The sequence below is a fragment of the Triticum aestivum genome, chromosome 7D, assembly GCF_018294505.1.
Source record: "Triticum aestivum cultivar Chinese Spring chromosome 7D, IWGSC CS RefSeq v2.1, whole genome shotgun sequence".
Lineage (NCBI taxonomy): Eukaryota > Viridiplantae > Streptophyta > Magnoliopsida > Poales > Poaceae > Triticum > Triticum aestivum.
Genome location: NC_057814.1, coordinates 480,740,126 through 480,812,214, shown reverse-complemented (window position 1 = coordinate 480,812,214; position 72,089 = coordinate 480,740,126). Strand labels below are relative to the sequence as shown.

General features: G+C 47.7%; 2 protein-coding genes across 3 annotated transcripts; one reads left to right on the top strand and one right to left on the bottom strand.

Moving 5' to 3' along the window:
* The first annotated feature begins 29,833 nt into the window (after positions 1–29,833).
* LOC123164518 (SUMO-activating enzyme subunit 1A) lies at positions 29,834–62,266 on the top strand. Of its 2 annotated transcripts, none has more exons than XM_044582027.1 (10): positions 29,834–30,138; positions 30,549–30,600; positions 31,121–31,316; positions 31,681–31,760; positions 31,863–31,979; positions 32,381–32,434; positions 33,549–33,615; positions 34,036–34,139; positions 34,221–34,328; positions 62,132–62,266. In XM_044582027.1, exons 1-10 carry the CDS (start codon positions 30,032–30,034, stop codon positions 62,258–62,260), a joined length of 1,014 nt encoding a protein of 337 aa, XP_044437962.1. In that variant the 5' UTR covers positions 29,834–30,031; the 3' UTR covers positions 62,261–62,266. The 2 variants fall into 2 exon arrangements, with proteins under 2 accessions (XP_044437962.1, XP_044437963.1); XM_044582028.1 differs by lacking the exon at positions 62,132–62,266 and adding an exon at positions 36,787–37,167 and having other exon boundaries at positions 29,835–30,138.
* A 1,618-nt stretch (positions 62,267–63,884) lies between these two features.
* LOC123168288 (outer envelope protein 61-like) lies at positions 63,885–65,528 on the bottom strand. Its single transcript, XM_044586158.1, has one exon. It carries the CDS (start codon positions 65,405–65,407, stop codon positions 64,148–64,150), a length of 1,260 nt encoding a protein of 419 aa, XP_044442093.1. The 5' UTR covers positions 65,408–65,528; the 3' UTR covers positions 63,885–64,147.
* Positions 65,529–72,089: the final 6,561 nt, after the last annotated feature.

The window sequence follows — 72,089 nt, the reverse complement described above, 5'->3', positions numbered from 1 at the left end:
TGATGAAAGATTTCGACAGATAAGTGGTACTCCAAATCTAAAGTCCAGAATACCCGAACACGCCGCCGGGATTCTTGTGTCACCTCACGCGCAGCGTGTTGTCACGTCAATTCAATGTGTGGACATGATGAATAATTTGACCGACGTATACTAGTACTGCTACTGTACTACTTACTATTCGTATTTAGTGTCACAATTTATACATAGGTGTAACTAACAAGTACGCACTTGAAGCCTAACTGATATATATATATATGGCTTCTGCACAGCATGTCCATCATCATTATCAGTACATCCTACGCAGGTGAGTTAGGATGCACTTGATCCCAGGAAGGTATCTATCCTTCAAACCAGAGGAGTGCTTCAAACTAACAACAGTACATAATATCCAACAAAAGAGGGTCGTGCTACAGCAGCAGAATACATCGCTCAGTCTAGATATCAGCACGAATCAAGTTGTGCATATTTGTTGTTGGCATGAACCACATCGCCGCATGTCGGGTTTGCAAAAGCCATCCATCGCATGGAAGCTGGATGCCTTTCACACACTGAAGATTATCTGGCAACAAGCTGTGTCGACGAATCTCTGGATATGGTGATTCATGAAACCCATGGTATGATGTGTAAACACAGCCCCCCCCCCTCGCGAATGGAAGTTGCATAGCACAGTAATCATCGCCGGTGATATGATCGATGATTGATTGGATGATCGGATAATTGAGCCCGAGGAACAAGGAGTGGTTGCCGAGGCTGTAAACCCGCCTCCAGTTGAATACGCCTGGCCCAACGGAGCTGGGATCTTTCTCGAACATGAAGCAGCCATAGCCATCAATGTCACGAACGCCCCACACATTGTACTGCATGTGGTTTGATGTAATGGTTTGGTCAATTTGGTACGTGCAAATGAGCATCAAATGACCGCCGTCAGCTGAACGAGCGATAAACCACCACCCATCGGCTGGTATGATTCCAGGTCCTGGAATCATGAAGGCCAGCGCATTTGCGTCTGCTGCAACAATTCAAATTGGAGACCAAAAGGACAAAAATAAACAATCATGTTCAGAGTATGTGTGGAATTAAGATTATTATAACAGTGACACATATCATAGACAGAGAATTGCAATGCCGTGGTCATAATCATACCCCAAGTTAAAAAAATAAGCCAATGGCTTTCATATTCTAGCAATATGTCATGGTTCAAACATCATGTAACAATGAGAGGAAAACAGCTATGACAGTGCCTACTCATATTCTACCATAGCACTTACTACTACTGTTCTCATATCAACTCTAAGCAATAACATGCGTTGTTATAAAAATCTTGTAAACGAGAGTAACATATAGCAATCATGATGTTATGCTCATAATATGTATTCTAACAATCATTAGATGCCAATTGTTCTCATATCAACTCTAACAATAACATGTGTGGTCATAAAAATCTAGGAAATGAGAGGAACATATAGCAATGATGTGGTTATAGACATGCTATGCATTCTAAATTTGTAACAAATGAACAGGCACTCGTATTCATAAGGTAAAGATGAGATGAGATAGAACAATTACACGACGCTAGATTCCACCAGTATAGGCAGCCAATCTGTGCGTCGACCGCGTAAATGATGCCATCGTGCACTATAGCATCAGACAGAAATGTTGCCTCAACAGGATTGATGATGAGCCATAACCATGTATGGCGACCGGATTCCAGATAGACTAATCCCATGTTGAACAAGGCAATGAGCTTGTAATCCATGTACTCTTCTGATGTTGTGGGCACTTCGCAGATTACAACTTTCTGCAAACAGAGGTCGAGCCAAAAGCTTGACGCGTCTCGTGCATAGTAGGCAAGAGTGTCCGGCGGGCCGCGAGGCTCGATGGCGACGGTATCCAACGATGGAAGGGTGATCTCTCGCTGGGTGTAGATATCCACGAGACGCCACGGACTACCGGTGTGGTGGATGAGGACGATCTAGTTGGCCTTCATGCCCGCCTAGTAGTGGCCGCGCATGAAGGACAGGTGGACGGGTAGTGGTAGCATGTCGAGGGGCACCACGGCAACCTCCGTAGGATCGTCAAGTCGGTGTCTGGGCCACCTGCGAGGATCGGGCATCAGCAAGCAGGGTGTCTTGAAAAGAGCCAGCCGGTTGCAGACGAGTAGATGGTACAAAGACACCGAGCATGCGGCCAGACGGACGGTGCTGAGTAGGTCCATACGACTATAGATCTGCTCCAAGAGAACATCGGGGAGGGAATTCCAATCGCGGCTCTGCGTGTCAGTCGGTTCTGCCATTGGGGTTTTCGGTGCCTGCGAGCCAGGGGGAAGTGGATTCGGGCGGGCGAGCGAAGAAGCTTCTCCTCGTGTGGCCGAGCAGTGAGCGGGGGGATATGGTACGCGCGAGCTACCAAGGAAGATGGCGCGGGCGGACGAGCAGTGAGCGGGGGTAAATGGTGTGCGGCCGACGATGGGGAAGAGAGGAGGAAGAAGAAGAGAGGAGGAAGAAGAGTGGAAGACGGGGAAGAAAGTGCATTCAATCTCAATTCTACTAGTACTACTACGAGGATATACCGTCCTTCGGAGTGTAAATAGTTACACCGATGACATGTGGGTCTACCACAACAGGGCCCATATGTCAGTTAATGGAGGACAGAGGTGCGTAGGCGTATTTGCGGAAGCGTGCTCTACTGGCAAACATGATGGCAGTACTGGGTAAGGCTGATTTAGTAACACCAACACGCTGGTTCAGCTTATTAATTACGTGTCCCATCTGCTGCTGCGTGTATTGTCACTTCACTGCGAAGACTAGTTGAATAGTTCTCTCTGACTGAGATGGGGAATAATGGATCGCGAGGACTTCCTTTCTATAGTATCCCTATGCCTCTACGCTCACTTCACTCATTTTGCTCCGTACCTAGTCACTTGTTGAAATCTGTAGAAAGACAAATACTCCGTATTTGGGAATAGAGGGAGGCTTTTACTCCGTACTATTTGGGAACAGAGGGAGTATCACCATATGTAGGGAACAGAGGAAGCTTGAAATATGAACATGTCAATGGGAGGGAGTAAGCCCCATGCATGCATGCATGCAACATGCAACACTCACACGTACACATGGACGCATGCAACACTCACGCACCCATGCGGCACACAGCACACGACGCAACACACACGCTCATGCTCAAGTGCTGAACCTACTCCCTACGTCCGTGAAAGACTATACATTTAGAGATTTACACATTGACCAGGGCATAATTAACGCCCAAAAGTAGCAGACTTATGTGTGCATGCGACCATTGAGATAAGAAGATTAAATGAAGGCCGTTGCATGCTGTAATTAAGGATAGACATGTAGCCTATACCTACAGCACAAGTTGGTGCATTAGTCAATCAATATCGATTTAGATTAAAGGCTAAATGCATTGGAAGTGTAGATGTACATCATGTACTACACTCTTTGTTTTATAGCCGATGTACACTCTTTGTTGGAAGACCGAGGGAGGACACGTGCATGCACTCACATACACAGCCAGGGCGGTTCGCGCGCAAGGGTTGGACTCGTGTCGCGCCTGCGTAAAGTTTTGTTTAACCGATTTCTTTGCTCTGCCAACTGACAGGTGGGACCCAGAAACCAGGTGACAATTTAACCAGTCAACAAAGTGCCACGTCGACTATGTGGCCGGTCAGTAGGGTGCAATACGGTGCTCTACGATGAGCTAGTGATCGTATAATCGCCGCAAAACTATATATAGTGACCGTAAGGAGCGTATTGTTACATACGTTGACCGCGAGTGTATTTTTCTCGTTTCAAATTAAGCCATATTAATCGGAAAGGACGCAGTATGGACTACTACTACTACTAGTACTAGTACTGCTTTGATGTGTCCCGTCAACTCGCCGAACGAGGAGAAGCTTGCTTACTACGCCTCTCCCTCGCCCACGCGCGCGGTGGTTCGCAGGACGAGGAGAGGGTTTTGACTACAGCGCCCTCTCCCTCTCCCTCTCCCTCACCCTTGCCCTCGCCCTCGCGGTGGACGTGCAGCAGTTCAATCGGTGTCAGATTGGCAGAAGCATATTGTACTGTAGTATCATCATTGTTGGACCTTCCGAAGAGGCAAAGAGCCAAGTGCAAGGTTCACACGAGTACGAACTGTTGAAGCTCCCGAAGAGGCAAAGAGCCAAGCGCAAGGTTTTATAGGAGTTGTCGTCCTAGTAGGAGTGTACTACAACTATAGCGAACGATGCTACTGTATGATGCCACCACGTCACGTATATCCAAAGCTGTGCCACCTTTTTTTCAAAGAGCGTGTTGGAGCCCGTGCAACAACCACACAAGTTGCACGTACACATAACACATTTACTAGTAATAAATTCTAAAGGACAAATGCCAGTATGCCACACAAGTTCATCTCCAATTCATGTGATAAATTTGTGCACGACTAGTCTACATATATTCACAGCGCTACCGTTCATAATTACCGTACTCCACTTACACGTTATAGATGGGCTACATGTCCTCCTCCAGGTTCCAGTCCCAGGTGTTCTTCATGGATGGCACGATCCATAGCGGTGAGCAACGGGAATCATTGTCGCAGCTTTCTAGTCTGGTTCCACACGATGGAGACTCATCCAAGCTGAAGCGGCATAAATCAGGGATAGCGTGTCCCAGCATGTCATTCATCCGACGGTGCGCACTGAAGACACAACCATGCTTCATGAACGGCGGGCCTTCCGTGTCGTGCACGGAAGGTGGCATCCGCTTCACAATGGGGTAGCTGTCCCCGATAAAGCGAGTACTCTCCAAGAGTGTTCCTTGGCACCCACGTAGCATCACGGGGGTCGAACTCGGTGCCGTTCATCTGGTACACGCGGCATCCCAGATCTGGACACATGGTGACGTACATAGTCAAGGTCCATGCATAATAATGTTGTGCTCAAATATGGCGGTCAGTAATACTGTGCAGCAAATAGTACTACTCCGGTATAGAGGAAGTAAAATAACCGGCTTATTATATATAGCCACTCTTGGCTACATGGATGAGATAGTAAGACATGGAAAAACAAAAATGGTGGCAGCTAGTGGGTTCAAGTCTTCAAGGGCCTAGCTAGCTATACGCGTCCTCCAAGGTAAAAAGTACTCCTACTAGTACTACAAAGTATACTACTAGTACAACAATGAAAGAGAAGGTGAGAGGGTTAAAAAATGGAATACTTGGGTAGATGGTGATGGTCCGATCGTGGTAGATTGTGTGACCATGTTGCACATCAGTGGTACCATGGGTAACGACTGCTAAGATAGTTGATCCCAATATGCCAAAGTCAGCTACAAGGTTCCAGGTTAGACCAAATCGCGGATGCAAATGCACATCCAGGATCGGCGATCTTATTTTGATCGGGGGATGACTGGTCCCTGCAAAATAATGGAGTACCGTTAGGGATGCAAATGATGGTTTGTGCATTCCGTTTGTAATCTCCCGTACCGTAGGATGGCAACCAGATGAAACAAGTCCCCTGGCTTGTCACCGCGAAGATGCGGCCTAGATGGCGCACGGCGTCTTCGAACGTGTAGGGGTACTTCTAGTCTAGTCTAGTATAGTGCACCAGTTTTGAACTCTTGAATCTCAGGGCCAAGGAGCTACAGTTGGAAGTGGAGGGTACTACTGTTCTCTAGAATCATCGATGTACTATCAATGCAGGGGAAGTACACCTGCGTAGTGGCCTAGTGGGTACTCTCGGTGCTCTATTCAGCCGCTCCTCTCACGTAGCTGGCCTACTCAGCCACTCCTCTCACGCACACACTAGCAGCCTGTTTATCAGCGACAGTTACTGTGGGGGCAGAACATTTGAGTTATTTGATACAGCGAGACTAGGCTTTTCGCTTCCATTTGTGGAGGTGTAATGGATCTCGTCGAACTTTGTTAGTAGTTCCTTCTTTATGAATGAGATGAAGCAAAGCTTTTGCCTCCGTTTCAAAAAAAACATGTCAAGAGGAATTTCTTTTATAGTAGAGCCGATAATGGAGTGAAGTCCATGTGTGCAACGCCACAAGCTACAGAGTAGTAGTAGAGCACTTTACGTACAGAGCCATATTGCACAGTTCCCAATGCCCCGCCAGGCTTTTCCGGCTCCTCGGGCTTAATTGGGAGGCGCTAGTTTAAATATGCTACTAGCTGGAAGCTGCAAGCGAGGTGCGGCTAGGGCGAGCACGCGAGCCACGGGATGCTGGGAAGGAAAACCCGTTCACGTGGCTAGGCTGTCCAGTGCACCCAGATTGTGGGTCCGCACGTCCGTTTGACTTCAAAACTCAAACTACCCATGTAAAATATTGGCTCGCATCAAAGTGTAGTAGTACTATTTTTTTTAAAAGGCCGCCGTGCGTTCGGCCGGGATCGAACCCACAAAACGAGGTATACACTCCCGCGACCACTAGTAGTACTCGTTGGAGTACAACGCAACCTAAAATCGCCTTTTGTCGCTAGTAGTACGTACATTGTTCCTTACAAGAAACCCCTAAGAGCATGGTTAATAGTATAGCCAGCTGCTGGCTATAAGCCAGTGCCATGTCATCTACAGCCCATCTTATAGCCAACATGTACAATAATAGATCAAAAGAGTGTACTACTTTTTTATTATGTGGCCCACTTCTCATTCTCACAAAGTGCCTACGAGCACGTGCTAGAGCTGGCTCTTCACGAAGAGCCCACTTACCTTCTCTCCTCTTCTCTTTCCTCCAACTAAGCAGAAATATACTAGTTTATTTCTTATAGCCCGCTGACTCAGCTCTATTGTACTTGCTCTAATAATGCAAGAAACCACTAAAATGCCAAGAAACTACTACCACTTGCATACGTGGCAGACTTAAGATAAGACTAGCTTATCAACCATTGTACATGCTCTTACCAACAAAAATCCTTGAGTGACCTCCTACCTCCGGCCCGTCCACCTAGTCATCTTCGGCCATGGGACGCAGCTACCGCCGCCGGTAGAAGGCGAGGTCAAAACTGCCGGCGGTGCGAAGCCCATGTTGCGGCAGCCCAGATGCCAGCTCCATCCGGCGCTCGCGGCCGCTAGCTAGCCAAGATAGCTCCGTCCAGCTGCTTGTCTGCAAGGTTTGCTAGCTAGATTGGCACGGCAGCGCGGCGGCTTGCTCGCGCGCGCCGCGCTAAGGCCAGCCATCTGGCTCGAGCGAAGGCCAGCGTGGCGGCTTGCTCGCTCATGAGTCACGCTCGGGCCAGCCTGCCAACCCGTGTGGAGGCCACCGCGGCGTCCGGCCCGTCCGGCGGAGCGGCGGCCAACTTGCTCATCACCGGCGCCACCGACGAACACGCATCAGTACTGTTTGAAGTAATGTTCAGGAAAAATAATGATTTGAGGGGGAATAACATGATAGAAGGTCAGATGTGGGTCCCTCGTGTCAACGGTCAAACAAAATGTGTTGGTTTAAGCTGCCTCGTCAGCATGGACGAGTGGGCCAACCCTGTCATAAATGGGTTTAAACGAACCTAATCGGTAGGAGTACTAGGTAGTTTTTGGCGTGGATTAAGAAATTTTGGTATGTTTTTGCTATTTTTTGTACAATAGATTCTTCCTAGGGCTGGTTGAAAGTGGTAGTTTTTTGTTAAATACTCTACATATTGTAAGTAGGAGTGAAAGTTAAGCTTTGGAAGCCAATAAGCAAGGCTAGTTACATAGTGCATATGTGTACATGATTGAAAGTTCAACCATGAGTGACTAATATCTTGATGGAAAACTCGAAACTATGGAATACTAGGAAAAAATGCATGGTTGGAAATACTAGCAATGTTCATGTCCGTTGCAACGAATCATAATTAGAATAATACTTATTCACAAACTTGGTACAAAACACTCTAATTTTGATATACATATGTCACTAGAGATATATTATGTTTCAATTAGAATATATTCCTTGGGCTGTTTTGGTGAGGTCAGTGAGGGATGTGGTTGGTTTTAAGATACTAATTATGGGTTTTTCTGCAAATTGGTAGACAAGTGGGATGTTGGTGAGAAAAGGCAACAACTTACCTCACAATCGTTATATGTAGATCTAATGGTCAGAAATGACGGATGGCAGACACACCAGCATCACCAACTTAGTCTTGTGTAGGAGTACTAGCAAGATCCGTGCATTGCACGGAACATCAAGATGCATTTTTTTTATAAAACACTTGTTGTGATTGACCCTTGCGGGAGTAATCCCATGTGTAAAAACTAATGATATCTCGAGAAATATGAGATAATGTGAAGAGGAGTGGGGTGTGGTGGTGGTTGGTGGTCAGACTGAGCGGAGGCATGGGGATTGACGACGCCGGCAGCGGCCACCAGGCCAGTTTGTTCCAGAGGCTTCCTTTCTTAATTGCTCAACAATGAGGTTTGTTGGAGATAAGGATGAACAAGGGAAGGCCTTGTCTGCAAATGTGGAGAGGGGTGCGGGTATCTTTTAGTTTAATTTCCATCCGTCAGATATAGATCGGACGGTCTATATTGCAAGATGGCACACGTACCATCATCACCAACTCGATTTTTTATAAGAGAAGAAATATAAGTATGGAGATACAAGCGTATTATCGATACTTGCTTCCGTAAACTAGCATCTACATTCTATTCAACGCCTCAGCATGTGGGGTCTTAGCACAATGACTTCTCAACTGTGTAAAACAAGATTTTCCCGTCGCCGACAAGGAGGGGGTGACGGCGGCGCGCTTTTTGGCTTGCTCTAGTCCTAGTAGTCATACTAGGTGGTCTAAGCATGTGTAGATTTATTCTTTTTCACGTCTCGTGTTCGCCGTACTGCCACGACTGTTGATGAATAGACGGTAAGTTATTCACGGGGAAACCCTTGTTGAGCGTGTTTGCTAGAGAGAGAGAGTGTGAGTGTGTGATATGTTAGAGACTGATGCAATGATAACAGATTCTTTGTGTCTATGTGTGTGGAGGATAGAGAGAGACATGTACATGGGTCTTTGTGTTGTGTAACGTGGAGACACATATACATAATTAGAGAGTGAGTGTGTGAGATACACATGCGGACATGAGGAGAGATGAGGATCCAGAAAAATGGGTGTTTGTGCGTGTCTGTGTGTGTTTGTGCACGCGTTTGTGTGTGAGAGGGAGAGAGTGTATGTGGAGTAGAGAGACCACTGATGATGTAAACCTAGTATAAGGGAATGGGGAATGGTGTGACATGTGTAGTAGCGAGATAGCACGGGTGCAGGCGGGGGGAGCAGACTATTTGGAAGAGACATCGAGTGTGTGTGTGGGAGAGGGGTGTGAGAGCGAGAGAAAGAGAGAGCTAGCGACGAAGAGAGAGAGAGAGAGAGAGAGAGGAAGAGAGGGGGCGAGAGGGGTCGTTTGTGTCCATAAATGGCGTATAGATAGGGAGACAATGTTGATGTTGTCCGAAATTGGCCTATGAACGGAGACGCAAGGGAAGCGAGTCATCGTGTGTGTGATAGGGACTTCATGAGAGATCTAGAATAGATGGTGTAGAGAACAATGTGCGAAATCGAGAACGATTATACATTAGGGAGCTATGCAAAGAGTCACGACATATATGTATACACGGAAGGAGCTGGGGCGGGTCCGCATGTGGGAGAGATAGAAAGAGGAGAGTGGTGCACAAGGAGACAAAGTGTGCTTGTTTGCAGTGGGGGTGGTGTGTGAGGTGAGTGCGCGAGAACCACATAACTAGGGAGATAGACGTTTGGGGGCGACGTTTTGTGTGTATGGGAAATATACACTCTACATAGTGTGTGTGCTTGGGTAAGAGAGATAGCGGGAGACCTAGAGAGTGAGGGAAGAGATGTGTGCATGCCCGAGAGACAAAGTGATAGAGACCTATGTTGGGGTCCGGACTTTACAAGAGAGAGGGGTGTTAATGTGCTCGTGTGTTGGTGTTTGGGGGAGAGAACGACTTCTCTATGTGTGTGTGTGTGGTGGTGGGGGGGGGGGGTTGACTTTAGATAAAGAGTGAGGTGTCTATATTTGAGGGACTTTAGCGTAATTGAGATATTGTGCACTCATGGTTGATCAATTTGTTTCACAGTTTGTACTATGAGATAACGATACTTTTGAACATGCGTGATATACCTTGATGTACCAGAATTACAAACCTAAGATTGGAATTTTGGAATTCGACTCCATCATTAGCTTTTGTAATTCATTTAAACGGAGGTGCATTTTTTAAGCCGGGATTTCGTGATTTCAAATTCATATATCAAACCTAGAGATATACACATACGGGCATGTTCAAACTTTACAATCATCCACTTTATTCATACACATACACATTTTTGCTTTGTCATCATATTTAGGATAAACACATTTGGAATTTCATTTGAATTGGACCGTATGATGGTATTTGCTTGTAGTAGCTCAATGATCCATATTTGAATTGAATGGACAATCTAAGTTTCGAGTTGGAGACATTGATTTTCAAAACTTGCACATTTTTTTGCGTGCAAAACAAACAAATTGTCGGCCATGATATCATAGTTGGCCGTACGAGAGCAGAATACATATAATTTTAGGCGCCAAAAGCTTTCAAACTTCCCGCTCACATCGAAATATCACGCACCCGAAAGTTTAGCCCTGCGATATTCCTGTTTTACCCCTGCCACATGAACGGAAAAGGGCTGCTTTGGTAACTCCATTGTTTTCCCCTCTTTGCCCCCAACATTCTTCCCCAGAGCCCCTCCCCTTCCCCTCCCCGACCCCCCCAACCACGGCAAGCCGCCGAATCTAGTCCTCCGTGTTGGGGAACGTAGCAGAAATTCAAAATTTTCTACGCATCATCAAGATCAATCTATGGAGTAATCTAGCAATGAGGGGAAGGGGAGTGCATCTTCATACCCTTGAAGATCGCGATGCGGAAGCGTTGCAAGAATGCGGATGAAGGAGTCGTACTCGTAGCGATTCAGATCGCGGTTTATTCCGATCTAAGCGCCGAACCACGGCGCCTCCGCGTTCAACACACGTGCAGCCCGGTGACGTCTCCCACGCCTTGATCCAGCAAGGAGAGAGGGAGAGGTTGGGGAAGACTCCGTCCAGCAGCAGCACGACGGCGTGGTGGTGATGGAGGAGCGTGGCAATCCTGCAGGGCTTCGCCAAGCACCGCGGGAGAGGAGGAGGAGGACATGGAAGAGGGGGAGGGCTGCGCCAGAACTTGTGGTGTTGCTGCCCTCCCACCACCACATATATATAGGGGCAAGGGAGGGGGGGGGCCCTCAGATCCAATCTGAGGAGGGGGTGGCGGCCAGGGGGGTTGCCTTGCCCCCCAAGGCAAGGGGGGCGCCTCCCCTTAGGGTTCCCCCAAACCCCCAGGCGCATGGGCCCTGGGAGGGAAGGTGCCCAGCCCACTAAGGGGCTGGTCCCTCTCCACATACAGCCCATAGGGCCCTCCGGGGCTGGTGGCCCCTCCCGGTGGACCCCCGGAACCCTCCGGTGGTCCCGGTACATTACCGGTGACACCCGAAACTCTTCCGGTGGCCAAAACGGGACTTCCCATATATAAATCTTTACCTCCGGACCATTCCGGAACTCCTTGTGACGTCCGGGATCTCATCTGGGACTCCGAACAACATTCGGTAACCACATATATATATTCCCTATAACCCTAGCGTCATCGAACCTTAAGTGTGTAGACCCTACGGGTTCGGGAACCATGCAGACATGACCGAGAGGTTCTCCGGCCAATAACCAACAGCGGGATCTGGATACCCATGTTGGCTCCCACATGTTCCACAATGATCTCATCGGATGAACCACAATGTCGGGGATTCAATCAATCCCGTATACAATTCCCTTTGTCTATCGGTATGTTACTTGCCCGAGATTCGATCGTCGGTATCCCGATACCTTGTTCAATCTCGTTACCGGCAAGTCTCTTTACTCGTTCCGTAACACATCATCCCGTGATCAACTCCTTGGTCACATTGTGCACATTATGATGATGTCCTACCGAGTGGGCCCAGAGATACCTCTCCGTTTACACGGAGTGACAAATCCCAGTCTCGATTCGTGCCAACCCAACAGACACTTTCGGAGATACCTGTAGTGCACCTTTATAGCCACCCAGTTACGTTGTGACGTTTGGTACACTCAAAGCATTCCTACGGTATCCGGGAGTTGCACAATCTCATGGTCTAAGGAAATGATACTTGACATTAGAAAAGCCCTTAGCAAACGAACTACACGATCTTGTGCTAGGCTTAGGATTGGGTCTTGTCCATCACATCATTCTCCTAATGATGTGATCCCGTTATCAACGACATCCAATGTCCATGGTCAGGAAACCGTAACCATCTATTGATCAACGAGCTAGTCAACTAGAGGCTTACTAGGGACATGGTGTTGTCTATGTATCCACACATGTATCTGAGTTTCCTATCAATACAATTTTAGCATGGATAATAAACGATTATCATGAACAAGGAAATATAATAATAACCAATTTATTATTGCCTCTAGGGCATATTTCCAACACTCCGTCGCAGCGGTGGACCTCACACCCCGCCGGATCTACCTTCCGCACCTTGGAACCCCCAACTGCCAACTCACCACTTCACCGGAGCCGCTTCAGCGACTGGCTTGTCCACCGCTCCAGATCTCCTTGACCGCCATCATGGTCCACCGCACCGGATCTGCTTAACCGGCGCCCTCGTCCACCACAGCGTAGGCCCCTCACTGACTCCCTCGTCCGCCCCTTCGCTGGCCCTTCATACAAGCCCTCGTCCGCCGCAACAGATCCGCCTCACCGAAAGCACTGTACAACGCGCCCGCCAAAGCCTTCGTCCACTGCACCGGACCCACTCCACGGACGCCATATTCAACTCCACCGGCCCTGCTTTACCGATGCCGCAGCCTCATCAGGTTATTTCGATTTGTACTCCTTCGGTTTTTCTCTTTATCGTGCAACTGTTCACTTACCACAGATGAGCTTTCTTGTATGTCGACAGGTGCCGCAACCGTAGCACCGGATCCGCTTCAGCGACGGCAATAGCCGGCCCAAACTCAACCGCAACACGAGCACCATCGACGATCCTTAGCTATCAAGTATGACAACGATACCCATACGCCGCCGAGAATCAGGTACTATTATCCAACGGCCGGCGCCTACGTTCACTTTCCTAGCATAAGCACCGCACCTTTGAATTTCTTCAGGGCATCATTCAGTTTTTCATGAGACGCGTTATTCTGCTTGCACCTGTAGGGCCATACTTCTGGCAGTGAACATGTTACATGTGCTAAATTACATACCAGTGCACATATAGTTAATATGCTTTAGTTTTGTTCTGATGCCACCTGTTGGTTCCATCAGACTGCTTAATGTTCTCTATGCTTAATTACACATCAGCAAACTAGCATGTGGTTCCGCTACTTTTTGTTCGTTTTACCCTACATTTTCTGATGCTAGCTATTACATCACTGCTCTGAGCCTCTGTTCATTACTTGTTTGTGTGTTCTTGATCTTCCCAAGTTGCATGACTAATTTGATGCTTCTATTAATTATGGAGCTGCCAACCCCATCAAGCAAAATATTTGTTCTTTTGGGGCTGGCACCTCGAACAAGCATAAAAATAGAGGGAAGCAGATATATTGTCGTGTATGCACACACCCTTCTTTCATTAGTTTAGATGAACCATTGATGATCAATTCGGACCAGTGCATGCGATTAAAATTAATTTTACCTAAATAGATGGTGCAGAATAAACTACAACAACTAGATTTGCAACCATGGGATGCTGACAATATCTTCAAAGAACATTGCAACAGCAGCTAGGCTTCACAGCAACATATGGTAAGCCAGTGTGTTTTAGTACATGTGAAATGTAATGCGAGTGGGCTGCTTTCTTGGCTTGTGCCCTCAACGTGTAATCCTACCGAATTACAAATAGTTCAGTTGTCTGCTTTGCTGTATTGCTTGATTCGAATGCTTATTTGTTGTTACGCTATACCTGAGTTGGCCAATATGTCAGCAGTGCCTGCTGTACTATCGTAAAGAAATGCATGCCTATTTCATTTGAGTCCTTAACTTTTCCTCTCAACTTCATCACAAGACTGTCTTCGTAGTTTATATGAGGCCACACTGTTAAGTGCTTTCTCAGATTATTTCAACTGCTTAGATGCCTTGGCAACTTAAATATAGCGGTTGTACACTCCCTTTCAACTAGGGATGTCAACTGGGTCCCGTTTAATCCCGATTAAAGTCCACTAGTGGTATGATAGTTCAAAAGAGTTTTTGTTTTTTGAGGAAAATAAACTAGGGAGGTAGCAAAAACTAACTAGATGGGACTGGCGGATGTCGTTTATTTGCCACTTACATCCCTAGTTTCATCTTACCATTTTAATTTTTTTTCGGCTGATGCTGCTTTGAACCATTTAAATATAGTTTTCCATGCTCGGCAATAATTCATCCGTCGTTTACCATGTAAGCTTACTGCCTGGATCATACGATAACTATCTCTTACTGATGTCCAGCGGAAATCTTTCAGGCTGCGGTTCACACTAGGACACAATGTACAACCCCAGAATCTATTTGTGGAAGCAGTGTGCCATCCATGTTACCAGATGGTAGCAGTTCAGAGGCAACACCGCCGGAGTGCAGTCTGAGCACAGATATTATAGTGCTTGAGGCTCTACTAGAGGCAGAAAGAGATGGTGTGGCTGCCATGAATGAGGTAATCTTTATCTTGAGGCTGGAAATTACGGAATTAGCGGCACGCATTATGCAAGCAACCCAAGAATTGGAGGAAGTAAGAATGTTGCATTTGAAGACGGAGGAGGTCCTGCTGTTTCTGCTATCTGAAGCCCAAGGTAATCCCGGTTCTTCTTTATACCAGTTGAAATTGTCATTAGATTATTGTACTTGCATGTTGTGTCATGTCTCTGAATGGATTATGTTGCAAGACCCCCTATGTTGTCCATGTGTTGTAATGATCCGAATTTTTTAGGCGAGGTAATCCTCAGTACTTGTACGATTGACATAAGGTGAACTATTTTTCGTGTGAGCATATTGTATTGGATGAAATAACTGTTTGACTCAGAGTGTATCCAACCTACTGAACTCGAAGATCACGGCATTTCTAAATCATAATCATATATAAAGGTGGAATAAATCTTTGTTGTGGTTTTGAAGAAATAAATAACAAAACGTATAATTATCTGTGGATATTCGTAATCGAATACAAATTGGATTTGAATTTAGTTTGCCAGGTCCCAGAGCAAACGTGAATGCTAATTCTCCCAAGTTTTGAACGAAGCGGCTAAACACCCACTATAATTTGTGGGCTGCCTGAAGCAAGTGTTTGCGAGATGGAAATTACTGTCTACCCCTGACACTTGACATCCTTATCGACCGGATTTACACTGCTGTCGATAGGGGTAGACTAGTAACTTCAATCAGACGTGACACGACGGCCTCTGAGCCCATTCAGACACGGTGGGCGCCAAACGTGGGCGGCAAAACACATTTGATTCAAGCTCGTCCGAAAGACATGTGTCTCTTCCTCCATTTCCCCATTCATACACGGTGGGCGGCAAAACAAACTCTCCTCGTCCGAAATCGATGTAGGCTAATATTTTAAATAGGGGCAGATGTGTAACTTCCATCAGACGTGACACAACCGCCCTACCCGTCAGCCCTGTTCATACACCGTGGGCGCCAACCGTGGGCGGCAAAACACCCTCTCCTCGCCCGAAATAGTTACCGGCAAATATTTGGGAGATGCGAGATTACCGTCCTATCCCCAACCGACGCGATGTCCGAAATTTTAAACGGGGGATAAGTTCGTAACTTTCCCCCATTTCAGAGAAGCGCATCCCAAAGTTTGAGATCCCCCCTCCCCTCCATTTCCCCATTCATACACCGTCGGCGGCACGACAACCTCCGCACTGCGGCCAGCCTCCTCCGTCCGCCACCCCATCCTCCACCTTGCCGGAGCCACTACCCCTACCCCGTCGTCCACTGCAAGAGATGGACGTCTCTCATCCACGGCGCTGGACCAGGATCCTTTCATCGCCTCCTCTTGCTTCATCGGCACCGTCGTCCACCTTGCCGTTGCCGCTCCTACGACCGCCTCGTCCACGGCAACAGGATATATCCCCGACCCGGCCGTCTGCCGTCTAAAGTCTTCTTCCCCGCCGCCGACAGCCATCGCACCCGCAGCACCCTCAACGTATCAGCATAGGCCTACACGGCGTCGCAAGAGAGGTGGTACTCTTCCATATGTGCTTAAGTTATTGATCTCACCCGGAAAATAGATCATAATTTGTTTACTGTACTTTTCTTGTCCGCACCAAATCGTAGTGGCTAGTTGAAAGCAAACATTGGTTGCGAAGTAGCTTTGTCCGGTTTGCACCTTCAGATCCGCCATGGCACGGGCACTATACTCGTAAAGCTTATGGTTTCCCCCCTTTATATTCACTACCATCATCGTAGGTGCTTCGTGTCGTGCTAGCACTGCTCCTCAAGACCTCAATCCAAAGCTTACGTGTTGAAATACGAATCTGATATGATGCTCATATCACTAAAACAAAGAATGTTTAATTGGTCACCTAATGTTCCTATATTCGTTTCGAAAAGCATGTGCGCCACCCACTGGTCCAGCTAGTTCCACTTTCCTGATTTTTCTCTTGATGCTTAGGGTTTTCCCCTTTTATCTACTCTACTATGATCTGCGTAGGTGCTTTCTGTCGTACTAGCATTACTCCACCCTTCAAGCTAAACAACACAACACTCAGAATTCGAAAGCTTAGTTGTTCAAATATGATTGTGATATGATACTGATATTAGTTAACCGACACATTTAATTGGTTAGCTAAAGGTCCCACTTTAGTTTCCAAATCTTAGTTGTTATTTCAAAGCAAACATCGGTTGCTAACTACCCTTTGCGCGGTTTGCAGCTTCAGATCTGCCATCCCACTGCCACGGTCAACACTGTACTCATCATGCTTATGTTTTCCCCATTTTATGATGACCACAATCAGCCTACGTGGTTCGTGTCGTAATAGCACTGCTCCACCCATCGAGCTAAACAAGCTTAGTTGTACAAATTCATATCTGATATTATTGCTGATATTAGTAAAACTGAGAGATGTTTAATTGGTTAGCTAAATGTTCCTAATTTAGTTTCGAAATGCATGTGAGCCACATATGGAGAGACCGGAAAGAATAGTATTTCTCTGTGCGCTCTGGTTCATCATGGGTGGCCAACCGACATTGTATTGAAAGACTTGTAATATCTTCAATCTGCTTGCTCTTCTTTAAGATGATACTCTTCTCTTGCAGTCGACTGGTCAGGTCGAGTTGTTCTCCCTTAGTATATTTTGAATCTGTCAGGTCAGGTCGACTTGTTCTTCCTTACTATATGTTGAAGCTATCATCTGCGAAGTGTCATCACTTCTGGAGCTCTCATATTTTGAGTAGTAGGCCACATTATATTAATGCACACAACAAATTACAGCATGCATGGCATCTTTTAAAAGAATTGCAGAGATAGCACAAAGGGGTTTACAGGGAGGCAGTATTGGATTAGAATCACTTCTGCATTACAAAGAAAATCTCACTTGTTTTGATGTTTTCATGCATGTCAGATATTGAACATTATCAAAATGAATATGAGAATGGGCGCACGAGAGGAATATTGCGGAACGATCCACTGGCTAACAAACTTGGCATGGTGGAGGATGGCCTATCTTATTCACCCATCAAGGTGCTTGCTCTAACTTTGCAAAGTTGTATTGGTCGCACATATTTTGCATCTGACCTCTTGCATTACTTCTACTTTGTTACACCATCTGCTTAGTTTAAGCATCATATATGAGTATATGCCATACCTATCCATTTTCTGTACCTATTCCATGTGTCGTCACACTATGTTTTTCCAGTCAAATGTTGTTCTTTCGTAATAGATGTCCAAAAGGAAGAGGGTGAGTGCAGATCCTCAAGGAGTACAAACTAGGTATTTGGAAAAGGTAGTGATACCTGTTAAATCAGATAGATCAGCAGCCACAGAAAACATAGGCCCAACTGTACCACACTTTACCCCTACTCCAGTGGCCAAACCCCTATTAGAACTGCTGGGAGCCCAGCGTCAGGTACTGTCTATGATATCAATTCAAAATTTGAACTCCTAAATTTCTGCTTGTGCCTTACCTTCTCTCTTGTATGAAAACTAATTTCAGATGAATCTCCTTGCTCAAAGGATCATACGATCTCAAAACAATAATGGGCTCTGCATTGCTCTTGTCAGTACCTCTCTCCCTTTTGCCTTGTAACGCTGTACTTAATTAATTGCTATTTGATTATGTATCATCAGTCTGCACCTGAGCTTCATTATCCTCTGTTTCTTCCAATATTATTTGATCTATATTTACTCTTTGCAAAATGTAGAATAATGGCAACGCTTATAGAGAATTTTCTTTGGGGAATTTATTGAATTATCCTTCCATCAACATGGAGAAGGGCTTTGTCCAGCCCGTGTTAACATGTAATGTAAGTTCATCCTTCTCAAGCCTTCAAACTTTGTTCTAGTATAGATTTGGATAGGCATCATTTCCTCCACTGCTATTTGCTTTGCTGTTTACATCTGATTGGATGTTTGCAACAACTACCAGTTTCAAATTGTAGTTGTAAAAACATGTTCCTTATGCAGAACAGATCCATTTATTTGCTTATATAATTGTGAAACCTGTTACGTGTCTCCTTGTTTCTCTTTCAGACTCGTATCTCTTACGCCAGGCAGAACTTTAGGGAAGATAGTGAGCCAAACCATCTTGAGGACAGCGAGATGACCCCAAGGTCCTGTCTTGATGAAGACAGTGAGTTGAAGCTACTCACCAGCAGGTGTGAGACAACCTCTGTGCAGTCGCTGCCTCAATCAGTTCGACTTCTTCAGTCTCAACTTAAAGCGGAAAGGCTTGCTTCAGCTCAGCTCCGACTTGAAGTCAAAGATGCAATGAAGATGTCAGAGGACTGCCGTGCGCATCATCATGCCTTAAATCTAGTGTTGATGCATCTATCGTTGACACAACTGAGGTCTACTCAGCTTCTTCATCTGTTTGGGGGGCCCGACGTGGCCAGGCCTAGTGCCTTCTGAAGTGCTCTCAGTTTTGTATATTCTTTTGTCGGCGCGTTTATTTGCACTGGTGGCGAACTTTGATGCCCAGTGGATGTAATATGTGTGATAGCCGTGATAGCCTACGTAAGTTGCTTGCTTATTTATTTCCTTGTTGTCTTGTTTATTTGTTTGCTTGTAGTCATTGCAGTTCTTTTTCCGCGGTTTGCTAGTGGCTGCAATAACCTATTTTTTTAAACTAGGCCACAATAACCATGGGCTAATATTTACTGTAGTGACACTGGGCCTCCTACGGGCCGTAGAAACAGTGGGCCTTCTACGGGCCGTAGAAACAGTGGGCCGTCTACGGGCCGTAGAAACAATGGGCCTTCTACGGGCCGTATCATCAATGGGCCTTATACGGGCAGTATGATCGATTGGCCAAACATGGGCCAATAACAGGCCGCATTATGGCCGTAAACGGGCTAGAGTTGGAATCGTTCGTTCATGGGCCGACCATAACGGGCCATCGTTAATAGGCTGTATTTGATGACGCTATTAAAACGGCCCAATGTATTAACGGACCACAAACGGGCCGACTGTAACCACGGGCTGAATTTGGCCCACAAGCAGAAAATGACAGTAACGGGCCGTAAGTAAACGAATGTTGGAAATGAGCCCAAGAATAAATGGGCTCTGAGAAGGCCGAAAGATAACATGGGCTGGAAACGGCCCAACGGAATAACGTGTCGTTAATGGGTATAAAGTGATACATTGTTCATTACGGGCCAGTTTCACCATGGGCCGTTAATGGGTGTAAAGTGATACACTGCTCATTACGGGCCAGTTTCACCACAGGCCATTAATAGGCCAAGAGTTACATAGGGCCTCATATGGGCTGAAAGACGTCATGGGCCATACATGGGCCAGAAGTGAAAACGGGCTGGAATCATATTGGGTGGCCCAGATGACGCTACTGGGCCTAATTCGGATAGGGCGTAACGGGCCTTGGGTTAGCGGGCTGTAAATGGGCTATATGCGAACATGACGTTAACAGGCTTTACATGGGCCGGCCCGCCACCTTTTGACCAAGTCAAGCGGGCCGGCCTTTTCACAGGAATGGGCCTCTGTTGGGCCATGCCACGTGTCGACGTATCATAGGCGCCTTCTGTCCAATGAGTGGATGACATCTGTCCCAACGATGAGCCGACACGTGTTTCCTCCAGCCAATGATGATTTTACATGTGGAAAATCCCCATTGGTCGGGGCTGTTAACGGGTTATCGGATCCAAAACCCGACCCGATAGCTTAACGGCATTCCGTTACGGTGGATGCCACGTGTCGGTCACCCTTGACGAAAGCACTTCTGTGACGCGGGATTTATCGTCATGGAAGTGGACACTTCCGTGATGATAATTTTGGTAATGTCATGGAACACTTCTATGACAGCACAGGTATGACTATCTTGATTCTGTCATAAAATCGTCATGGATGTACATGCATGACAGAAAATGCGACCTACTGTGACAAACACGTATCATCACGGAAGTGTATTTTTTTGTAGTGATAGCCACTATTGAAGATTTAACCGACACGCTTGACTATGACTCCGAAGACATCGACGGTATGGACGACGATGCCGAAGACGAGGAGGCCCAAAACCCGCCGTTCACCGGACGATGGACGGCCACTTCCTCATACGACGTCTACATGGTAGATACGCCGAAAAATAATAGTGGCGATGACAAGGAAAACCCAACAAAGGAGGACCCTCCTAAAACACAACCAAAGCGCCGGCGTCAGCGGCGCCGCTCTAAATCCCGCCGCAGCCGGGACAACAACACCGGCACAGGAGACGATAACACTCCGAATGGTGCCGAATACACAGAAGAACCCGATGAACAAACTGCCGAACAAGACCATCGGGAAGATGGGCAAGTCAGCCCTGACGAACAGGCAATGGAAGAAGACTCGGATGATGGTAGTTACCATCCGCCCTCCGAGGAGGAGGCAAGCCTCGGCAACGACGACTTCATCGTGCCTGAGGAGCCTCTGGAGCAGGAGCGCTTTAAGCGCCAGCTAATAGCCACTGCAAGGAGCCTGAAAAAGAAACATCAGCAGCTTCAAGCTGACCAAGATCTGCTCGTCGACAGATGGACTGATGTCCTGGCAGCCGAAGAATACGGCCTCAGACGCCCAGCCAAGAGTTACCCAAAGCGCAGGCTACTACCCCAGTTCGATGAAGAGGCACTGGAGCTCATACCACCCTCACGTAATGCGGCCGATCGACCACCACGCGGTTAGGACAGTGCGGCGGACCGACCACCACGTGGTCGGGATAGAGCGGCAGCTCAGGCCAAACAGCAGCCTGCCCCACCGCCTCGTAAAAATAGAGACGAAACAGCTCGGGGTCACACATACGACCTCCGGCAGACCCTGGATAGTAGAGCAGGACATACCCGATCGATTTACGGATCGCGAGAAAGTCTCTCGACACGTGATAATGGCTACCTATTCGGACATGACAAACCTAGTCACACTCGAGCCGATAACTGCAGACGAACTCCATCGGAGCTACGGCGCAATGCGGCCAGATATAGAGGCGCCGCACACCCTCTCTGCTTCATGGATGAAGTAATGGACCACGAATTCCCCGAAGGGTTCAAACCCGTGAATATTGAATCATACGACGGGACAACTGATCCCGCGGTATGGATCGAGGACTTTATCCTCCACATCCACATGGCCCGGGGAAATGACCTCCATGCTATCAAGTACCTCCCGCTAAAGCTTAAAGGACCAGCTCGACACTGGTTAAACAGCCTGCCTAAAAATTCTATTGGCAGCTGGGAGGACTTGGAAGAGGCCTTCCTCGATAACTTCCAAGGTACATATGTCCGGCCACCAGACGTCGATGACTTAAGCCACATAGTTCAACAGCCTAGGGAGTCCGCCAGGAAGTTCTGGACTAGGTTCCTAACTAAAAAGAACTAGATCATTGATTGTCTGGATGCCGAAGCCCTAGCGGCCTTTAAACACAGCATCCGCGACGAATGGCTCGCCCGCCACCTCGGCCAAGAAAAGCCAAAATCTATGGCTGCCCTCACGGCACTCATGACCCACTTTTGCGCGGGTGAGGATAGTTGGTTGGCTCGCAGCAAAAACACAACCAGCGAGGCAGGCTCCTCCGAGGTTAAGAACAACAACGGCAAGCTCCGACGTAACAGACACAAACACCAAAGCAATGGTGATAATACCGACGACACTACAGTCAACGCCGGATTCAGTGGCTCCAAGTCCAACCATCGGAAGAAACCATACAAGAGAAACAATCAGGGACCATCCAGCCTGGACCGCATACTCGATCGCCCGTGCCAGATACACGGCACCCCAGAAAAACTAGCCAATCATACCAACAGAGACTGTTGGGTTTTTAAACAGGCCGGCAAATTAAACGCTGAGAACAGGGAAAAGGGATCACAAAGCAAGGACGACGAGGAGGAGCCCCGGCAACCGAACACAGGGGGACAGAAGAAGTTTCCCCCTCAAGTGAAAACAGTAAACATGATATACGTTACACACATCCCCAAAAGGGGAGCGCAAACGCGCACTAAGGGGCGTCTATGCGATAGAGCCAGTCGCCCCCAAATTCAATCAATGGTCATCATGCCCGATCACTTTTGATCGTCGGGATCATCCGACCAGTATCCGGCATGGCGGATCAGTCGCACTAGTCCTGGACCCAATCATTGATGGATTCCACCTAACGAGAGTCCTCATGGACAGTGGTAGCAGCCTCAATCTGCTCTATCAAGACACAGTGCACAAAATGGGCATTAATCCGTCAAGGATCAAGCCAACGAAGACTACCTTCAAAGAAGTCATACCAGGTATAGAGGCCCGCTGTATGGGCTCAATCACACTAGAGGTCGTCTTTGGATCCCCCAACAACTTTCGAAGCGAGGAGTTAATCTTCGACATCGTCCCATTCCGCAGTGGTTATCACGCACTGCTCGGACGGACGACATTCGCTCGGTTCAATGCGGTGCCGCACTATGCTTATCTTAAGCTTAAGATGCCCGGTCCACGCGGCGCCATAACGGTCAACGGAAACACGGAACGCTCCCTCCATACTGAGGAGCACACCGCCACCCTAGCAGCAGCAGTACAGAGCGGCCTTCTCAAGCAGAACCGGAATCCGGCTGCCAAGCCCCTGGACACTGTTAAGAAGGTCCGGACTACGCTGCAACAGGACAGCTCGGCTCGTCAAGAGCTCGATTAGCAATTTGGCCTCCGTCCAAGCCCCGATCAAGCAGCGGCATTCGTACCACGTGTACATAATTACGCACTCAAAATCCCATGGGCATCGACGGAGGCACAACTGGCTTGTGATCTACAGTTCGGCTCGACCGATCCCGGACACACATATACTTTCAGTATTACCTTTTTCCTTTTCCAGGTTTCTTTTACATAGGCCTTCTTTAACGGCCCGACTACCGGTCCTGTCAAAGGATAAATATACCAGGATGGCAAGAAGCACAGACGTATAGGGAAAGCTCTAGAGGTCAGTTCAAACGACCACTCTACCTATTGTCAGGACCCACACGCGGCTCGCCTTCAGTCGCGGCATGTTAAACAACTGGTTGCTTATCGCACCATTTGTATCAATGCGCTTTGACACATTAACCCAATTATAATGGAAACAGTTCGTGGCTCAAGTTTAAGGGCCCAAGATATCACCTCTGCTTCTTTCTGTTATCCTTTAATAACTTATCTTCTAGCACCCGTACACTTTGGTACGTTTCATATTTGCCAGGGGCTCCCAGGCGCCCCACAAGACAGCAACAAAGTCCGAACACTCTTTATAGTATAGTTCGGCACCCCGAATTTAGCATTATATGCATTGGCTCCGAATCATGTCTTTGGTCAATAGTTGGGTTGCCCGGCTCCTGTGCTTGCTACCTTACATTCCGCTATATCGGCTAAGGTAGTAAAGGGAGAACTACTGCGATAGTGCCCTGGTTTATCCAAAGGAGCACCTCAGTAGAGAAAGCCGAAAACTGACTGTCATGATGTGGCGAGAGTCGGTCAGCTGTTCGGAGGTTACAAATCGTTGGAGATTTCTCCCGCATTACGCGAAGGATCGGTACTTCCCGATCAGACGCTCATAGCACTCTGGTTCGAAAACTAGGGGTTGCGCCTATGTTTTATTGTGAAACTCCTATGGCTAAGTGAGGGCGTTTAAGCCGCATAGTCTGTTTGTCTGGTTCGTTGCGCTAAACAACTCCTTCAAGGACCATACAATTGGATCAAGATTGTTTAGATTCCATCCCGAACACCCCCGTACTACCTACGTGGGGGCAGAAGCTGACGACTGGCCAACCCTCAAATTCCATACAACACGGCCGCACAGGAGGAAAAAATTAAAACATAACAAGCATTATATTACAAACTGACTTTGTTTCATTATACAAGGCACAGACAACACGAATGTATTCATTCGAAAATAATGTCTTGCCCACACTGCGTTGGCACAATGCGAGACCCTTCTAGGACATCCGCAAAATAGCGCTCGGGTGTGCGGTGCTCCTTGCCCTCTGGCGACCCCCTGGCCAGCTCGACGGCGTTCATCTTCGCCCACCACATCTTGCAACGAGCAAAGGCCATACGAGCACCTTCAATACAGGCCGATCGCTTGACGATATCCAGCCGAGGACAAGCGTTCACCATCCGCCTCACGAGTCCGAAGTAGCTGTCGGGCATAGCTTCGGCTGGCCATAGCCGGATTATCAAATCCTTCATGGCTAGTTCGGCAACCCTATGCAGCTCCACCAGCTGTTTCAGCTGATCGGTGAAGGGCACGGGATGCTCTGGCACAAGATACTGCGACCAGAGCAATTTCTCCGTGCAGCTCCCTTCCTCGGCTCGAAAGAACTCCGCGGCGTCGGACACACTTCGCGGCAGATCAGCAAAAGCCCCTGGAGAACTCCGAATCCGGGTTAGCAAAAGATAATTCCTTTTCACATATTTGCTTTGCATACTAAATGCCTTACCCGCGGTGATCTTCCTGGCCTCCTCGATCTCTTGGAGGGCGCCCTGGGCCTCATTCTGGGCCGTCTCTGCGCTCTGGCGAGCCTTGGCGAGTTCAGTCTTTCGAGCCAATGCATCGCGCTCCAAGGTCTCGCACTTCCTCACCGCGTCCTGGAGCTCCTGCTGGACCTCGTTGACCCGGGCCTTGAGCTGCTTACGGGCAGCTTGCTCCTTGACAGCCTTCCCCTCGGCTTCGCCCAGGGCCTTTTTCAGGGCCTCGACCTCGGTCGTCGCTCCTATACATATCATGACACTTTGGTCAATATATATTTTACTCTTTTCGAATATTTCCCGGGTTATCACATACCTTGATTCTCCTGGAGCTGCTTCCTCACCTGGCCGAGCTCCTCCTCGGCCTGCTCCAGCCTCCGCTTCAGATCGAAGACTTCGGCAGCATGTGAGGCCGCGGCCAGCAGCGACGCCTGCATATTTATTCCAGACAAATTTAGTTAGTTTCCTGCAATAAAAGGATTGATCCTCTGTCCGACTTTTCTTTCCAAACACCGGATAGTGTCTCAGGGGCTACTGTCTATATTGGGATTTTCTCCTTTTGTGTCGCTTACCTCAAAACCTGTCAGCAGGCAGCTGCAGGCTTCGGTTAGTCCACTCTTAACGGACTGAACCCTTTCAATCACCGTGCTCATAAGAACACGGTGCTCATCCGCAATGGAAGCACCTCGCAGCGCTTCCAGCAGATCATCTGGTGCCCCTGGTTGGACAGGGGTCACCGGTGGAATAGGCATACCCCCTTCTTTCAAAGGAGGTTGCGTGTCGGATTCTGGAGCCATATCGGTCTTCGGAATCAAGTCTGGTTGAGGGCCGAACTGAGTACGACCCTCCTCCCAAGTCTCCCGGGGGATTGGTTCCCCCTGGTGTTCGGCGACAGGGGCTTCGCCTTCGGGCGCCTCTTGATCCTCTCCCTGGCCTGGGAAGGTCCGTTGGGAGAGCACCTCGTCGTCCCCTTTGGCCTTGGGAGAGTAGGCAGCTGGCGGTGTCTCGCTGGCCATCTCCTTTGAGTCCAACGAACCTCTTGATGAGGATCGCTGGGAGGTGTTGTGGGCCGGACTGCGATAGCATAATTAACCATGTCAATACATTGAAATGAAGAGGCTGGACATATGGGTATGCGGGAGTCATAGCACTTACGAAGCAGCTTGAGGCTTGGTGCAGTGGTGTCGCTCCGGACTGCTGTCGACGTCCCACGCGGATTTGTCCGCAAAAGAGCCCTTCCCCTTTTTGGACGTCCCCGCCTCCAGGTTCGTGGAGGCCGCCCTCTTCTTCCTTCCCTCGTCAGGGGGAGGGTTGTTCTCCTCCTCCTCCTCCTCATCGTCATCATCCTCGACGGCGGAGGAGCGGGTCTCAAGCGTCCGAAGAGCACTTGCGACGGGGGCCACTCCGGACCCCCTTGGCCTTCTTCGCTGGCGCTGTATAGGGCGCCGGCACCAGCATCTTTGCTAAACGCGGAATGACCGGTTCTTCAGGTAGCGGAGCCGGGCACTGGATCTGCTTCGCCCTCGCCATCCATTCCTGAAGAGGCAATGACAGTAAAAGTTCAGATATCCTCCTTGAAGCAAGCAAGTAGGGGACGCGATGGAAACTTACCTCGCTGGCAGGATGGTTAATGTCATGCCCACGATCCGAATCCGTTGCTGGCGGAGTCTCGTCGCCCTTGAAGAGCAACTTCCAGGCATCTTCGTGAGTCGTTCCGAAGAGCCTCTCCAGGGTTTGGTGCCTCCTCGGATTAAACTCCCAAAGGGGGCATTTTCGGCTTTGGCAAGGGAGGATCCGGCGAACCAGCGTCACTTGGACTACATCGACAAGTTTGACATTCTTGTCCACCATGCTTTGAATGCGCGTCTGCAGCGCTATCAGCTCGTCTAGCGAACACCAGTTCGGGCTCTTCTCGACCCAGGAGGTGAGTCGCATGGGAGCGCCGGAGTTAAATTCAGCAGCCGCGGCCCAGTTTGTGCCACGGGGTTCTGTGATGTAGAACCATTGTTTCTGCCATTCCTTGACAGTCTCCACAAAAGTGCCTTTTGGCCAGGAGACATTGGCCAGCTTACTCACCATGGCTCCCCCGCACTCCGCGTGCTGGCCGTCCACTACCTTCGAGTTCACGTTGAAGACTTTAAGCCACAGCCCGAAGTGGGGTTGGATGCGGAGGAAGGCCTCGCACACGACGATGAACGCCGAGATGTTGAGGAAAGAGTTCGGGGATAGATCATGAAAGTCTATCTCGTAATAGTACATCAGCCCGCGGACGAAAGGGTGGAGTGGAAACCCTAGCCCGCGAAGGAAATGAGGGATGAATACCACCCTCTCGTTGGGCTTCGGCGTGGGGACGACTTGCCCCTGAGCTGGAAGACGGTGGGCGATATCCTTCGCCAAGTACCCAGCCGCCCGAAGCTCAGTAATGTCCTTCTCCTTGACGGAGGAGACCATCCATTTGCCTTGGCCTCCAGATCCGGACATGGTCGGATGCTTTCTGGAGATGTAGAAAGATGAGGACTTGGGCGCTGGAGCTCAAGGATGGAAGGGCAGAGGAAGGAGAAGGCGTAAGTAGACAAGGGCGAATTCTTATCCCCTTATAAAGGGCCGCGAATATCAAGCGCCTTCCCACTCGCCTCAGAACTCGCCTATTCCCAAGGGCTATGTAAACGGCGCGGTTGGGTTACCCATACCCGTATTGATGAGAATCTCGCAACAAAGGGACACGATCTCTGCTTCGACAAGACGTGCCAATGGCAACCGCATCACGAAACGTGGAGCGGCACACACAAAAACGGTTCCAAATTTTGACCGGGTGGACGTGATGTCATGTTGTAAAAAGTTGTCAGCGGATTGGACTCGTGGAGTATTATATTCTCTCTGCAGTTGTGTATGGTGTGTGTGTGGCAGGTCCGGATACAATCATCCGTCCGGAGACTATCTTGGAGTTCGGAAAGGGGAACCCGCCTTGCAATGCCGAAGACAAATCTGCGCGCCGAACTCCTCGTCATTGAAACCAGGTTCAGGGGCTACTGAGGGAGTCCTGGACTAAAGGGTCCTCGGGCGTTCGGCCTGTTGGCCATGGGCCGGACTGATGGGCTGAAGATACGAAGACCGAAGACTGCACCTGTGTCCGGATGGGACTCTCCTTGGCGTGGAAGGCAAGCTTGGCGACCGAATATGTAGATTCCTTTCTTTGTAGCCGACCTTGTGTAACCCTAGATCTCCCCGGTGTCTATATAAACCGGAGGACTTAGTCCGAAAAGAGGAGATGCTCATTACCATAGTCATACAGGCTAGACTTCTAGGGTTTAGCCATTACGATCTCGTGGTAGATCAACTCTTGTAATACTCATATCCATCAAGATCAATCAAGCAGGAAGTAGGGTATTACCTCCATAGAGAAGGCCCGAACCTGGGTAAACATCGTGTCCCCTGTCTCCTGTTACCATCGACCTTAGGCGCACAGTTCGGGACCCTCTATCCGAGATCCGCCGGTTTTGACACCGACAGTGCACTTTAAATCGCTTGCATTTGTTCACATCGAGAGCGAATCAGTAGAGGCTCCGGTAGGTTATCCTGCTGCATTCTGCCATGAGCAGCTGTTTTTCTCGCTTCGGCCCTCCTAGTTGGCTCGCTGCATGATGGATCTGTCCAAGTATGTGGCCGAACTCATATGCTTCTTCCGTAGGTATGTATGTATGAGAGAACAACATTGTACCGTAATAATGGGCGAAACAGATCGACCTATCGAGTTTTCTCTCCCTGGCGGCTGGAACCCTAGCCGCTGCTAGGAGAGCCCATCTTTCAGCGCCATCCACCGGCGGCTCCCCTCCGCTGGCGACCTCGGTCGTCGGTGGTAGGGGGGTCGCCAGATCCACGCGTGTGAATCGTTTTTACTCCCTTGTAGTCTAGGTTTTTAGGCTGTTCATCGTCTTGGCTTCGGCGACGACGATGAGGGCGCTGAATAAAGATTCTTCGGATCCTTCCCTGACGAAGCCATCAGTCATATGGTTGGGGATGGATTTGGAAACCAGTCTGTTCAAGTAGGATGGCGTGGCGGCGGTGGCATCCTCGTGGTGGACATGTGTCCTTGGGCTCCGTCGTTGCGAAAGCGTTTGCTCCAGCGTCGGCGCGGAGCTTGGGAGGTAGTCCAGGAGTGGATGCAGATTGTGGTCTGCATCAACGACATCTGAAAGACGGAACGTGTGCTGGGTTCGTGGTTCGTGGATGGCAGGTATGGTTTCCTCCTTCGGCGTCTTAGTCGTGGTGGGGTGCCAGATCTGGAGTTCGATGGCGTGTCCGGGGTGTTGCCCCGGTCTGATTCGTTCAACGGCAATGGCTTCACTTTTGGTGAGCCACCTTGAAGGTCCGCAAAGCTGCATATCAGCGATGGAGCCGTGTCGAGCTCGGGTGAGGAGGTGATCCGTTATTCTTTTCTTCGGTGGCTGCTGTGGTGGTGTCGGAGGCAGGTGACGAGCGTTGGTGTCAAGCTCAGAGATGTTCTGCTATCTTTTCAGTTTTGTCATCTCGGTTCTTACGTGACTTATACTTTGTTCTTTATGATATGAATGAGACACGTATTACCATGCAAAAAAAAATCAAAACCTAAATTTCTGGATTCTTGACTAAATTACAGTCGAAGTCTAGACCGTCCATCCGTCTCGATGGACGGCCGTCCTTGCACGCTCAGGACGCTCAGGATGCTTCTGCCTCCCCACAAAGGCAAGGCCACAAGGGGGGAGAGAGAAAAATAGTAGTAGTACCTCATTTTCTCCTAAAAAAACTTCAAAACCCTTGCGGCTGCTCCCGTTCTTGTTTCCCCTCCGTCGGCTGCTGACCGGATTCGCCTCACAGGCTCGGGATCCGGGCGTTCCGCGCGATGGGCGGCGGCGGCGGCGGCGGCGCGGAGGAGGAGGAGCTGACGGCGCAGGAGACAGCGCTCTACGACCGCCAGATCCGCGTCTGGGGCGTCGATGCCCAGAAGAGGTGCGCCCCGCCCCCCCCTAGAAAACCCACCTCTGCTCCTCCTTTTTCTTTTTCTCTTTCGTTTACTCCATTATTTCGGTTTCCATGTTGTTTTACCGCGTGCTGTTCTTGTCTCGAGAAATCTACCTTTTTGTTTTCTGGGGCTCTCGCGAGTTTCCAGCCGAGATTCAACCTTTTGCACAGTACCAAAAAGATTCTTCTGTTATAATTGGATTTCCCCTGATAATTATGTGACCCCGGTTTCATGCTTTCGGTGGAAATTTTGGGCTTCTTTTTTCTTTTCTGTCAATGTTATTTGTTCTACTATTTCAATTTTTTTTGGGTGTGTAATTTCTGCCTTTTCTGTAACATTGTTTCGGCGCATTCTTCTGTTTTCACCTGACTGTTATATTTGTGTTTGCTTGGAACAGGCTAAGTAAGGCGCATGTGCTTGTGTGCGGCGTGAACGGTACTACTATTGAGGTGGGCAAGTAAAATTGCCTTCTATTATTCTGCTTCACAGACAATTTATTTATTTATTGTAATCTTTGATGGTCTGGTATTGATTATATCTCAAAATATAGCATGGAAATTAGGGTTCAAGCTGTTATGATAGTAATTATTACGGTTCAAGGTTGTAATAACTGGTATCTGTGGATTGGATTAATGTTCTGTATTTTGCATTGCTGAAATGAATAATGTCCAACTCTGTCATTTTGAGTTTCTTTAAACTGTCCATGTGCTAGCCTGCTAGTTTTCTTCGTAAGTGCTAAATCTTTTTCTTTCCGGGATAAAAATAATTAAACTAGAACTTACTGTTCCTTCGATTCTCACTCATGTTCCATCTTGTCGAAGCATACTGATTTTTCCAAACAGAGGCCCCCAATTCTTTTTGACATTGATTAAATTTCAGTATTTTAACTTTTAACATGATATTTACAGTTTAGTTAATTCGGTGAAGGCAGCCACATACACTAAAGTTGATTTCTCTCCTACTCCGCAGTTCTGCAAGAATATTGTTCTAGCAGGAGTTGGCAGTTTATCCTTGATGGACGATCACATAGTCACAGAGGATGATCTCAATTCAAACTTCCTAATTCCTCATGATGAGAGTGTGTATGGTGGTAAATCACGGGCAGAGGTTTGCTGCGAGTCCTTAAAAGATTTCAATCCAATGGTCCGAGTTGCTGTTGCAAAAGGTGAGCTGTATAGTTTGATGCACTTTTTCCTTAGTTTGCTTATTATGCTTAATGAATATATATTGTATACAGCGATCATGTCTTGCATTCTAGAATTGGTTTGTTCCAAAATTACTGGCAGGAGTGTGTTCAATTTGTTTTGTTAACTGATAATGCACTCATCACACTGCCATAGTTGAGAAAGTTCTTGCAAGAACGATCATTTGATGATAGGAACAATCGGGTTGTTATGGTATTGCACACTGTTTTACTAATATTGTTTCTGTAAGATAAATTTTCAACCATTCTCAGTTGGCCATAAAATCTGAGATTCTTTTTACAGTATTGATTGGAAAAGTTCTGACTATTATGTTATTTTTTCCAGGTGACCCATCACTTATTGATGGAACATTCATTGACAGGTTCGACATTATTGTACTCAGCCGCGCATCTCTTAAAACAAAGGTGTAGATCCTTCTCTTAAGTAGTATTTCGTAACTCTTAGTTTCTTTTGTCATGTGTTCCGTTTCTTATCCTTACTGTTGTTGCATATGTGTTATGTTTTAGTTGTTTATTAATGACAACTGCCGGAAAAGAAGCAAGCATATTGCCTTCTACTCTGTAGACTGCAAGGATTCTTGTGGTGAAATATTTGTTGATCTGCAGAACCATAGCTATCTTCAGGTATGTATTTCTGAAGGACTTCTGGCATCTAGTCTATTGATCCGTTGATTAGCGTTGTTTACTTGCTTTGTTCACAAGCCAAAACATTTATGCCTTCTGATTTGCTTAAGAAATACTGGGCTCAATGGCAATCACTCCCATGTGTTAGTGAGTACACAAAATAATGGGTGCTGAGAATTGGGGTCTGCTGCTAGAGTTGGAGCTGTTATTTGTGGGCCCAGGAAATAAGTGCAGCCCCCATTTTGGATTTGGCCTTTAGGGGCTCTAAAGTGGGGGCTACTACTGGAGATGCTCAGAATGCTTAGAATGCTTTCCATGTTTATGATAACTAGTGGCATGCAAATTTTGTCTTAAGTTCATTCTTAAAATGTACATCCCTGAAATTGTTTTTATTTTTTCAGAAGAAGCCTGGAGGAGAACCTGAACAGCAGGAGTTGAAATATCCTAGTCTGCAGGTATGGAAGTTTAATTTGAATTTTTTTTGTAGGTTCGTAGAGATAAAGTCTTTCAGTAGCTGTGCTCTCTTGTTTTGTACTCCTTCTTTATTTGCTCCGCGTATTAGGTTTGTCTAAAGTCAAACTTTATGAACGTTCAACAAGTTTGTAGAAAAATATATTAACATATACATCACCAAATTACCGTTGGATTCATCATTGAATATATTTTCACATCATATAGATTTGTATTGTAAATGTTTATATTGCTGTCTACAAACTTGGTCAAACTTTATAAAGTTTGACTTCAGTCAAAGCTAATATGCGGAGTAAATAAAAACAGGGGAAGTACTCCTCAAGTTGGTTATCCTTGTTTTGCTACCATGTGCTTTACTGGGGAGTATTTACTATGCAACTTATACAAATTACATGATACACAGAAGCGATTCGAGTTATGTTTTCATATTATGATATAAAATTCACGTTGACACCTTCTATGATAGAACATCTAGTGTTCCGTGGCAGCAGAGAGAAAAAGAAAATAAGTGCTTTTATTGCATTTTGGTTTCCCTCTAGTTCTGATGTGGCTCTGTGATGCCCGTCTACCCATATTTGGAAAGGCCTGCAATTTCTTTTTTGGGTAATACATTTGTTGGAGGTACCTCTGGCTGTTGTTCTTTTTATACTGCTTCTGTTCTTCCTTAAATTGTTTGTTCCATGCAAGTACTTATGCATGCTTGCTATGTACTCCCTCCGTCCCAAAATAAGTGTCTTAACTTTGTACTAGCTTTAGTATAAAGTTGTACTAAGCTTGAGACACTTATTTTGGGACGGAGGGAGTACTTAATACTGGTTCAATCTGTTATTGTACTGATGGTGCTATATTACCCCTGTGCTACTCCTGTAGTTCAGTACAATATTGCTGGAATACCTACAGGAACTGATATCACCCCCTTTTGGATGCTTCGATTGCCAAATATAAAATTTTAATCCAATGATTGCAATTGTACACTACTACTGAATCTCATATGATTTGCTTAAAAATCAATATCACACCTTTCTGGATGCTTCATGTGGCAAGTATTACAATTTGAATCGCATTGACTGCATTTACATTTGGTTTGTTTCTATACAGGAAGCTATTTCTGTGCCCTGGAAGGATCTGTCCAAAAAAACAACTAAATTGTACTACGCCATGAGAGGTGATGATATGAGAACCTAAGATACTGTTCCTAAGGTTTATGTTGTCTAATAGTGGCAACTGTGTTTGTTTATTTTCTTGGTCTTTTTTCATGGGCAAATATCAGGCGAAAATTGGGATCAATGTGATTCATTTGTACATACATAAATGATAAATATTTAGTGGAACAGATCAAATTGGATAGCTGTTCCACTAAGTATTTTCTTTTTCATATCTCACAAAGCAAATGAGTGCTCCTCTGCGGACATAGAATATAACATCCCATATTCAACTGGTTTTCTGAGATTTTCTTTAGGACTTGTATTTTTGCTTTTCAACCAAAAATTACTTATTTGCATGTTCACTCGATCTATGACTGTTTACCTATCTGTATTTTTCCACGTCTTGGTTTTGTAACTAACATAAACATGTCTGTTTGCAGTCTTGGAAAGTTATGAATCATCTGAAGGGCGCGACCCCGGTGAGACATCACTTTCTGATCTACCTGCAGTTTTGGCTCTGAGGAAGGATATGTGTGATAGAATGGTACAGCTTTGGCCGTTTGTCGTACTTTGAGCAATCGAGTCATGTTTCTTCAGATATTTTACACGGCACTTTAAACTGCAGTCTTTGGATGAGTCTCGAATTCCTACGTCTCTCCTGGAACGGCTTCTAGCAGCTGGGAAAAAGGAACATCCTCCTGTATGTGCAATCCTTGGTGGCATTCTTGGTCAGGTAGGTCCAATCTTCCATCCTTTATTTTTTGTTTCTTGTATTGTTTAGTTTTTGTGATGCTGGAAAATAAACACAGTAATTTATCTCATTTATGTATAGATCACTATTTTCTTATATACGTGGAACATAATAGCTCAACAGTAAATATAGTCATCTCAAGCAATGTATGTCATCAAGTTACTTGGCAAAAGTAGGTGACATATTGAGACGACACTTTGAATACAGTCACTTTAACATAATGGTAGGATCTACTACTGACATAACACTAACTACTGTAAAAGTTGATAAAAGTAAGCGACAATATTCTTCTCTGATTTTTTGAGAGGTTGGCTCCTTTATATTGTTAGACACAACTTGACCGACAAGCTGGGGAGTCTATTCAAACTCTAATACGATCTATAAACTGGTTGGGCTCTTTCCTAACAAACTTGCTTAACCAACTGTATGACTCTAATTAAGGAATAAGACTCCACGTTTGGTGGGCTAGCCCACACTACACCGAGTCAGGTTTAAATTAACTGGGTCAAGGCAAGTCCAAACGAGACTTCAACTAACTATGATTTATTTAAAGCTTGAATATGCTTTTTTAATTCTTCTAGATAATATTACTGCAAAACTAGTAAAATCTGTCGACGATATCTTGAAACTGATTTTAAGTCCAAATCATCATTTCTTTGTTGATCACATGAAGATACATGTCTTGTAAAGTAACCGTGCTATGTATCTAAAATTGTCAGTTAAGGTTCAGTTAAACTGGACTTGTCCTGACTCATTATACAAGTTTGAGAACATAAATGTGCAATGTTCAGGTGGCCCAAGCTATTAACTTCTGTCCCATGTGTTGCATGCTATTTCCTGAATTATTATTTACACGCACCAGCACCACAAACATTTACTAAACCTGCTAGACAAGTTGCATCCTCTTCCTGTTGCACTTCATTATAGCAACCGTTGATGTATTCCTAGATCAATATATACCACACACTACATGACTTATCATTATGATAGTAGCTGCTCTAACATCCTTACATCAATGTTTTTTTGTGTGTTAATTATACTTGGATTGGATCATATTGTTTCGTGGCATAGTTTAGAAAACCAGACTGGAGATCTGACTGTAAAAACTGAAACTGTCAACTCGTCCAGTTTGGTCTAGCGACTGCTTAAGCATGTGAGCAGGCCTTGTATGATTAAACCTGGTCAAATCAGACGGTTTGCACTGAACCATAGAGCAGTTCGGCCTGTTGAACGCCACTCACGTTAGAAAAAAGTTAGTCGTGACCTCATGCATCAGTGCAGTGCAGAGCTGGTTTGTTGATTGTGATGCAGAAATAAAGGTACTCGTCCCTTAATTGAAGTACACTACTACCAATTTTCTACTTGTTAGCCCAGCGATCAAACCAATGAACCAGCATTCAGCTGAACCAGTGAACAAACTGAACCAGCATTCCAACAGCAGCGGCCCCCAAGTACAGTACTCACTGGTTCAAAAGTGTGGTTCGTAGATAGCTCTTGGTAGGCCTTGAAATTGCATTAGATCACTTGGTGGAAGCTAGCTGTGTGGTTTGAAAGTTGCCACATGAATTATTTAAAAAAGAATCTCAGAAGCGTAAGTGGTCCGAGAAGGATGTGAATTGTTTAAAAAAGAATCTCACACACTACATGACTTATCATTATGATAGTAGCTGCTCTAACATCCATCAATGTTTTTTTATGTGTTAATTATACTTGGATTGGATCATATTGTTTCGTGGCATAGTTTAGAAAACCAGACTGGAGATCTGACTGTAAAAACTGGAACTGTCAACTCGTCCAGTTTGGCCTAGCGACTGCTTAAGCATGTGAGCAGCCCTTATATGGTCAAATCTGGTGGTTTGCACTGAACCATGGAGCAGTTCGGCCTGTTGCACGCCACTCACGCTAGAAAACAGTTAGGCGCGACCTCATGCGTCAGTGCAGAACTAGCGACGCCACCTACTCAACATGGCTATGCTGGTTTGTTGATTGTGATGCAGAAATGAAGGTACTCATCCCTTAATTGAAGTACAGTACTACCAATTAGCCCAGCGGTCAAACCAATGAACCAGCATTCCAACAGCTGAACCAGTGAACAGAGGTACTCACTGGTTCAAAAGTGTGGTTCGTAGATAGCTCTTGGTAGGCCTTGAAATTGCATTAGATCACTTGGTGGAAGATAGCTGTTTGGTTTGAAAGTTGACACATGGATTGTTTAAAAAAGAATCTCACACCCGTAATTGATCCACGAAGGATGTGAATGAACATGCAATGTTTCCTGAAACATGTAGAAAAACATCCAGCCCAAAAGTACACTATTATATTCCATTTATGTGCAGAAATATTGGAGTGTGAATTTCATTTCATTTCAAGCCTTCTCATATTTGAATGTTCTCTACAGCATACTGCTCACGGCTTTGCACTTTGTTTTTGGACGTAACAGGAAGTGATTAAGTCAATATCTTGTAAAGGCGATCCGATCAAGAATTTCTTTTACTACGACGCCGCTGATGGTAAAGGGGCCATGGAGGACACCCCCCCAACTCCTGAAGATTGAATCACGTGATACCTAACTCTCATCCGACATGTCTCGCTGATAACTGTACCCAATCATTACAGTCGAACATGTGACAACTCTAGTTTGGTGGCTGAGGCTGGAAACTTAACCTAGCATTTTAGCGTTTTTATTACTGTACTTAGCGTTTTAGCGTTGGCATCATGCTATGACACCCGAGTACTGCATTGAACAGAATTGACATTCTCCTCCAAACAGTTTCAAATCTGAAGGCAGTCACGCTATTGAATGATGAAATGCTTTATTTTCTGCTTGCCTTGGTGGTTGTTAGTAATTAGAATAAAAAATATATATCACAAACACATGATGAAAAAAATATTTTTCTCAATAAATAAATAAAAACATGAAGAAAGAATTAACAGTGGTACAAGAAAGGTGCAGATTCGACTAGATCTTCATCCCACGGTGCTTCCACATTGTCATCCGCCCACCATCGCTGTCAAGTTGTTACTATTTTTGTTGCTGACTCTTGGATGAACAGCGTGGTTGGGCATCATGGATGTTGAGATCATCACCTACCCAATGATGAATCCAAGCTAATATGCAGAGTGAATGAAGAGGGAAAATTTCCTAAAGATTATTTTAAAGTGTACAAAAAAAAGCCAGTGCAAGAACCATTTAAAAAAACCATACACTTTTAATATATACTCTACGTAATAATTTTTAAATACATGAACTTTTTCTGAAATAGTCAACAATTATCTAAATGCACTATTTTAAAAAAAACCATTTTTTAAAAAATAAGTGGAATTTTTAAAATGTATGGGATTTTTATAAATATGTTAAAAAAATACTCCCTCCGTCTTATAATATAAGAGGTTTTTTGACACTAGTATAGTGCCAAAAAACGTCTTACGATATAGAACGGAGGGAGTACATTATTTACAATTATTCAAATCATCCTTCACACATTTCTCCTAAACAAAATATGTTAAATGAAAAAGGAAAGGGCAATCTTTACGGCCCAGCCCATGTACCATTCATCGCTTAAGGCGGAGTAGGAGCACTGACCTAAATGCAAAGTGGAGGATCCATTGTTTCTTTACTTCAAGTTTTTCCTTGCGGGGTAATATGAATTTGTTCAAAATTTATAGAGTTACAATCAAAAGGCACAAGATCCTCAATACATGACTGGACTATGCTTATTAAGCCACACTATCGTGGAAAAATATTAAATTGTTCCGACAAGGGTTGACAAAGAGGGAGGAAACTAGAGAAGACGTACGAAAGAGTACGAAAGAGTACCACGAGGATTACAAGGCTGGTGATGGATTTAGATATTTCGCATGTACATGGGTGTTCAAAATGACAAAACAAAATCAACATGACGGATTTAGAGCTCTGGATTAGAACAACACTTTCGGTGTACCCTAACACTTCAGCATAATAAAGAGAAAAATATGGGTACCAGCATCAAATAACTATAGATTGCTGATTCGAAAAAAAAACTATAGATTGTTACACCCTAACTTTATTCTTATCCTAAAAACAGAACATTACATTCAAAAGGAATCCTTTTAATAAAATTGATGCCCGCACAATTGCTAGTTGTCAAAACACTCGGCCAGTTACTTCTGATCTGTTACAGTACAATTTATAAACACATATGCTGAAAGAATAAACAATGGCACAAGAAAGGCCCAGCTCTTTGTATGCCTGACCCCTTCGGTAGTACGCCTTGGCATTGGCTGTGCCCGAGTCATAGCTCAAAACCTCCGAGCCTTCGTTCACGCACTCCTCAAACTCGCCTAGTTTCAGGTAACAGGCCATCAGATTGACGCTGCACTGCAGCTGCAGAGCGCGCCCGGCCGCCGACGGCACGCTGTTCTTCACGCTGTCCCTGGCGAGCTTGTACTTGGCGGCGGCGTCGGCGTACTGCCCGCGGCCATGGAACTGGTTCCCCTGCCGCTTCAGCATCTTGGCGGCGGACTTCGCGGACGAGGCACGAGCGTTGGCTTGCGCCTTCATGGCAGCGAGCTCCTCGGGCTTGGCCTTGGCGATTTTCTCGGTCATGTCGAGCATCTCCTCTGGCCTTGCGTGGTTCAGGTGCTCGGCGACAAGCTTGAAGTCGTCGGCCGTCATGTTCTTCATGCTCTCGGTTGCGAGCTTTAGCAGGTCCGGGTTGGACATGAGCTGCCGCTGCATCCTGGAGAGGTCGCCGGCGGGTATGCGTCGCATCTGCTCCTCCGCCACCCTCATCATCTCCGGATTCATCATGGCGATCCCGACTGGTAGATCCAAGACGTCGCCGATGGATGGATCGACGCGATCGAGGACGAAGCAGCGACCGGGAGCTCGCGGGTCTGGGAATTGGGTCTCGATCGTGTGTGTGTGTGTCTCTCTCGCCTTTTTCTTTTCTTTCCCGTCGCTTCTGGTTTGAAGGTTGGTTCCTGAGCTCTCGCTGCAATTTATTGATGGGGGTTTGGGAGAGGGAGACGAAAACGGAGTCCGACTCCAGTCCGAAACCGGAATCACTGTACGTGCGTACGATTTTTTTTTGGAAAAGGGGTGATTCCCCGGCCTCTGCATCAGGTGGATGCATACGGCCACTTAAATAAATAAAATAGGTTCCACAATGTCGAAAAAGTCGTAAAAGAAAACTACGTCGAGCTCAAATAGACCTCGACATGAAAATAAAAAAAGCCATAAAGCCACAACCGGCTGGCAGAAAAATAGGTATGGAAACTAATTGCCAATCCTATTACATGACCGCCATCCAAACCGGTTGAATATATCCCACGCTACCATCTCCCACCGGACAGATCCAGTAACCAAACGCTCCCTGGCCTCCGTCGGAGTGAGTAGGGACCACATACGGATCAACGCCGTAGCTCGGAATACAACCTGCAAAAAATGAATAGTAGTTATTCTGTTAAAAGCCAAATCATTTCTGCAGTTCCAAATTGCCCATAACAACACACAAACTCCTACACGAATGTGTCTAGCTGTACCGGACTCTATCCCATCCAGCCACGTTCCAAATAACGACCCGACCGAACTCGGAGGAGTAATGTTACAAGCAATTTGCACTGAGCGCCACAATTTTTTTGCCAACGGGCACTCAAAGAATAGATGCTTAATGGTTTCATCCCGATCACAGAAACTACACCTAGTAGATCCTGTCCAATTGCGCTTAACCAAGTTGTCCTTTGTTAAAATGACCTGTTTATGGACAAACCACATAAACACTTTGATTTTCAAAGGAACTTTAACTTTCCAAACATGTTTGGATTTAGGAATGACACTCAAGTTAATAACATCGATGTACATCGATTTAACGGTAAAATGTCCAGACCTAGTAAGCTTCCAACACAACTGATCGGGCTGATGTTGTAGCTGAACCTCCATCAATCTACGCACCAGATGAAGCCAAGCTTCCCATCTATTACCAACAAGCACCCTCCTAAACTGAATATTAAGGGGTGTGGCCTGCATAATCGTTGCCACAAGCGCATCACGGCGATGCACAATACGATACAGAGTTGGGTACTGTAACGCCAACGGAGTCTCACCAAGCCAGGTGTCCTCCCAGAAGCGAGTATCATTACCATCGCCGACTATAAACTTTGTTCTATTAAAGAAGGCTGTCTTAACTCTCATAAGCCCCTTCCAAAATGGCGAATCAGTTGGTCGCATTGTCACCTGTGACAAAGTTTTGGATTGCAAATACTTGTTACGAAGTATCTGTGCCCAAGTCGCATCAGTCCCATCTGATAACTTATATAGCCACTTACTAAGCAGGCATCTGTTCTTTACCTCAAGATTCTCAATACCCAACCCCCCCGATCCTTGGGACGACAAATAATATCCCACTTGGCGAGTCTATACTTTCTTTTTAGATCATCACTCTGCCAAAAAAATCTTGACCGATAAAAGTCCAGCCGTTTCCTAACCCCAACTGGAACCTCAAAGAAAGATAGTAGGAACATCGGCAAACTTGTGAGCACCGAATTAATAAGAATCAACCGGCCTCCATAAGACAGAAGTTTGCCCTTCCAACAACTAAGTTTCTTTTCGAACCGATCTTCGATACATTTCCATTCTCTGTTCGTGAGCTTACGATGATGAATGGGTATACCTAGGTAAGTAAAAGGTAAAGCCCCTAATTCACAACCAAACAATTGCCTATAAGCCTCTTGTTCCTCCTTGGCTCGACCAAAGCAGAACAACTCGCTTTTATGAAAGTTAATCTTTAAACCGGACAATTGTTCAAATAAACACAACACCAGCTTCATGTTTCTCGCTTTTGCCAAGTCATGCTCCATAAAGATGATTGTATCATGAGCGTATTGCAAAATGGACACACCCCCATCAACTAGGTTAGGCACCAAACCACCTACCTGACCGGCGTTCTTTGCCCTACCTATGAGAATAGCCAACATATCAACTACAATGTTGAACAATATAGGGGACATTGGATCTCCTTGTCTCAGGCCTTTGTGTGTCTGAAAATAATGACCTATATCCTCATTGACTTTAATTCCAACACTACCTTTTTGCGTAAAGGATTCTACCTGGCGTTTCCAGGCCTCATCAAAACCCTTCATGCGTAAAGCCTGTTGAAGGAAAGGCCATTTGACTTTGTCATACGCTTTTCGAAATCCACTTTGAAAACAACCCCATCCAGCTTTTTCGTGTGGATTTCATGGAGAGTTTCATGTAGGACCACAACACCCTCAAGAATGTTCCTGTCCGGCATGAAAGCCGTTTGGGTAGGCTGCACAACGGCATGCGCGATCTGTGAGAGCCTATTGGTCCCGACCTTGGTGAAAATTTTGAAGCTAACATTAAGAAGACAGATTGGCCTGAATTGCTCAATTCTCACTGCCTCTGCTTTCTTAGGAAGAAGGGTGATCGTTCCAAAATTTAGCTGAAAAAGATGAAGCTGCCCAGCAAACAGATCATGGAACAAAGGCAACAAATCTCCTTTAATAATAAACCAGCATTTCTTATAGAACTCCGCTGGAAATCCATCTGGGCCAGGCGCTTTATTAGTTTTCATTTGTGAGACGGCATCAAATACCTCTTTCTCGGTAAAAGGAGCCGTCAGAACATCATTCTCCACAACTGTGAGCTGAGGAACATCCTCAACCCTGGACTCATCCAGAGACACACAATTATTGTCTGGAGGACCAAACAACTGCTTATAGAATTCAGTGATGTACAATTTTAGGTTCTCCTGTCCTACAATTGTACCCTCATCTTGCTCAAGCTGAAAGATCCTCTTCTTTCGATGCTTACCATTAGCAATCATATGAAAAAATTTAGTGTTCGCGTCCCCCTGGACTACTCTCCGGACCTTGGCCCGCAACGCCCACTTCAACTCTTCTTCCCTAAGAAGTTCCTTCAGCCTCAATTCCGTGTCCATCTTGGCTTGAAGCTCCGCTAGTGGCAGAAGCGTGGTTTCTGCCTTTACATCTAGGGACTTGATAAAGGAGAGGAGCCTTTCCTTTTCAACCTTATAAATCCCGCTAAGATGCTTAGCCCATCCACGTAGGACACTCCTTAAGTGCCTGATCTTATTCTGCCATCGCTGGAGCGCAGTCTTGCCTCCTAAATCCTTAGCCCACTCTCTAGCCACAAGATCAAAGAAGCCTTCACGCTCAAACCACGCCATCTCAAAGGAGAACACATTCTTATTCCCCAAGTGGGAGGGCTGACCAGAGTCCACAAAAAGCGGCGTGTGGTCGGAAATACCACGGGATAAGGCCTGGACTGTTACTAGAGGAAACTTCTGTTCCCAATCGACACTAGCCAACACACGGTCAACTTCTCATACGTCGGATTTGGCAGCGCATTAGCCCAGGTGAATTTTCTGCCCGAGAGCTCGATTTCTCTCAGGTTCAAACTCTCAATGATAGTATTAAACATGAACGACCATCTGCCGTCAAAGTTATCGTTGTTCTTATCCTCACGCCTCCTAATAATATTGAAATCACCCCCCACCAGGTACGGCAGCTGCTCGGAGCCACACATCCGAACTAGATCAGCCAGGAAATCGGGCTTGAGCTCGGGCTGCGCAGCCCCATAAACCGCAACCAAAGCCCAGTTAAACCCATCTTCCTTCGACCGCACCCGGAACTTGACTGCAAAGTCTCCCATAACCACACTGCGAACCTCAAGCGTCTCGCACCTAACGCCGAGTAAGATTCCACCTGATCGCCCTCTCGGCGGCAAGCAATGCCAATCAAATGCAATGCCCCCCGACAAAGAATTTAGAAACTGAGGTGCAAAATTATCTCTCCCGTCTCCAAAAGAGCGATAAAATCTAAGCGATGTTCGACAGACGCCTCAGCAAGAAACCTTCTTTTAGCCAAGTCTCTCAGACCTCTGCTATTCCAAAAGATTCCTTTCATAGTTCATCGTAGAATTTTTTTGCCGAACGCAACCTAGCACTCCTACGCACTGCGGACACCGGGTATACCTTCTGTTTCCACTTGCGCTTTGGAATAGCTTGACTCTGCAACTGGTCCTCATGCCCAGTGTCAGAGGGGCTTGCCAAGCCTATCTCAGTAGAGACATCCTCTACCCCCGCCTCAGAACTAGAAGGCAACAGATCCTCACAAAAATTGTCAAGCACCCTGACCCCAAGCGCATCAACCTCCGAATCACACATGGGTTTAACAGCCGCAATATTGCGAATCATCTCTAAGGCCCGCTCAGCCTCTAGGTCAAGTAGATCATTAATAGAATTAGTAGTTTCATTTTCATTACTACCAAGAGAAACTCCTAATTGATTTGCATTATCAAGAATCTCATCATTTGAAAAATGCAAAATGGAATTGGAAATATTGACCGACATACCAGTAGTGACTTCAATATCACGAAGCTTGGCCGCCCTCATAGCGCACCGTTGCTGGATGTCGTCCACATCCGGATGTGCCTGGAGATGGGCACTCACCCGGCGCCCCTCAGACATGGGGTCCTGGATCCCGCCAAACGCAATCACCTCCTCCCGAGAGATCACGGATGGGGTACGGCCTCCTGCCGCACCCGAACCCGCAGTCCGAGCGACCTGCCTGGGCCTCCCCGCGGTCGCGCCAATAGGAGGAAGGGACGCCTGGCACGCCCCACCAGACGAGGGCATCACCGATGGTGGTGGAGACATAGCCAGGACCTCCCGTCCTGGCTCCCCAACCTGCACCGGAGAGGCCGCCACCATAGGAGAAAGCTCCGAGGCCACCTGCCCTGAGCCCACTCCCGAAGGCGAAGTTGACACCGTCCGAGAAGAAATCGCAACGGGAGAGGAAGTATCCGAGTCCTCCTGACCCAGACCTCCTCCCAGCGTAGAAGAGGACACGGGAGCCACCTGCCCCGCATCCCCGTCCTCAGCACAAAAAGAACCTGAGACCGCCTGGCCTATGGCTCCTCCCTGCACACGGGACCCGGTAGGCTGCGGCATCTCCAGAGGGGGAACCATGCGCTGACCAGAAGAGGGAGTGGCCACCGGCCGACTCACCTCCTCCGCCCCCTGACCAACAGTGATGAAGCCCCGAGATCCCTAGAACCCGAGTCCAGAGCATCCATAAAATCCAACGCAGGCAAAGCGAGCTCAAAGGCCTCCGCGGACTCCACCCGGTCGCTCCACAACCTCGGCGGTGCAGAAAAAGGCTCGAAAGATCCAAATCTCAACGAATTCGAAGGCACCGAGGAGGGCTGGGCAGCTCCATCCCCGGTCGTCGCGGTCTCAGACCCCGGCCCCATGGACAACTGTCGTCCAGAGTCCTCAACCGGCGGTTCCGGAGCTCCCGCATCACCGTCACCCTCATGCATATCAACGTCAGACGCGTGATCCGGCGCAGACAGCAGGCTCTCGTCCTCAAACTCAATAACCAGATTATAAATCTTGCCTCGGTAAGCCCACTTAACCACTTCCGGCACATACTCAACATTCAGTATACTGACAAGCACCCGAGCAATCCCATGAGCTCTGGTGAAAGCCATGTCCACACGCTCAGGCTTCCCCAACAGAATGCCCAAACTGGCCACAACCCGAGCATCCTGCAGCGGCGAGGAAGGTGCCCCGGAAAAGCGTAGCCACGCTTGCGTAAGCGGTACACCCTGAGGCTCAACAATCTTCCATTCCTGAAACTCAAGGATACCATCAGTACCCGGCACCTTACACATCCCAAAAATCAGCAATCGCTGCAAGTCCTCCACAGACGGGCACTCGACCCTGAACATCTTATCAGCAAGCCCGACAAGGTCCCACTGGAAATCCCCAGGAGCCAACTCTCGAAGCCTCTGCACTATCTGTGCCTCAGACACCTCCCCTCTGGTGACCTTGACAATCCCCGTGGTCATACTCGGAGACTCGGCAGGCACCTCATGCTCAGTCGGAGACTCAAAAAAAGTTAGCTCAGCACAGTAAACTCCATACATCTTAAGTGAAGGTGCCTGATCACGCAGTAACGGACAATCCCCAGATTCATGAGCCAGTTTACCACAGGTATCACATAACCGCGCCACACACTCGGCAATGAAGTGACCCTTATCTCCGCAACGATAGCAAAGCATCTTTTCTTTCCTACGCGCCCACTTGGACGCTCGATCAGACTCAGCCCTGTCCATCATCTCCGCAGACACATCAGACATAACCTCAGGAACCGGAGCAGAAGCAAGAGCCGTCACTACCTCCATAGCATGATCGGACAACACAGGCTCCTCTGCCGCCCCGCTATCAGTCATCTGCTCGACAACGACCGGTGGTGGCGGCGGTCGTGGACGGTATCGGCCTCCTCGCCCGCTCCGACCACCACGATGGCCACGGTAACCTCCTCGCTGACGATGACCCGGATCCGAAGACCCCTCAACGAAGCCCCCGGCAGGCCCCAAGAACGGCCTCTCAATCGAGCCATCACTTTGCCATGCATAGCCACGACCGCCTCCTGTGGACGAAGAACCACGGTGCTGGCCAGCTCCATAGGCATCGTAGCCTTCGTCCCCCCACTGACCCCGGGGCGCAGTATTAGTACCGTTGGTCTGCGACGACTGAGACGGACGAGCAACGACGTGTGGAGGGGGAGCCGGTCTAGGCATCGGACCCGACGGTGCGGGGGCCCTTGGTGGCGCGGCCCCCCTGCCCGCAGCTACGACCGTAGCAGCGCCAGGAGCCACTGACCTAGGGCCGGATCCCGGTCCACCACGACCACCCGACGGCACCGCCGGTGCCGGCGGCCTCCCCACGGGCGTCCCAACAGCAACCCGCGCCGCATCCAGTCTTCCCGACCCGCGACCCGCTGCGGACTTGGGCATCGGCAGGCCACCACGACCAGCACCCGACTCCGGAGGCGGCAGCGTGCCCCGGCCATTGCCTTGGCCCGGCGGCTGCGCGCCCCTGCCGTTGCCTTGGCCCGGCGGCGTGACCCCGGAAGCCCGCCCCGCCCCGCTGGGCGCAGGCGGCAGCCTAGAAGGGGGCGCGCCTCCAGAGCCCCCCATAGCGCTGAGAGGGGGGATGCATCGAGCCCGACCAGGTCCGGCCGTGCGTAGGGACGGCGAGCGGCGATGGAGAAACCTAGGGCACGACGCTAGCACAGACGAAGACGAACGACTCGTGCATGCGCTCCTTTCCTCAGGATCAATCGAAACCACGTCCGGCTGGGCCTCATACCCAGCACACCGTGGCCCAAACGAAGTCACCGGCCCAAGTGAAAACAATTCTGCTTGAACCGCAGCCGCTTCGCACTGGGCCTCATACCCAGCCGAAGTCGGCCTAGAAGCCACAGGCGGCCCATCCGCGCCCACAGGAAATTCAAACGCTGCTCCCTAGCGGCGGCGATCCCGAACGACGCCGCCGGCGCCACCAGCTTCCGGCCGGCCGCCGCTGCCGTCCGTTTCTTATTCTTCCGGCGATTGGGCACAACATTCCAATCCGAACCGAGATAATCACCAAACGTAAGGGCCGGAAGACGTACCTTTGGAAGAGGACCACGCCATGGCCGGATCGCCATCGCCGCCGTCCTCCGGTGCACGACGCGCCGAACGATCTCGATCCTCTCCGTCTTCTCCAGTCCAGTTCTCGCCGGATCGTCTTGCGGGATCGCCTCATCTACCAACAGCGCAACCTCATCCTCAGAATATCCACTCGTGAACGCCTCGCAAATGTGATCTGAAGGTGTAGGTGACGCCGTCTCCGGCGAGCCGGCGTCCAGATGCCGGCCACCGTCTGCGTCCTCCTCCTCGTCACTCTCCACTAGCGCCCAGAACCGTCCTCCGACTCGCCGGTCGCCGCCGGCGCCGGGGTCGCGAGGCCCGTCTCTAGTCGCCCCGCTCATTCCGGACGCAGGCACCTCCGAAAGAAGAAGATGTCAATAACACACCGTACGTGCGTACGATGGTATGGGCGCCGGACAGCGCCGTACGTCATGTCGGTCGGCGAGAGCCCTTGCCTCGCGAACATGGAGATGAGCGTGGCGATGCTGGAGCCCACCGTGGGGAGGTTAAAGTTGGCGAGGGACTGGCTTGCCGTCGTCGAGTCGCGTGGGCCGAGCGGCCCGTGGAGCTGCAGATGCCAGAACAAACAAAACAGACAAGTTAGTAAGCTGTAATGAGTAATCTATATCTAACCTAGGAAGAAAAATCTGGGGAGTCTATTCAATCTCTAATACGATCTAGAAACTGAGGCTCTTTCCTAACAAACTTGCTTAGCCAACCGTGACTCTAATTAAGGAATGGGACTCCATGTTTGATGGGCTAGCCCACATTACACCGATTTAGGTTTAAATTAAGAGGGCACTACTCTGCGACGGTGCAACGATTCGGCCGGTCTACGCAGGACCGGACCGTACGATCCTACGCGCCTAGCCATCGGATGTGCCCCCTCACTTCATCCTCCTCCTATGCTGGTCGCCTCACCCGCGGCGCCCGTCACCCATGTCGCCCGCCACGGCGCTCGTCGCCCCGGCCATAGGGCCACCCACGCTCGTCGGCCTGGCTGCCCGCTGCGGTGCTCGTCGCCCCGGTCGGTGCCCGTCGCCCCGGCCGCCCGCCGCCCGGGCCATAGCGCCACCAACGCTTGTCAGCCCGTCCGCCCGCCGAGGCGCTCGACGCCGGTGAGCTGCTGGTTGCAGCTCCGCTGCTCGGCGGTGCTGCCCATCCCATCACCTCTCTCCCTCGCCCTTGCAGGATCAATGGCGACGACGCCATGATTCGCATCCAAAAACAACGGGTGGTAGCAAAAAAATGTGATGCTTCCAGCAAACTAGAAAATGGTGGTAGCAAAAAATGAAAAACAAAATGAAGCTTCGCTTGTCGCAGCTTTGAAATTGCTGGTTCCAACAAAATTAGATATTGGTTGAAGCAAAATTTCTTGCCAGTTGTATCAAAAATAGCTTTGCGAACAAAGTACTCCATTAGTTGCATCCCTTAGAAGGTTGCAGAGATAGAGGACGGCAACACAGCGAATACATTCTACTGCCATACTCGTGCAGGACGATCGATGGATGGAGGTGAAGAGATGAGTAGACCGTTAGGCGCTTCTTCTGGCGACGGCTCGGGCGCCTTGCCCCGGTCGCCCAGAGCTCCGGCCTGCGAGGGCTGGGAGGTGGTTAGGAGTGGTCCTGGCTCCTCCCCGGCTTGGTCGCGGTGGGGCGCGGCGGCGGGCTCGGTGGTGGCGTCGGTAGGAGGTAGGTTCTGGGCGTTGGCAGGAGAGGAGCCGGAGGATGTGGACGGCGTGGATCTGGAGTCGGAGGCAGGGCGGCCGGTGCCTGAGGGCCCGTCGTTGGGTGATTTTGTCGCCTACGCGCAAGCCGAGGGGAGCGGCGCCGCTGGGGCGCGTCGTCGTTTCGCTCCGGGCGGCCGGGGATCGCGCGCCGTCGCTGTTCGGGCCTGGCAGCCCTTGCAGACCCCGGTCAGGGGGGCGTCTCCTGGAGATGCCGCGCGGACGATCAGGTCGAGGGCGGCGTCCGCGATGCTCGCTCCAGTGGCCTCGGAGGCTGCGTGGCCGCGCCTGCCGTCGTAGGTGGTCGCCGGTCAGGGGCCGGAGGAGGTGGAGGCGGCGGCAGGGCTGTCGGCGGAGGACGATGGCTCTGTTTCCTCGCAGGCTAGGGTTGGCGCTGCTGGGCCTGGGGCCGTGGTCGGGCTAGTGGGTCGTGGGCCGGTCCCCGTGCCTGGGACGGGTGGCGAAGGTGTGTCTTGCCTAGTGGGGCCCACACATCAGCCTGCGGGCGGTGGCCTGGTTCCTACTGGGCCGACTGGCCCGGATAGGTCCGCGCCAGCGTTTCCTAGGTCTAGGCCCAGCCACGGCACATATTTATGGATGCGGCACGGCTACCTCGCCCCCTCGCTAGGGTTTCCCGCAACCAGAAACGAGGTGCGGCGCTTTGCTCACCTCACCAGATCCATTCGCCCCACCCCCTCCTTCGCTTCCCATTTCGTTTGCAGCGGCGGTGATGAGCGATCGGCGCACGGAGAAGAGGCCGATGGAGGCCCAGGACCTGGATGGGGAGCGGCGGCGGGAGAGAGACCTGCGGGAGAAGGCGTCGAAGGAGATGCGCGCGAGGCAAAGTGGTAGATCCGACCGCTACCAAGAGCAAGTGGGGCGCGAGGGGGATTGGGGTCCTCCTACCCCCTGGTGGATCCAGCAGCAAGAGAGAAAGAAGAAGAAGAAGGAGCTGGCGCGGCGGCGGGAGTTGGAGCGGAAGCCAATGGATCACCCTAACTGTGGTGGTGGCCACGGGGATCCACTGGCCAAGAGGCCCAGGGCGGCTTCCGCCCCCCTGACGGTGCCGCTCCTCCCTGGATCGAAGGGTACGGCGGACGAACCCATTCCAGTGGAGGATGTGCCGAAGGCCCCGGAGGTGGAATGCTTCAAGTGCGGGAGACTTGGCCATTTCCAGTCGCAGTGTAAGTTCAAGCCCTTGTGTGTGCTGTGCAAGGAGGAGGGACACGCGTTTGCGCACTGCCCGACGAGGGGTCGGCAGCCTTGTTTGCAGATCATGGGTAGCGCAATTTCTGGGGAAGGCTTCTTTTGTCTGCAGTTCGAAGAGGAGGAGGAATCCGAGGGTCCACGGTAGCTCTCTGTTGGCAACGCCGCCATCCTCTCGGCTGAGCCAGGACGTCTGAGCCTGCGGATTCTTATTCAGGAGCTCAACCACATGGTCACGGGGGACTGGGACTGGCAAGTCACCCAAGTAGGAGAGGACGATTTCATGGTGGTGTTCCCTTCAGCGGATCTCCTGCATTTGGCCCGGACTAGTGGCAAGCTTTTCCTTTCTATCAATGATATCATTGCTAGGGTGCGTGATGTGGAGCAAGAGGTGATCCCCCCGATGGTGATGCCAGAAGCTTGGGTGCGGCTCTACGGGATCCCTGAGAAACACCGCAAGATTGAGCGAATCAAGGAGGCTTTTAAGATGCTGGGACGTCCGATCGTGGTCGACGAGCTTTCCCTCATAAAGTTGGGGCTTGTGAGGATGAAACTGGCTTGCAAGTCGCCGGCTAAACTTAACGGCACGGTCGAGGTGTGGTTTAACCAAGAAGGGTACCAGATCAAGGTGGAGGTGGAGCGGTTGCCGCGGAGGCTGGGGGACGAAAGTGGTGCGTCTGGGGCGGGCCCATCTGCCCCCCTTTCTGAAAGCCAGCATGGTGCGGGCGGGCAGCTCAAGCTCAAGCCCGGGACAGCCGCGGTGATTCCCTCCAAGCAAGTTGGTAAGGGTGCGGCAACGGGCAACTCCGTGGCTGGGGGGCACCAGCAGGTGGCGCCGGGCGCGGGTGCGGCCCCGGCTGGCCAAGAGGTGGAGATGGGCGAGCTGCATGAGGAGCCCGAAGAGAGCATTCCAGATACTTCCATTGACACGGAGACTTGGGAAAAGTTGGGTGTGCTAGCTACTCAAGACACTGCTGTTAGTTTCCCCCCCTCGCCCGCTCCCTGGATCAGTCCTTCGACCAGTACGGCTCCAACTTGCAAGCTCCAATCAAGCCTGGGCCCTTGCCGCTGGTGTCAAAGGAGACAGATCCTTTGACTGCCTCTCCAGCGCGCGTAGGGGGCTCGAGGTCAGGATGCGTGGTTACTGACCTTACCCCGGCCTCGGGCAAGAGGATGTCGAGCGGCTCCGGGCGGCAGGGCAAGAAGACAGCAGGGAGGAAACCAGGGAACAAGACGGTGGCCAAGGAGGCGGCGGGTGCGATCGATGCGCTGGGAGGAGAGCTAGGAGCGGCTCTGGAGGCGCCAGGGCCGGCGACCAAGGCCAAGCGTTCGAGAGCGACTCCGGTGGCGCCCGGGCTCCTAGCGTGCGCGCCAAGGCCAAGCTCGGGGACTTGTCCTCGTTGGAAAGCGCCAAGCTCCGTGCTGCTGACAAGAACATGGACATGACAGGTAACCCTTCCCCCTCTTACAAGATCTTAAATGCCTTTTCTGACGTCCATCTAGCTGAGATTCTTCACGATAGTGGCGTTGCACTAGATTCCTCGCCTTTGGATATCATTCCCTTAGTTCGCGCGCGTGAAGATGCTCAGGCCGCTCTTGCGGCTGCTGCAGCCCGTTGTGCGGCTGCGCAGCCCGCGGACGGTCAGGCCGTGATACCAGTAGGGGCTGGTGCAGTAGATTTGCCCACCGAGGAAGACGAGGCCGGGGTGGCCTCGGACTTGCCTTCTTCCAGCCGAGCGCCGGCAAGGAAGCGTGTGGCCAAGGCGGTGAGCTCCCGTGGAGTTCACCTGCGTAATAGGGTTATCTGATGAGATACATCTTCTGGAACATTCGCGGATGCGGCCATGGGGGGCGGCGTACGCAGCTCAGAGAGTATATGTCTAAAGAACACATAGATTTTGTTGCGCTCCAAGAGACTATTAAGGCTGATTTCACGTTTAGAGATTTAGTGGCGTATGATCCTTTTCAGCGTTTTGATTGGTTTTGGACCCCTTCCATGGGGCATTCTGGAGGTCAGCTGATGGGTTGTAATAGAGATATCTGTGATGTTATTGCGTGGGAGCCGGGTTTATTCTATATTGCAGCTACTGTTCGTCACCGGGTATCCATGGCTACTTGGGTGATTGTTAGTGTCTACGGGCCGGCGGACCACGCGAGGTCTGCAGATTTCTTGGGGGAAATCACAGCCTTGGTCGGGGCCAAGCGAGCGGCCAACTTGCCCATCGTTGTGGGCGGGGACTTTAACTTGATCCGCTCGGGGGCGGACAGGAGCAATAGCAACATTGACTGGGCTAGGGTGTCCCTTTTCAACAATGCTATTGCGGCCGCGGCTCTTAGGGAAATTGCGCGGACAGGTGCAAGGTACACTTGGACTAACAAACAGCGGGTTCCAGTGCGATGTGTTCTCGACCGTGTTTTTTGTTCAAGCGATTGGGAGGCCCTGTTCCCCCTCTGTACCTTAGTGGCCGAGACGCGCATTGGTTCAGATCATGTCCCTCTAATTCTGTCGTCAGGAGAGGACAGTAGGCGTCGCAGCCGTAGATTTTTCTTCGAGACGGCGTGGTTCGAACACGAGGGCTTCTGTCAGTTGGTCACGACTCGTTGGGCCTTGATTGGAGACCAGGTGGGGTGTCAAAGAGGACCAGTAGAGTTCTGGTCCTCTGCGGCTGCGGCTTTGCGGGATTTCCTCAAGGGATGGGGGGCCAACCACGGCAGCGAGTCCAAAAGGGAAAGGGAACGCATCATGGAAGAAATCGCGAGTTTAGACGCGCAGGCGGATGCCAGACCTTTCTCTGGCGAAGAATGGGAGCACCGCTACTCTATGGAAAACCAGGTCTTGGCTATCCTTAGAGCAGAGGAGGAATACTGGAGACGTAGGGGCGGCGTCAAGTGGGTCGTGAAAGGTGACGCCAACACCGGCTACTTCCACGCGTACGCCAACAGCCGTAAACGCAAGAGTACCATCCTAAGACTACAATCGGAGCATGGGACTCTGGTGTCCCAGTCTGAAATCGTTAAGCACATCTTCGATTTCTTTGTCGAGCTGTTGGGAACAGCCGAAGAGAAAGGTTTAAGTCTTAGGGAAGACTTATGGGGCCTGGAGGAGAGGGTGTCTCAACAGGAAAACGACGCACTCATGCTGTCCTTTACGCCACAAGAGATTGACCTAGCGCTTGCGGGCATGAAGAACGACACGGCTCCAGGCCCGGATGGCTGGCCGGTAGAGTTCTTCAAAAAGTTTTGGCCTTTCCTTAGAGACCTCTTCCAAGCTATTATTAATGGCTTCGCCCTAGGTACGGTTGACCTCTCGAGACTTAATTATGGGGCGATCTGTTTGATTCCCAAGGTCAAAGGGGCGGATACAATCAAGCTGTTCCGTCCGATCACGCTCCTAAATGTTCCCTTCAAGTTATGTGCCAAAGCCTTTGCCTCTAGGTTAGCGCCGGTTGCCCAACGAGTAATCCATAAGAGCCAGACTGCTTTCCTTAAGGGTAGAAACATTCTTGAAGGGCCTATTGCGCTCATGGAGATAATCCACGAGTTAAAACGTACTCGTGGACAGGGCGTTATCCTCAAGCTCGATTTTGAAAAAGCGTACGACCGCGTAAACTGGGAGTTCGTGCGGGAAGTCCTCCTCAAAAAGGGATTTGAGGCGGGTTTCGTACACCGGATCATGCATCTGATCTCGAGTGGCAACACCTCGGTTATTGTCAATGGCGAAATGGGGAAGTTTTTCCGTAATAGGAAAGGGTTAAGACAGGGCGATCCCATCTCCCCACTCGTCTTTAATTTTGTGGCAGACGCTTTGGCAGCTATGCTGTCTAAGGCCAGCGAGGCTGGTCATGTTAAGGGACTCGTTCCACACCTCATCCTGGGTGGTGTGACCCATTTACAATATGCAGACGATACCTTGCTGTTGTTTAAGCCCGACGATCATAGTATCGCCTCGATTAAGCTTTTGTTATTAGCCTTTGAGATCCTGTCCGGACTCAAAATAAATTTTCTTAAAAGCGAGGTCATCACCATGGGGATGGACGACCATCAAAGTTGGCGTGCCGCAAATCTACTTAATTGCAAACTTGGGAGCTTTCCAATAAAGTATCTGGGGCTTCCTATATCCCATCGCAAACTATCGATTTCAGAGTGGGAGCCGCTGTATGGGAAGGTGGCCAATAGGGTAAGCCCGTGGCGAGGGCGTTTTATGTCTTCTGCGGCTAGGCTCATTTTAACTAACTCGAGCCTCTCTTCTCTGCCCCTATTCACTATGGGGATGTTCTTATTAGCTGATGGCGTGCACGCTAAGCTAGATACTCCGCGATCCCGGTTCTTTTGGGAAGGAACTGGTATCAAGCGGAAATATCACCTGGTAAAGTGGGCGGCTGTCTGTAGGCCAAAAAAATTCGGAGGGTTGGGGATCCTAAACTCCAAACTTATGAACGTAGCCCTACTGTCCAAATGGTGGTGGAGGCTTGCCCAAAACGAGACGAGCCTCTGGGCTCAGCTGCTAAAGGCTAAGTATTTCCCAAATGGGAATCCTTTCAGTGCCCCGGCCAACGGCTCCGTGTTTTGGAAAGGGATCCAAGCGGTCCGACCAGCTTTTGCAATCGGGGCCAAATTTCAGATTCAAAATGGCCAATCCACTCTCTTTTGGCTGGATCATTGGCTGGGAGCCTCTCCCCTTTGGCAAAGTCACCCCAATCTTTTTCGGATCGCCACTGACACCAACATCTTAGTGGGAGAGGCAGCCCGTACTGACCCCAGCGATCCATTTTATGAGGGCCCTTTCCAATGCCGAACGGGAGGCATGGGACGACCTAGTGCATCAAATTGGTGACAACCGTATAGGGCCGGGCGAAGATTTGGTCAAATGGAGCTTGACAGCGTCCCGGAAATTCTTGGTTAAATCTTTATACAACAAGCTTACTGAAGGGTCAGCGCTAGATATAGCTAGGGGGCTGTGGAAGGCAGGCCTGCCCTTGAAAATTAAAATCTTCATGTGGCAAATGCTCAGGAATAGGCTGCCCACGTCGGATAATGTGGCAAAACGTAATGGTCCGGCTGACGGTACCTGCACTGTGTGCAGTCTAGGTGAAGATGCTAACCACGTCTTTTTTAGATGCCACCTAGCCAGGTTCGCGTGGAGTGCAGTTAGGGAAGCCTTCCACTCGAACTGGAACCCAGCCTCAGGGAACGACTTGATTGCCATCCTTAAAACCACGAGAGGGACCGGTAGTAGAATCGCTTGGCGTTGCGTAGGGGCGCTACTATGGGCTATTTGGACGACGCGCAATAAAATTACGATTGAGAAAAAAATTCCTAACCACCCTGCGGATGTGATCTTCAAATGTCACCTTTTCTTACAGACATGGACTCCGTTGGGGAAGGAGTGCGATGCTGAGCGCATGTCGAAGGCCATGGCGCGCATCAAGACTATCCAGGTGATGGCTAGACAAGACACGACGACTCGATGATGCTTTTGGTGCATTCGGTGGATGTTTCATGTTAGATAGGTCTTCTGCGTTGGATGATTTGTATGGTGTAATGTTGCCTTCGCGTGGAACCTCTGTGCTGTTTTCGTCGTCCTCTTGGACTGAACCTGTTTTCTGCTTTTCTGGGTTGTACCTTGCTGAACTGGTGCCTGAGGGCTTTATTAATTTAAAGCCGGACGCGTCTAGCGTCTTCGTTCCAAAAAATAGCTTTGCATCTCTGGAAAAGCATAGGCTCCAGCAAAAAATCCAATGGTTCCAGCTAAAAAATATGTTGGTTCAAGCAAAACTGCTCGCTGTTTGTATCAAAAATTGGTTGTGGATCCCATTGAAGAAAAAAGCCATCGCCGCCGTGGCTGGATGTAGCAAAATTTGTCTTAGGCTCCAACAAAATCATAGCATGATTGTAGCAAAAAAATCGACTGGAAAAACAGATGATGTCATGGAGATGGATGTAGCACAAATCCACAAAACACCGGTAGTAATAAAAACCAAACACGGTTGTAGCAAAATGGTTTGCCGGTTCCAGCAAAAATTTAGACTGTTCCAGCAAAAAAGCACTTCCAAAATCTGGATCGTAGCAAAAAATATTGTTGATTCCAGCAAAACAAAACACCAGTTGTAGCAAAAAAAATCCCCACTCGCAGCTCCCACCGAGGCTTTCCAGCATCTCATCCGCTCGTTTCGCGATGTAGCAGCCGTTCCAGCACAGTTGGAGTCGGCGCTCGCCGGAGCAGCGCGGGGGCAGGTGGGGAGCGGCGCTCGCCTGAGCAGCGTAGGGGCAGGTGGGGAGCGTGCTCGCCGGAGTGCGGCGTGGGGGCAGGGGGGAGCGGCGCTCACCGGGGCAGCGGAGGGGCAGGTAGGGAGCGTGCTCGCCGGAGCCGCGGGCGTTGATGGTGAGAAAAATGAATGGATGTGAAGCCTGGACGAAAGGATAAGGCCTGGTGCTAGCGGTTGGTGGGCCCATCAGCCACGCGTCCCACCACGGGAGAGAGGCCGCATGCGCTAGCCACACGATGAAAAAGTATCGAACGGGTCGCGCACGACCAGCCGAAGCTTCGGCCGGCGCGCCGACTAGAAACGTTTCCCTTAAATTAATTGGGTCAAGGCAAGTCCAAACGAGACTTCAACTAACTATGATTTATTTATGCACTTGTGCGGCCGTATCCTGCGTTTGCGATTAGGGCTGGGCGCGGCCGCTGCCTGCAGCGGCGCCGGCGCAGGCCGTTTTTTCTCACGTGTTGCCTCTTCGTCATGATGACTACTACCACGGCGTTGTTGCGTTTCGTCCTTCTGGTGCTTATGCATCAGGAACTTGGCTACTGACCGGATCAGGAGGCAATTTCAAGTTCGTCCAAGTTTTCTGTCCCGGCGTTGGCTTCGGCAACGATTGGTTTTCTGTCCTGCAGCTCTGGCCGATACCTCGGCAAGGTTCGTGCAGTCTTGATTTCCGTCTACTCTACTCCTTGCGAGTTAGGGTTTGGACATACGACGTTTTGGCTTGTTTGACTGGTGGGTGATCACCGTGAATAATGAAACTCATATGTTGGAACTGCCGTGGGATGGCTAGTGCCGCGGCAGAAAGAGTGCTTCTGGACGTCCAGAAGCAGTGGGGGCCGGATGTCGTTTTTCTGTCTGAGACGCATCTGAACAAAGCTAAGGCAGAAAAACTGCAGAAAAAGTTAAAGATGGAATACATGGAGGTGCATGAAAGTAACGGGGCGAGTGGTGGTTTGCTTCTGTTTTGGCGGAGACCATTGGCAATTCAACTCAGAGATAAGGATAAAAATTTCATAGATGTTACCGTGGGGGATGGCACATATGAGGTTTGGAGGTTTACAGGGTTTTATGGTGAGCCGAAGTGGGAAGATAAACATCTGTCATGGTCATGTTTGCATGATCTACATCAACGTATAACACTCCCTTGGTTGATAGCCGGGGATTTTAATGAGATCTTATACTCCCACGAGAAGGAGGGCGGTGCACCGAGGCCAATGCACATGATGCAAACTTTCAGAGATGCCCTTGTTGATTGCGAATTGGAGGACATGGGTTGTAGTGGTGATTTATATACTTGGGGGAGGAGGAGGCTTAGAGAACGCCTCAACAGAGCGGTATGCAATGGTCAGTTCCATGGGCTTTTTCCGGAGGCAAAGATTACTAATGCTGCACACACCAAGTCTGATCACAGGCCAATATTCATTGATACGGAGGGAGATGTACAGGGGGACCATCAGCGAACCGATCAGAGGTGCTTTGAATCTAGGTGGCTGCAAGAGAAGAATGTTATGCAAATTGTGCCTGAAGCTTGGGATCGAACCAATCCGTTGGCACCCATTGCAGAGCGCACAGCAAGTGTACACGCCACCATGCATGAATGGGATCGTTCGATCTTGAAGGCTCCCCATCGGCGTTTGAAGGAGCTGAAGGCGGAGTTGGAATTGTTGCGGTCGGGCCCTCTCACTGACGAGGCGGGAGACAGGCAGAGAATATTGCTAATGGAGATAGAAGAAAATTTGGAGAAGGAAGAGATCTATTGGGTACAACGTAGCCGTGCAAACTGGCTAAAATTCGGTGATCGGAACACTAGTTTCTTTCATAATTTTGCATCGGCTAGGAAGAAAAGAAATTACATTAAACGCTTGCTTGATGACTCAGGTGTATGGAGAGAGAACAATGAAGCTATGCGAAGTTTGATTACTGAGTACTTTCAGCATCTCTTCTCTGCTGAAGTTAATGTACCAGCGATGAATGTTATAACTAAAGTTAAGAGGCGTGTTATGGATTATATGAATGAGTCACTTATGGCTCCGTACACAGAGGAGGAGGTCAGGAAAGCTTTATTCAGTATTGGTGATTTGAAAGCACCGGGGCTGGACGGATTACATGCTATCTTTTATAAAAAGTTTTGGCACCTGCTCGGAGGAGATCTAACGAAGGAGGTTCTTGCGGCTGTTAATACATGTACGATCCCAGAAGGTTGGAACTCTACTACTATCGTGTTGATTCCCAAAGTGGACAACCCAGAGAAGATCACCCAATTTAGGCCTATCAGTTTATGTAATGTGGTTTATAAGGTGATCTCAAAAATGCTCACAGCACGCCTGAAGGTTTTTCTTCTAGATATAATCAGTGAGACACAAAGTGCATTTGTGCCAGGGCGCATCATTACTGATAACGTCGTAGTGGCATATGAGTGCTTACATACGATGAAGAAGAGAAAGAAGGGGAAGTTTGGAACCCGTGCAATCAAGTTAGATATGCACAAGGCATATGACAGAGTTGAGTGGGTATTCTTGGAGGCCATGCTCACCAAATTGGGATTTCCTGCTCAGTGGATTCAAATGGTGATGACTTGCGTAAGGTCGGTTGAGTATAAGGTTCGGTTCAACTCAAATGAAACGTTGCCTTTTTCACCAACGAGAGGTTTGAGACAGGGGGATCCCCTCTCCCCATATCTGTTTCTCTTATGTGCTGAAGGACTGTCGGCCCTTATTGCTCATGAGGAGGAGGCTGGTAACTTGAATGGCGTGCAGGTGTGTAGAGATTCGCCAACGATTTCTCATTTACTTTTTGCTGACGATTCTCTTATTCTCATGAGAGCAGACACCCACAATGCAAACACCCTGCGTGGGATTTTAGATGAGTACTGTGCAGCCTCAGGTCAATTGGTGAGTGAATCAAAATGCTCTATATTTTTCAGTCCTAACACAAATGTGGAGGTGAAGGCAGAAGTTTGTCAAATTCTGAATATTATGACGGAGTCTATTTCAGACAAATATTTGGGTCTAGCATCCATGATAGGGGTGGACCGTGTTGATTGTTTTAAACACATAATAGAAAGAATTCAAGCAATGGTGAATGGATGGAAAGAGAGAACTCTCTCATTCGGAGGCAAAGAGGCTTTGCTGAAAGCGGTGGCCCAAGCCATCCCAACTTATGCGATGGGTGTATTCAAATTCCCGAAGAAAATTTGCAAGGGAATCACTGATGCAATGTCGCAATACTGGTGGGGTGATGAGGAGGACCAACGAAGGATGCATTGGTTTGCATGGTGGAAGATGTGTATTCTGAAGGAGAGAGGAGGTATGGGATTCCGGGATATTCATAGCTTCAACTTGGCAATGTTGGCAAAGCAGTGTTGGAGACTAATTGAGAACTTTGGTTCATTATGTGCACGAGTTCTGAGAGCCAAGTACTACCCTACAGGAGATATTCTGAATTGTCAACTGAAGAAGGGGTCGTCCTATGTGTGGCAAAGCATTTGGTCTGGAATTCAAACGTTCTAGAAGGGTTACATTTGGAGAGTAGGCAATGGAGAAAAGATTAATATATGGGATGACTGTTGGATCCCGAACAGTGCCTCCAAAAAAGTTTTAACAGTAAGGGGGAACCAAGTACTTACTAAAGTGAATGAGTTAATTGACCCAATCACGGGAGAATGAGATGAGATGTTAATCCGGGATAATTTCTGGCACATTGATGCTGAACGCATACTACAAATCCCATTATTCCATGTGGAGACAGAGGACTATGTTGCATGGCATCTCACAAGGAGCGGCGTTTTTTCAGTACGTTCTGCCTATTATAAGCAATGGAAGTGAATTATGCTACAGATGACAGCGGTCTGGCCCGCTTCTCCATGGCGCCCCATCCAGTTTGGAAGAAGTTGTGGAGTTTGAGAGTGCCAGCGAAAGTTAAAATTTATATCCGGAGATGCTTGCACAATGCCATCCCATGCCGGAGTACTCTTATGAATCGCCATGTTGGAAACTTGTCCCAATGCCCATACTGTACAGATGGTGCAGATGACTTAGCCCATATGTTGTTTAAGTGTGTAAGGGCGCAAGCAGTTTGGGAAGCTTTGGGAATCGCGGCGGATATTAACTTTGCTTTATTGACTGATCGAGCAGGTTCAACAGTCTTGGAGTTCATTTTATGTGATGATTCTTATCGGCGACAATATTCTGGATTGGTCGAGCTACCAGAGCTCATATCAACAGTTTGTTGGTTCTTATGGTGGCAAAGAAGACAATTCGTGTGAGGGGAAGAAATATTGACTCCAGAATGAACAGTGCCAGCGGTGGTTGCCCTAGCGATTAATTTTATGCGCGGAGCACAAACTAAATCTACACCCAAGATCAACAGGTGGCCGACGTTCCTAGCAGGACAACTTGTCCTGAATGTCGATGCTTCATTCACAGAGGGCGATTATGCAGGGTCTTGTGGTGCTGTCATCCGTGATCACCGGGGATCTTTCATGTCGGCGTCCACGGCGAGATTAGAACATGTAGCTGATGTGTTCACGGCAGAAGCGGCAGCTCTGCTTGAAGGACTGAAGCTAGCAAGAGATACGGGATGCAATAACTTGGTGGTGAGATCGGATAATATCACGGTGGTGGATGCACTTAAATTCAATGAAGGTTACTCTATGGTGGCAGCGCTGGTTCTTGATGAATGTCGTAGTTATCTAGTAGATTTCGGGAGGTTTACTATTGAGCATTGTATTAGAGAGTCAAATTATGTAGCTCATGAGCTGGCTAGATGGGACGTGCTAATAATCCATCTCGTTGGATTGATGCCCCGCCTGATTTCATTGTGAGTCTGCTAGCAGACGATATATCCGTCCTTTGATTAATAAAGTAAGCTTTCCCGTAAAAAAAACTATGATTTATTTAAAGCTTGAATATGCTTTTTTTTCTAAATAAAATTACTGCAGAACTAGTAAAATCTGTCGATGATATCTTACAACTGAATTTAAATCCAAATCATAATTTTATGTTGATCACATGAAGATTACATGTCTTGTAAAGTAACCGTGGCATGTTGTATCTAAAATTGTCAGTTAAGGTTCAGTTAAACTGGACTTGTCCTGACTTAACTTCTGTCCCATGTGTTGCATGCTATTTCCTGAAATTATTATTTACACGCACCAACACCAAAATCATTTACTAAACCTGCTAGACAAGTTGCATCCTCTTCCTCTTGCCCTTCACTGTAGCAGCAACCGTTGGTGTATTCCTAGATCAATATATACCACACACCACATGACTTCTCATTATGATAGTAGCTGTTCCAACATCCTTAACATCATTTTGTGTGTGTTAATTATACTTGGATTGGATCATATTGTTTCGTGGCATAGTTTTAAAAAAAACCAGACTGAAGATCTGGCTGTAAAAACTGGAACTGTCAACTCGTCCAGTTTGGCCTAGCGACTGCTTAAGCATGTGAGCAGCGCTTATATGGTCAAATCAGGTGGTTTGCACTGAACCATGGAGCAGTTCGGCCTGTTGCACGCCACTCACGCTAGAAAACAGTTAGGCGCGACCTCATGCGTCAGTGCAGAACTAGCGACGCCACCTACTCAACATGGCTATGCTGGTTTGTTGATTGTGATGCAGAAATGAAGGTACTCATCCCTTAATTGAAGTACAGTACCAATTAGCCCAGCGGTCAAACCAATGAACCAGCATTCCAACAGCTGAACCAGTGAACAGAGGTACTCACTGATTCAAAAGTGTGGTTCGTAGATAGCTCTTGATAGGCCTTGAAATTGCATTAGATCACTTGGTGGAAGATAGCTGTTTGGTTTGAAGGTTGCCACATGGATTGTTTAAAAAAGAATCTCACACCCGTAATTGATCCACGAAGGATGTGAATGAACATGCAATGTTTCCTGAACAACGTTGTTCCTGAAACATGTAGAAAAACCTCCAGCCCAAAAGTACACTATATTACATTCCATTTATGTGCAGAAATATTGGAGTGTGAATTTCATTTCATTCCAAGCCTTCTCATATTTGAATGTTCTCTACAGCATACTGCTCACGGCTTTGCACTTTGTTTTTGGATCTAACAGGAAGTGATTAAGTCAATATCTTGTAAAGGCGATCCGATCAAGAATTTCTTTTACTTCGACGCCGCTGATGGTAAAGGGGCCATGGAGGACATCCCCCAACTCCTGAAGACTGAATCACGTGATACCTAACTCTCATCCGACATGGCTCGCTGATAATTGTACCCAATCGTCTGAGTCGAACATGTGACAACTCTAGATCGGTGGTTGAGGCTGGAAACTTAACCTAGCATTTTAGCGTTTTTATTACTGTACTTAGCGTTTTAGCGTTGGCATCATGCTATGACACCCGAGTACTGCATTGAACAGAATTGACATTCTCCTCCAAACAGTTTCAAATCTGAAGGCAGTCACGCTATTGAATGATGAAATGCTTTATTTTCTGCTTGCCTTAGTGGTGGTTAGTGATTAGAATAAAAAAATATATCACAAACACATGATGAAAGAATATTTTCTTAAAAAAAGCATGATGAAAGAATAAACAGTGGTACAAGAAAGGTGCAGATTCGACTAGATCTTCGTCCCACGGTGCTTTCACATTGTCGTCTGCCCACCATCGCTGTCAAGTTGTTACTATTTGTTGCGGACTCTCGGATGACCATCATGGATGTTGAGATCATCACCTACCCGATGATGAATCCATGCTAATACGCAGAGTGAATGAAGAGGGAAATTTCCCAAATATTTTTTTAAAGTGTATCAAAAAAAAGTCGTGCAAGAACGATTAAAAAAGACCATACAATTTTTTAAAAATACGTAATAATTTTTAAGTACATGAACGTTTTCTGAAATATTCAACATTTTTCTAAACGCAATATTTCTTAAAAAACAAACGATTTTTTTAAAATAAGTTCCTTTTTAAAACGCATGGGATTTTATAAATATGTTAACATTTTTGTCATGTTAAAAAATACATTATTTACTATTATCCAGATCACCTTCCACACATTTCTCCTAAATAAAACATGTTAAATGAAAAAGGAAAGGGCAATCTTTATGGCCCAGCGCATGTACCATTCTTCGCTTAAGGCGGAGTAGGAGCACTGACCTAAATGCACAGTGGAGAATCCGTTGTTTCTTTACTTCAAGTTTTTTTTGCGGGGCAATAGGAATTTATTCAAAGTTTATAGAATTACAATCAAGAGGCACAAGTTCCTTAATACATGAAAGGACTATGGTTATCAAGTCACACTGTCGTCGAAAAATATTAAATTGTTCTGACAAGAGTTCACAAAGAGGGAGGAAACTAGAGAAGACGCACGAAAGAGTACCACGAGGACTACAAGGCTGGTGACGGATTCAGATATTTCGCATATACATGAGGTGTTCAAAATGACAAAACAAAATCAACATGAAGGGAAGAATTTTTGGTGTACCCTAGGACGAGGCTGTTCTGATCTCGAGCTCCTGTGAGCTTAGGTGAACAGTTAAATCATCCAAAATAAATTCAAAAATTCTGAATTTCTTCATTGACAAATGTTTTGATTGCTTGCAAAGTTTCATCACGAGATGATATTTGTGGAAGATGTGGCCAAAAAATGATGCTCCAAAATGTTTTTCCCATGATGAAACATTTATAAATGTTTGGTACAATTTTTGTATATACTTTTATTTTATTTTATTGTTCACCCAAGCTCACAAGAGCTCGGATCAGAACAACACTTTCGGTGTACCCTAACACTTCAGCATAATAAGGAGACAAATATGGGTACCGGCATCAAATAACTATAGATTGTTGATTAAAAAAAACTATAGATTGTTACACCCAAACTTTGTTCTTATCCTGAAAACAGAACATTACTTTCAAAAGGAAATAAAATTGATGCCCGCACAATTGCTAGTTTTCAAAACACTCGGCCAGTTACAGTACAATTTATAAACACATATATGCTGAAAGAATAAACAATGGCACAAGAAAGGCCCAGGTTCAACTATTGCTTCCACATTGTTGTCATCCCAGGAAAAAGAGCGGAGTATTATTGTTTGTTGCCGATTCTCGGATGTGTAGGCCATCATCAGCTACCCGATGAATCCAAGCCGATGGAGGATGAACGCCAAGATCAGCATGACAATAGCAAAGATGAAGCCTTTCCTGCCCAAGAGCCAGTCCTTCGTCTTCTTTGCTGCTTCGACTCCTCGCTGCGCTCTGCCGATCCATTTCATCATTTTCTCTAAATCTTGTGGAGAGAATGAAAACATAGCCTGTTGAGCGTTGGCAGCATCCTCCTTGGACATCTTGATACCGAACAGCTCACTCATGTTTGCCATCTCATCAGGACTCATGTTCTCCACCATGGAGGTAAACATCTCCCACATAGCAGGGTTTGCCATACTAACCATGTCAGGTGAAATTGCTGGCATATTGGATCCAAAATCTGGAGCAACAGGGATTGTTCTGCTTGATGAAGAGGCAGCCCGAGACATATTTACCAAGCTTTCTGAAGAATCAGGTTGTGTCGAGTTTTGTGCTCCGTCCTGTGGTTGTGTAGCAGTAGAAGAAGAAGAATTCTTTTGTGCGCTTGACAGATCAGAACTAACATCTTCTTCTACAACTTCTTCAATAACAACTTCCTTCGGCTGGTTTGCTGCCGCTCCGCCTTCGGTTGAAAGTTTTTCTTGCACCTCTGTCAGAGCTTGAGCGACAGTTTCATCGTCCGGAGAAATCTCACGGGCTTTACTCAAGTCAGCAACGGCAGCCTGGAGGTTTCCCAGCTCTTTGTACGCCTGACCCCTTCGATAGTACGCCTTGGCAGTGCCCGAGTCATAGCTTAGAACCTCCGAGCCTTCGTTGACGCACTCCTCGAACTCGCCTAGCTTCAGGTAACAGGCCATCAGATTGACGCTGCACTGCAGCTGCAGAGCGCGCCCGGCCGCCGACGGCACGCTGTTCTTCACGCTATCCCTGGCGAGCTTGTACTTGGCGGCGGCGTCGGCGTACTGCCCGCGGCCATGGAGCTGGTTCCCCTGCCGCTTCAGCATCTTGGCGGCGGACATCGCGTACGAGGCATGATCGTCGGCTTGCGCCTTCATGGCGGCGAGCTCCTCGGGCTTGGCCTTGGCGATTTTCTCGGTCATGTCGAGCATCTCCTCTGGCCTCGCGTGGTTCAGGCGCTCGGCGGCGAGCTTGAAGTCCTCGGCTGTCATGTTCTTCATTCTCTCGGTTGCGAGCTTCAGCAGGTCCGGGTTGGACATGAGCTGCCGCTGCATCCTGGCGAGGTCGCCGGCGGGTATGCGTCGCATCTGCTCCTCCGCCACCCGCATCATCTCCGGGTTCATCATGGCGATCCCGACAGGTAGATCCAAGACGTCGCCGATGGATTGACGCGGAACGGAGCAGCGGCCGGGTTTGGGAATTAGCTCTCGATCGGGTGTGTCTCTCTTGCCTTGTTCTTTTCTTTCCCGTCGCTTCTGGTTTGGCTGTTGGTTCGTGAGCTCTCGCTGCAATTTATTGATGGGGGGTTGGGAGGGTAGACGAAAACGGAGTCCGACTCCAATCCGAAACCGGAATCACTGTAAGTACGTACGATGGTGTGCGCGCCGGACAGCGCCATCATGCCTGGCGAGCATGGAGATGAGCGTGGGGAGGCTGGAGCCCACCGTGGGAAGGTTATAGTTGGCGAGGGACTGGCTCGCCGTGGTCGAGTCGCGCCGGCTATGTTTGGCCAGCCGGCACGCATCAGAAACGTTTCGTCGCCCGCCGCGAGCGCGAGGATGTCGGCGCAGGAGACGACGCCTCCACGCGCGGTGTGGATGACCTCGAAGCCACGCGCGTCAGTTCACTCAAGGGACGTGCGTGCGTCTTTTCGATTGATCCACTTTTTTAGGACTCAATTGGTCAACCGCACGCGTGCACGTAGGTTTGGTTCGAGCACCGAAATTTTGGTTTGTCAGTTAAGGTTCAGTTAAACTGGACTTGACCTGACTCAGCTATTTTTTTTTGAGGGTAGACTCAGCTCTACAAGTTTGAGAACATAAATATGCAATGTTCAGATGGCCCAAGCTATTAACTTCTGTCCCATGTGTTGCATGCTATTTCCTGATATTCTTATTTACACGCATCAGCACCAACACCAAAAACATTGAACGCCGATATTCACCACACATGTGGCATAATAAGCATTCGCCCACACACCATGTGTGGCATGAGCAGGGGCAGCCCACACGAGATGTGTGTGGGCGAACAGTAGAATTGTCCACACGTGTGGGCGCAACTACTTTGTGTCACACGCCCAACAAGTACTACTCATCCCCACTCCGTGCGTGTGGCACAAAGCAAATATGCCCACACATTCTGGCGCAGCTACATTAGGTACCCGCGGGATGACGATTTATTTGCCATCCGGGATGGCAGATGTAGTTATCCGGGATGGCAAATATAGTTGTAAAAGCATGGCAACTCTCTCTGTTTTGGTTAACTATATGGTTGCCATGTTTAATTTATGGTAGTTGCAGCGTGTTTCAAACCATAGTTGTCGTGTGTGATTAACTACTTGCCACATATGGTCAAACAATAGTTGCCATGTGTGTTTACCTAGTTGTCACGTATGGTTAATCACAGTTGCCTGATTGCCATGTACGCGCAACTGCAGTTGCCGTCTAGTAAACGAATCATAGTTGCCATGTGTGTTTACCTAGTTGCCATGTACGTGCAACTGCAGTTGCCATCCAATAACGTACAACTGTCGTGTAGGTGAAAAGTAGTTCGCCCACACGCGCGTGGACTAGGTGGTGGCTGTGTGGGCAGAAACTAGTTCACCCACACAATGTAGCCCGCAACCGTGTGTTGTGGGGCGTGTGGGCGACCTCTTCAACACCCACACATCGGCCTTGTGCTACGTGGCACGTGACAACTGCCTCAGTGTGTCAAGATTCGTACAAGCTTAACTGGACGGCGATTCAGGCGTGTGGGCTAGTTGCAATGTAGTCACACGTGTGGGCGTTAGTGTTTTCGAAAACATTTACTAAACCTGCTAGACGAGTTGCATCCTCTTCCTGTTGTCCTTCATTACTAGAACATGAAGGCCCGTGTTGCCGCGCTCGTCCGGTTTAATGAAAAATTATAAAAATATCCACAAAAACTGTAGAATTATAATGTCGCAAATATATAACTCCATCTGATGAATATTTGGTATAGCAATGGCAGTTCACTAAACTAATAATGTGGGAATTTGCAAGTAAACGTGAACCTATTTGGTGCAAAGCCACACGAGACACCATCATATTGGATAGCCCGTGCCATAGGTATGGAACAAGGGAAAAGGTCCATTTTAAACCCTTGAATTTATATAGGTCGGGCGGAATAGATCCTTAAATCGAAATCCCGGTCGATTGCATTCTAAACTATGTAATCCCGGTCTAAATCAAACTCTGTCAAATGTCAACCGAGATTCGTGTGTTGGGCCGGCCCACTTTTTTTTGCGTTCAAAAACAAAAATCCCAAAGGGCGCACACCCTGCTCCTCGTTGGACCGGCCCGATTTAGTTATTTTTTGTTAAAACACAAAAAATTAGCGTGCGGGGGTGGCTCCAACAGAACACCACTTGTTGCTGATCGATGCAACAAACCACCAGGACACTACATGTGTTGTGTTCACTTGCTCCCTTTTTCCTCCTTTTTTTTCTTACTTTTCTTTCTTTTTCTTTTTTATTTTTATTTTTATTTTCTGTTTTTTGTTAAATTCGCGAATCTTTTTTTGAAATTGCCAAACTTTTTTTCAAATTTGCATATTGTTTTCAAATCCTGTAATTTTTAATGCCCAAATTATTTTATAAAGTATATAAAAACCGGTGGCCATCCTAGTAGGAAATAACAAACGAAAAAATGAACCTTGCGAACCAGATTTTCAAAAGATTTTTTTTTCATTAATTTTGAAAAAAAGGTTCAAGGATTTAGAAAAAGTTCTACTATTTTGAGAACAAGTTCACGGATTTTCAAAAGAAAATTCCATGGATTTGGAAAAAAGTTCACGAGCCTTCGCTGAAGGCAGCAAGGAATGGGCCGGCCCATTTGGAGCTTCTGTATTTCAGGCGGGCAAAAAAAAAACAGAAAAGTTCTGCGGGAGCGACTCGAACTCGTGACTTCCTTCTCGTTAGCTGGTAGAACTTTGCCAACCAAACTAGTGAGTTCAACAGATAGATTCACGACGTGAAACAGTAATTATCGAGCTTCTTTGGAACATTTTCGAATATTACGCATTGAAAATTTTGTAATATCTGTTGAAATTTTTCTTAATATATGGCGAACATTTTATAATGCATACACTATGAACATTTTTAAATATATGATAAACATTTTGGAAAAAACTATAAGTATATATGTTGAACAATTTCAAATATGCATTGAACATTTGTAATATACGTTGAACAATTTTCAAATACACATTGAACATTTGTGTAGTGTACCACGGAACAAATTTCAAAAACATGGGGAGCACTTTATATTCATTGAAAAATTTCTAATATACGATGAACATTTTATAATGCATGATGAACTTTATTGTATTATACAGTGAATATTTCCTAAATTAACAATGAAGCTTTACATGGAATAAACTTTGTATAATATAGGGAAAAATAAACAGTAAAAAGAGAAAAGAAATCATAAAAAGAGAATAGAAAATAATATAAATATAAATAGTAACAGAAAATAAAAATAAAAATGAAAAGAAAAAAGAACCAGAAAAGAAAAACCGAAAATTAAAAAACAAAATAGAATAAAAAACTGAAGCAACAACGTGCAGCACGTGCTGCCTTGAACTGGGCCGGCCCACCCGCGGGCGCTGTAGGCGTGAGCGGCAAATAGGAATTGCCCCAGTCCCGGTCATCCTTTGCCACGTCTACAATTCTCATTTAGGAAATGACCCGAAGGATCGATTTAGACCGGGATTGCATAATTCACGGTTCAATCGACCGGGATTTCGACTTGAAGGTTTATTCCGCCCGACCTCTACGAGTTCAGGGTTTAGAATGGATTTTTTTTGGGGAACAAGGGCGTCAAGGCAGCTTAAGTGATGCGGCATGGATGAAAATGCAAACTAGCTTTGGGGGACGTGGCTCGGTGGCTAGGTAAGTGTATGGAGTAGCAGCCCAAGTAACACGATCAGCCCAGGCTTGATTAACCACAATGGGCCTAGGTAAGTGTACAGAGCAGCAGCCCAAGAAACACGAGACGATGGCCGATCGATGTAATCAGACGGCAGGGGCGTCAAAATGTTGTGAGGAGCCATAGCTAGTTCCGCTGTACCGTTTCTTAATAGCGGCAACCGTTAGGACGCAGAGTTTTTGCTCCCGAGCTCAAATGAGTTTGGGTGAACAGTAAAATATTTTTTGGGAGAAAAATTGACAAGAGTTTTAAGTGCTTGAAAAAATTCGTCATGAAATCACATTCCTAGAAGGCGTGGCAAAAAAAAAATGGTACTCTGAAAATGCTACTTTCAAAAGCATTTTAGAGCACTGAATTTGTTTTTTTGCCACGCTTTACAAAAATATGATTCCATGATGAAATTTTGCAAGTACTTGGATCTTTTGTCAATGTTTCTTCCATTTTTTTGGATTTTTTAGAATTTTTTTTAATTTACTGTTCACCAAGCTCATTTGGGCTCGGGAGCAGAAAGACACTTTCACAACCGTTGGTGTATTCCTAGTATGACTTCTCATGATGATAGTAGCTGCTCCAACATCCTTAACATCATTTTTTTGTGTTAATTATACTTCGATTGGATCATATTGTTTCGTGGCATAGTTTAGAAAACCAGACTGAATGTGGCGAGGCTGGAGCCCACCGCGGGGAGGTTAAAGTTGGCGAGGGACCGGCTCGCCGTCGTCGAGTCGGGCCGGCCGAGCGGCACTGGCCAGGTCGGCCCGTGGAGCTGCAGATGTCAGAGCAAACAAAACAGACAAGTTAGTAAAGCTGCAATGAGCTAATCACTCCGGGAGTCGAGCCATGTTTGGCCGGCCGGGACGCACCAGGAACGTTCCGTCGCGCGCCGGATGTCGGCGCAGGAGACGACAGCCTCCACGCGCGGTGTCGATGATGATTAGAAGATGAAAAAGAGGTAGTTGATCTCGACGACGAATGGAAGGTTGATCAGAAGGAGAATCAATCATCTTTAGCTAGAGCTCCGCTACACTTGACGCGCTCGCCACACACTTCCTATAGGTGTTCAAAGTTCAAACTACCAAAAAAGATTATTAAACGCTTAGACGCGATTCGCCGCTCCTTTTGTTGGACCGCTAAGGAAACTTGTTTGGGCGCTAGGTGCCTCACGAATAAGTAATTTTAGCTGGAGCCGGGATGTACTGGTGTTGGATCCACTGTCCATCGGTTCCATCAAGATTCGTGCAGCCTGACCCGATATAACACAATAATTCATCCAGCAACTATACTTCGTAATACGGTCTGATACAAAACAGTGACTAGCAGCTTTTTGCAGAAGAGAGAGGGAGTGAGTTAGAATTGGGAGACGGACGGTGCATGCATTCTCTCTCCATACAAATGAAATGTACTTAATTTCATACTTAAATTTTGAATGATTGATATCTGCTAAATGAAATGTTCATTTTTGAAACTTTTTATATATTTGGAATCGTGGTGACACGTCTTGAGAACAAGATCAATCTTGAATATATTTGAAATACTTTTTATTTTATACATTTCAGTTATCTTTGAAATGACTTTCACAAAACATAAAATTGTTTCGCATTGAAAAGATATTTCATATATTTGAAATAATCAGTTTCACACACGCAACAATCTATTTCACATCGCCGAAATAAACAGTTTCACATATTTAAAAAATATACCTAAATTGTTGCATAAAACTCACTTGACTCATTTCAGAATATAAATTCACTTATTTCAATCCTTAAGAGACAAATTCCACAGGTTTTGCCAAAAAAACCTTGATTTTGGTCATTTTGATTTACTGATTTCAATTATTTGAAAAAGTATATTTCAATTATTTCCAAAAACAATTTCACTCGCTTCATAAAACATATTTTGCTCATTTCAAAAAAGTTTTGAAATAATCAGTTTCACATGTTTGAAATAACTAGTTTTAAAATTTTGAAACAACTAGTTTCACGTATTTCACACCAAAAAAAAGTGGCATGTGTATTTAAAAGGATTTCACACCAATTTTTTTTATATGATTGAAATAGAAGAACTTAAACTTGTTTAAGTATATTCAAAATTGGTCTTGTTCTACAAATCACATGTTCAGTAATTTGAATATATAAAAAATTTCAATAAATAGAAAATTAGTGTTAGAGATATTGTCCATCTAAAATTTTAAACAAAAATAAAATGGATGGATTTGTGTGTGAGAGAGAGGAGAGATTCTGCATGCATGCATGCGTACTCTTCGTGTTAAAAGGTACTACTACACCATTCTGACACTGATTAGACTAAAATCAGAAATACAAGAGATTTTTTTGCATTGAATACTTTCATATACGCATGCACATGGTTCCGCAACTTTAGATGTGGCAGTACCTCATTGGTGGGAAGATCTCCGGTAGCTCCCGGCTCCGGTAAAAACACTTTGCGAGGTGCCTCATCGCTTGGAAAAATGTGTGTAAGAAAAAAAACATGTGGTGGTCTAGGCATCAAAGATTTGCAGCTTCAAAACAACTGCCTCCTCCTAAAATTCTCCTACAAACTCCTAGAAAAGCCAGACCTGCCTTGGGAAAAATGGTGTCTCCTTCATAACTCGCTCAATTTTCCTTAGTTCAACCCTACCCCTTCTTCCTTTGGAATATTCTTAAACACCAACTCCAAAACCTTTTCGCAACTTCCTTCGTTTTAACCAACAACGGAAGCACTACTTTCTTCTGGTTTGACACTTGGCTCACTGATATCCCTCTAGCCAAAAAATAGCCCCACCTATTCTCCCACTCCACCTAGCAATATGTTCTGGTCTCTGAGGTTTGGCATGATGGATTGCTTGCGACCCTGCGGAACC

Coding starts and splice junctions, on each gene's coding strand:
- LOC123168288 (XM_044586158.1), bottom strand. CDS start 65,407: ATGATGAACCCGGAGATGATGCGGGTGGCGGAGGAGCAGATGCGACGC.
- LOC123164518 (XM_044582027.1), top strand. CDS start 30,032: ATGGGCGGCGGCGGCGGCGGCGGCGCGGAGGAGGAGGAGCTGACGGCG. Junction 30,139..30,548: donor GGCGTCGATGCCCAGAAGAG/GTGCGCCCCGCC, acceptor TGCTTGGAACAG/GCTAAGTAAGGCGCATGTGC. Junction 34,140..34,220: donor AGGATATGTGTGATAGAATG/GTACAGCTTTGG, acceptor TTTAAACTGCAG/TCTTTGGATGAGTCTCGAAT.